At 39.9% G+C, this 71,905-nt stretch overlaps 2 protein-coding genes across 2 annotated transcripts; one reads left to right on the top strand and one right to left on the bottom strand.

The window, feature by feature from the left end:
• Positions 1-11,805: 11,805 nt before the first annotated feature.
• Positions 11,806-66,429, bottom strand: LOC122404193 (fatty acyl-CoA reductase wat-like). Its single transcript, XM_043408124.1, has 9 exons — positions 66,386-66,429; positions 60,741-60,923; positions 13,788-13,881; positions 13,468-13,713; positions 13,209-13,354; positions 12,811-13,110; positions 12,290-12,565; positions 11,908-12,169; positions 11,806-11,820 (listed from the first exon to the last, which is right to left on the bottom strand). The coding sequence occupies exons 2-9, from the start codon at positions 60,908-60,910 to the stop codon at positions 11,806-11,808; spliced, it is 1,509 nt and encodes a 502-aa protein (XP_043264059.1). The 5' UTR covers positions 60,911-60,923; positions 66,386-66,429.
• Positions 39,281-47,682, top strand: LOC122404192 (fatty acyl-CoA reductase wat-like). Its single transcript, XM_043408123.1, has 9 exons — positions 39,281-39,395; positions 39,799-39,981; positions 44,234-44,327; positions 44,402-44,647; positions 44,722-44,867; positions 44,966-45,265; positions 45,521-45,799; positions 47,188-47,445; positions 47,526-47,682. Exons 2-9 carry the CDS (start codon positions 39,812-39,814, stop codon positions 47,632-47,634), a joined length of 1,602 nt encoding a protein of 533 aa, XP_043264058.1. The 5' UTR covers positions 39,281-39,395; positions 39,799-39,811; the 3' UTR covers positions 47,635-47,682.
• Positions 66,430-71,905: the final 5,476 nt, after the last annotated feature.

Below are 71,905 nucleotides of genomic sequence, written 5' to 3'. Positions count from 1 at the left end.
AAAGAGATTTGTCACCTAAAATTGCGCGTTAGGCATTGATCCTTGAAGAATTTGAGTATAGAATAGAACATCGAAAAGGAACGCGACTTAAGCACGTAGATGCGTTGAGTAGATTTCCGGTGTCAGTGATAGAAAATAAATTGCTCACGATGATAAAAAAGAAGAAAGACTACAGGTAATTAGACGTATTTTAGAAAGCGAAACGTACGAAGATTATTTAGTAGAAAACGATATTTTGATGAGACGAAGGAACGGTAAAAATGTAATTGTGGTACTTTCTTGTTTACAAACAGAAATAATAAGAAAAACGCGACGGCGACAAGTAAAGCATATAGATACATTTTGGTAGTAATAGACGGTTTTTCCAAATTTACATGGTTATATCCTACGAAAACAGCAGCAAAGAAACAATTGGTAAGTTAGATAGTTAGCAAAGAATTTTCGGCAATCCAGATCGCATCATATCGGACAAGTGAACTGCATTTATGTCACTAGAATTTCAGAAATATTGCGAAGAAGACGGTATAGAAAAAATAGAAATTACAACAGGAGTTCCTCGCGGAAACGGACAAGCAGAGCGCACGATTCGCACAATAATACCTGTATTAGCAAAATTGTCATTAAATATCCGGACCAATGGTATAATTATGTAGGTAGAGTCCAAAAATGTATAAATAGTACTGTGGCGGCCAAGGCACCACATACGCCTTAGCCGTTCGAAGCCGCTACAATGTATGGTTGCACACGAGACGATGGTTGCACACGAGACGATGGTTGCACACGAGACGACCAGAGCCGCGTGAGCCGAAAAGCCGTTGTCGTCGTCTCTGACCGTCTTTTGTTTTTGAAGGCCTCTTGGTACGGTGGCGATGATCGTACCAGAGAGTCGAGCGTAACCCGCACCACGAGTCACGTCGTTGTACGACAGCAACAATACAATTGTGCGGAACGGAACAGAGCGGAGTCATTATCTTCCCGATCCCACAGTACATACCAGCGAACAATAGGCATGACACCGTTTGAAGTCATTTTTGGGAGAAAAATAAAAACCAGAGAAGATCACGAAATTACCACTGTTATTGAGCAGGAAGTGATACAAATGTACAATGAAAGCCACGATGATTTAAGAGTGTTGGCGAAAGAAAATTTGTTAAAGGTACAGGAGGAAAATAGGCGACAATATGATAAAAACTGTAAGCCGGTGAAACAGTACAAAGAAGGCGATTTAGTATTTACTAAAAGATTAAACAGAAATATTTATGACCATACTAAGTAACGAAAGTTAAGCGAAATGATCGATATGAGGTAGCGCTAACGAATGATGGTGAAGGACCTATGATGACTAGTACCGCCGTAGATTACATGAAACCGTTTGATTGCAATAGAAAAATTGACGACGTGCCTTCGGAGACCGAAGATAATGCAGGAAAGGCCGAGTGAGGGAATGTTACAAAGTAGGTGTGCGCGGGAGCGCGTATGCCGTGTGTGTGCGTGAGGACAGTGGACAGTCCACGTCAAGTCAGTCGCTAAGGTGAAGTCAAAGAAAATGCACGTTCTCATTAAATATTGTTTCCCATTTAAGTGATTAGATAACCGTCTTTTCGTCACCCCTCTCTACCACATCCTACATGAAGAACGATGAAATTAAGAATGGAAAGTCTCAATCCTAAAAATACTATAAAAATTTCATTAATTATTTACATATTATTCTTGAAATTAATTGATTTGTTATTTTTTAATTAATGGATCGATTTTATTTATGCTTGAACTATTTTTAAATTTACGATTTTGATATAGAACAACAGATAAAAGTTTTCTCACTTTAAAAAAAAGTATATTTTGAGTTCCTTTTCCCCTCAGAATATGTAGTTGGAGTAATTGTACATTAATTCAATTGAATTACAAGTATAATAGCATTAATCTATAATTACCGGTTGTACTTTTTGAACCGTCCATTTCATGGAAAACTGATGCACGTTGCAAATTACTGAAGGTTATAACGCATTGAATATATCAAAATCAGTAGAACTATTCATATACAATTCGATAAAAAAAAATTACTAAATAATAAAAAAATCATGTATATGTTATCGGAAGATTACCTTAATATTTTTTCGATAAGTAATTTACCCAGAAAACCTGTCCCTCCTGTTAGCAAAATGTTGGTGTTAGCAAAGAATTTGGCAATTTCACTTTGTTGTTTCTTTAAGTCTGATGATTCGGACATATCCAACGTATCATATAAATACGCATCACTTCCTTTAAATGTCATCTCGATGATATACCTATTGTATACGTAATATACGTAGTACAGTATAATAATTACTTAATATAAATCTGATGGACACATAATCATTTAAACAAACACTCTTCTTCACGCGCTTAGTGAAAAACATTCAATCAGAATATTTGTAAAAAATTTATTTTAAATCAATCAGAGCTAACGATTATAAAATTATGAATTTGTGAAACAAGGCTACTTTCTTTTTAATACCATACAAAAAAGTTTGTAAATTTTTGTAAATACAATAAATATTTCCTACCGGTTCCGAACTAACAGCAATTGCGATTGTTCCGATGTGAATTCAACAACGGTTAAGTTTCAACTGCGAATTGTTCTCAACACGTTTCACATGTAGATGTTACCACATCCATATTAAAATTAGTGGATCATTCATTATTGAACAGCAACCTTTCGGACTATGACAATGAGTAGAATAGCACAATGTATCTTGAATATTCAACTATTGAAAAACAGCATAAAAGGAAATAATAAAATTTGAAATGATAAAAAGCACTCAAGATATTATTCCAATTATGAATGTGAAAGGATTAGGCGTGGTGGTATTATACAATCACAGCGTTCACTTTTTGAAGTTCTTTATTTCTGCACGTCGTTCTCGAGCAACGGTTTCGAGAGAACTCTGGTCTTTCTTTCCATATATATTTGTACGTGGCTGCCGCCGTTTTCTTTGTCCAACCCCCAAAAGGTGGGGTTAACCAATTAGCGACTTAGAACTCCGCCAAATCGTACCGTCCCCCTTCTTGCGCTCGCAGCTCGCTTTCTTAAAACGGGGGTGCGATTTGACGGTGGTTGCGCTTGCTGGCGAAGGTGGCAACGCCGCGGAATTTCCCAAGGTCCTAGATCGGCAGCGTGACCAGCCGATGGTCGCTTGTCCTTGCATAGAAGACCCTTGGGGAAACTCAGGATTTATGACACTAGCGATTTACCATCGAGGCCCTTTAACAAATTCTTACTACGGACATGCTTTTTACAAATTCTAATTGCAGAAACGGCTTTCTCAAAGATAGCTTCGCTGTTGTCCATGTCATGAACCGTGCTAGCCGTTTGCATGTGTTATGCCTTTTTATACTTGTACTACTAGCCGCTACAAATGCATATTTTTTCATCGGATAAACGCAACTTTCATTTATTAAATGAATTCTAACATTTTAAATATTTAAAAATAATATAAACCGAATTACATCAAACATATTTTTAAGGTATTATTTTCTTGATTAAATTGAAAACATATAAGTTTGAAATTACCTAGATCTATATCTAACAAATAAAAATGTGACTGTTGTAATAATGTAACGTCGATGCTTTTTGCAATTGCAATTTCTCCACTTGTATAAAAGGTAATTAAATGAACGATGTTTGTTCTTCTAAAATATGTTTCACAGTCATTGTTGTTCCTACCTACTTACGGCATCTGACAATAATTAAGTTGCATAATACTGTTGCGCCGGTACGGGGTGTTTCTCGCACAACTCATGATATCACGGAACAAATTATCGTAAAACTAGGAATACGAACTAATAAACAAGAATAAGCTTTATTTTAACAGAGCACAATTTGGTACGTTTGTTCTCTACGAGGTCTTACGTAGTTCTCTACTTTTGAATCGTTGCCGGTTCCTCTGACAACCGGAAGGTACGGGCTCTCGCTTCCGCTCGTTCGAAGGAGCAGCTTCACATCGTTGCGGAACAGCCTTCACGTTGCCGCAACGATGCATCTTCAGTCCGTCGCAACACTGCTCCCCCTCTTCAAAACGCGGACGTCCCGACCGCGGCAGATTCAGCTCGGACAGGCAACTTCAGTATGAGCCTCCAACCTCCAAATCTGCCTCGAGTTTAAAACACCTCTGTCTGTAAAGTAAATAAACGAATAGATCGAACATTTACCTGAGTGGCCTTTACCAGACAGTTAGCGCCTTGACATTCGTTCTCCGTCTCAAGGAAAACCACTCAAAAACCTTGAGCAAGACGCCGGTGTAATTTCCAAAATTCTTCTGCGAGGATGAGGAGATCCCGACTGCTCCTCGCCCTTCCCCTTGAATACTTGCGATTTGCGCGCTTCTTTCTTGACGTCTTCTCGGATGTGAGTTCCCCCAGCTAAACAGAACAGCCCCCCTAGGGATGTTCCCCGATCATCGAGGAGAATTTCCTCGATGAAATGGTTGTCCGGAACATACCACGACTTTGCAGTCCGGCCACCAGAACCCCATCCGGATGGAGCCCCGGCTGTGGGGTAACCCTCCCGGTGAGGATTACGCTTCCACGACCGTTTGCGACACGCAAAGAAGAAAAGCTGTCCGCCGCCAGCAAGTAACCCCTACCCTAGCCTTCTGCGACGAAGCGTCCTCTTCTTGGGCGAAGATGTCGGCCATCCTCCTCGATCCTCATCTCCCAGTATTCTTACAGGAAACCTCCCGTGAATCATACCGAGCGGGGAACGGACCAAACGGAAAACCAACTCATCCAGCGGACTCCTCACATCGCCTTCTTATCGTCACCTCCAGTAAGGACCTTGGCAGGGGATCCACAACATCGAGCGCTTTCCCTTCAGAAGGTGCTCCTACGAGCGCCATCCCTTCAAAAGGTGCTCCCACGAGCTCTATCCCTTCAAAAGGTGCTCCGACAAGCGCTCTCCTTCCAAAGGGTGCTCCTTCGAGCGCCGTCCTTTCAAAAATGTGCTCTTCTTCCCTTCTTCAAAAGGTTCTTCCTTCGCGGACAGCCATAACGATGACGACATACATCTTCTAGATCTCCTCGCCGATTCCTTCGACGCTGAACAATCATCTTTCCGTACGACGGGGTGGAAGAAGACAAAGCGGAAGTTTCTCCCTCTACGCAGACTTCTTCTGACTCTTCTTGGGGCAGTTCCATCGCATATGTCCCGTTTCCCCGCAGATCTAACATTCCATGGGCCTCTCGCTTCCAGTCTCCTCGTCCGTTAGCCTTCCTTCTCCGCCCGGAAACCTTCTTTTACGGGACTCCCCCTTCGAAAAAGGAAAAGGCTTGAGATAACGTTCGGGCCTAATAAACGACGTCGACACCGCCTCGACGGCTTCGATCTCTAGAGCTCTCACAACCGCGGCTCGTAATGAGACGAAACCGCCGAGTCGCAACGTCCGCTTCATCTCCGCATTGGCTAGCGCGGCAATGAATTGAGAGGCCGCGAGCTTGTCCCTAACTTCGATTGGGCAATCCCCAAACGCGGCCTGCGCTAACCTCTCAATTTCCGCCGCCAAATCGGAGATGGACTCCCCTCTCCGTTGTTTGTAATTTTGAAACATTACATAGTTTAGATTAGCTAAATTTCTCATTCCGAAACGGAATTCCAAGGCCGAAATCAATGCGTCATAGCTAGAACGTTTCTCAACGGGGAGAGTCGTCAAAATGCTTCGAGCCGGCCCCTCCAACGATGAGACCAAGGCCAAAGCCTTCCTTGGTCCATCCCAACGATTCGCCTCAGCGACCGTCTCAAACTGAATTTTATACTCCTCCCAACAAGATTTTCCATTATACATGGAGGGCTTCAGAGTATAGCCCAAATCGGAAATACTCCGATTCACCCTCTCTACACTCTGAAGGACTGGCTGCGAAACCGAAAGGCCCGCGAGCCCGATAGAAGATACAGGCTCGCGCTCCCTTTCGCGGACCGGAACTCCCGAAAGCCGGTCGAGAATACGCGCGACATTCGAGGAGAGGACCTGATACTGGCCCTCCACGGCCCCAATCCTCTCCTCGACCGCGGCATCCCTGGCCGAAGCGGCAGCCCTCTCCATCGCTCGTACTGTTATGCCGCAAGCTGTAGACTCGTCCAAATAGTTGCGGCGTCACAATATTAGGTTGATTTTTGATTGGGAAAGGTTCAAGCACTCGGACAAAGATATCAGGATATACTCTAAGGTTTATTCGGAGACTGAACACTGATGCACTCTTTACAAGATGAAACGTCCAAATGAGCCCGGAGGGCCAGGAGCGGTACGCTTTTATAATTTTGGTTTAGGTACAGCCGGGTTAGGTCTGGGTCTATGACGCATTTGTTTTTACCCCATAAAGGAGTCAACAAGTTCGTCATCTTCTTCGAGCATCGCTTATGACTAACCTTATCACTATGAGTAATACTTATTTTCTATGGGGGCCTACGGCATGACAGTACGCCGCTCCTCAGCTCGCTCGCGTTCCTCCACGAACATTCGCTGTTGCTCCTGGAACTGCGTGGCGATATTCCGCTGCAACCCCTTCAGAAGCGACTCCAGCGACGACAAAGCCTCTGTTGCAGCGTAACAGTAAATTCATAAAGCCAGCGGATATAGAGTCACACCTTTTATAAACAATCAAAGCTTTGCTTATAACCTACTGCCCCTAAGGCGGCTATTTAATTAGTAAATTCACTTAAAATCTGCATGGCCCTCCAAATCCAGTCGCTCTATGACTTTACTACCTGCAATAACATCGACGACCGGTGCCAGATGTTTTATGACTAGACTCAAGTACCGCGCAAAACATCTGGGCACCAAGCGGTGGCCCGAGCCCGTAGCCTTCTCGCGGAAAAACCCGGGCCCGCAAAAATTATTAAAAACCACCGTTATATGCCGCCTCCCACCGACCAACTTCGCCGCCAAAATGATTGGCTGGCGTATATACAGGGTGAGGCATTTTAAACAGGTCACCTGAATAACTCGCTTGTTTTTGAAGATAGGAGAAAATGCATTAGACCAAACTTATTTGGTATCGGGGGGCTCATAATCTGGTATTACCAATTTTTTTGTAGGTGGAGGCGTCAAGGAGATATGAAGGTCAACTTTGTTTTTTTAAATGGAACAGTATATTTTATTACTTACATTCTGATAGAGTGTTTCAAGGCGAATACAATGACCTATTATTAAGGTCATTCAAGGTCACCCAAAGTCAACTGCAATAGAAAATAAATTGTGTCAGAGTACATTTCGAATACTTGTGTATCACGTGTGTGTATTGCGTGACACGGGTCACAAAAGATAAACAAACATTCAATCACATTGTACGCTTATCCGTATCCTCAAACATTATTGGTAATTTTACTACCGACTAGAGCACAGCTTCGTAACATTTATTCAGTCTAAGTGTTTAGTTTTCTAAAATGCGTTACACGATAGCAGAGAAAGTAGAAATGGTTCTTATTTATGGTGAATGTCATAGAATTATGAGGGAAGCGGTACGTGTGTATAGTGAAAGATTTCCCGATCGTAATAATAGACCTTCACTTTCTGTCTTTACAAACATTATAAAAAAGTTCCAAGAAACTGGAACTGTGGATAACAAAACACGTAATCTTGCCAAACGAGCAACTGATGATGGAAACTCGATAAATATTGTAGCAGCTGTAATACAAGATCCACATGTTAGTACAAGACAACTGGAACGCGAAAGTGGCATCAGTCAACGAAGTATTTTACGAATATTACACATTAACAAATTTCATCCGTTCCACATATCACTTCATCAACAATTAACTGAAAATGATTATACAAAACGTTTACAATTTTGTGAATGGGGCTTACAAAAACTACAAGACGATGAAATGTTCTTGAGTAAATTGTTATTTACCGATGAGGCCACATTTACAAACCATGGAGCAATTAACCGTCACAACATGCACTACTGGTCGGTAGATAATCCACGATGGTTGAGAGAAGTCGACAAACAGAGACCTTGGTCTGTAAACGTCTGGTGCGGTCTTCTTCATAATAAAATAATTGGTCCATATTTTATTGATGGCACGCTAAATAGTAGTAAGTACCTGAGAATCTTAGAAGACGTTTTGCCAGAATTGTTAGAAGACACTTCACTGGACATACGACAATCCATGTGGTTCCAGCAAGACGGATGCCCTGCTCATTCAGCACGCAATGTTACAGAATTTCTAAATAGAAAATTTGGAGATTCTTGGGTAGGTCGATCAGGAAGTAACAAATGGCCGGCACGATCCCCAGACCTGACACCTCTCGATTTTTATTTGTGGGGAAAATTAAAGGCAGAAGTGTACCGCGAAAAACCAACTACCAAACTTGACATGCAAGAACGTATAAGAAGAGCTTGCTCTGTAATAGATACAAATGAAATTTGCCAGGCAGTGTCATCAGTATTGCAACGATTTAGACTATGTATCCATGTTCAAGGTCGCCATTTTGAACACTTGTAATAGCAGTATCAAAGTATCCAAGTGTTCGAAGAGTGCTTTGACACAATTTATTTTCTATTGCAGTTGACTTTGGGTGACCTTGAATGACCTTAATAATAGGTCATTGTATTCGCCTTGAAACACTCTATCAGAATGTAAGTAATAAAATATACTGTTCCATTTAAAAAAACAAAGTTGACCTTCATATCTCCTTGACGCCTCCACCTACAAAAAAATTGGTAATACCAGATTATGAGCCCCCCGATACCAAATAAGTTTGGTCTAATGCATTTTCTCCTATCTTCAAAAACAAGCGAGTTATTCAGGTGACCTGTTTAAAATGCCTCACCCTGTATATTAGAAAACCATTCAGCGATTAATACTTCCTCCCATGGTCTTGGGTACGCCCATGACGAGGTTAGCTCTTTGGGCGACCTTGTCCCAAAGAGCAGATTGAGTCCAAAAATCAAACAAGCAACACCGAGAACAACACCGAACAGGAACCAGCAGACCGAAGACTTCATCTAGCGGATATCTTATATTGGAGCCTCCAAGCGTATCCCCCTAAACAGTCGCACAATATTAAGTTGGCGTGCGACATTGTGCTACTGTCCCACTATCCCACTTCTGACACCACTGTTGCGCCGGTACGGTGTGTTTCTCGCACAACTCATGATATCACGGAACAAATTATCGTAAAACTAGGAACACGAACTAATAAACAAGAATAAGCTTTATTTTAACAGAGCACAATTTGGTACGTTTGTTTTCTACGAGGTCTCACGTAGTTCTCTACTTTTGAATCGTTGCCGGTTCGTCTGACAACCGGAAGGTACGGGCTCTCGCTTCCGCTCGTTCGAAGGAGCAGCTTCACATCGTTGCGGGACAGCCTTCACGTTGCCGCAACGATGCATCTTCAATCCGTCGCAACAATACATAATTATTATTATTAGAAATAAAACTTGTGTAGGCTCCCACTATGTTCGCGGAGCCGTTTTATTTAGTAAATAGTAGGTTCAATACTATTTACAACACTTGAATTTATTTACAAATATGTACATTTGTTGACAGTTTAATTTTCAATGTTCTTGGTTCTAATTTGTAACTATACTTGTGGTATTCTATCTTGTGAAGTCTTATGCCCCGCAATTTTATACCTATTCCAAAATAGGTGGAGATTCGGTGTCGCCAATCAAACCCCTGCCCATCCCTCGTAGGCCAGTCCTCAGACATTCGAAATCCCACAAACTGAGGGTGGTGCAGGGGTGGGTGTCCGCGGCCCCAAGAAGTAGGTATGGTCCCAAAATACGGTGCTCAACAGCTTAATAGTACGGCAACTTGCTTTGTACCCATAAGGTACTTGCCAAATTGTTAATTAAGTAATTTAAACTAATATTAACTAAATAAGGAGTCCGCTAATAAGTGTTGCAATTCCCAACAATATTACTATCTTGAAACTTCAATATGTAATAAATCAATCTGTTCCGTCCGAAGGAACACAATACGCGAATATTTCGTTGTCAGTTTATGATAGGTCCGCGACGTAAAGCTATTTTTGAGAAAAGACATTTTATTCCATTGCCGGCAATAATCAGTTAACTTTTCGTATAATAAACTTTGAATTTCACGTTCATTTCGTTCTCAATAGCTCAGCCGGTCATAAACTCGGTCTTCTGAAGGGTACGTCGAAAACAGGACTTCGACCTTCGAACAGAAAAACCCAGAGGAAAGCCGCGACATTGTCGGATTTCGAAACATTCGCGTAAAACCAGGTATCGCCCCACTCTCTCCTAGAAGAAGGCGCGCCAAGGGCGCACAGAGGGTGGTGGCAATGCCTAAGGGGGCACGCTGATTAGATTTTTTGATTTCTAAAAATCAACAATCATAGTGTTTCCCCATACTTCCAACGCCGCGAGGAAGTTCGAACAACGCCGACTATTCACTTTCCAACAGCGATTCGAAGCACTTACATCTTCACTGCTATTCGAGACACACAGTTCACTTCGAGTACCTTTTTCGTTCGTTTAACGTTTCGACTTTTCCCCTTCGAGTCAAGCATTCGGACCGAAGGCTTAACGTACGGCTAGTCAGCATTAACGTTCATGCTGTGTAACAACTTAGAAACATTGTTTCCAGGTTAATTCCTTGAAACAACACGTCGCGACGGACCGTTTACCAAGATCGAAGGTATCTTCGAGACTTACAATCTCGAAGACGAGCACCACCGTGCGGGATATCACGACGCGATCGCGAGGTACGAAAACATCCTCGATTCGGAACAAATCAGTTATACATTATTTGCTTGACAGTTACGCCTATAAACGATTGTTGGCCCAACGCGATTATGAATCGAGGCGAAACACCCACGTACCAAATTCCATTTTCACAATTGATGATTTTTTCATTTAAGAAACTTTTTTCTATGATTATTAACTAATTTCGAATTTTATCTGGTTTCTTTCTGCAATCTGAACTTCCTCTGTATTGCATCGCTGAATTCGGACGATTTCGAAACAAATTAACCATCGTTACGGATCTACATATTTTGCATTATTCCCAGAATTAAATTTTAAACGTAATCAACTAGATCAAAGTATTATTCATGAGATTCTCGATAAAATCTCAATTTTATCACGCGTCATGTTTTGTAATGATGCCATATTCAGTATACGAACGTGTTAATATAGTCTGCAATTACGGTAAACACTCGGTTTGTTGCATTGATAATTATACGGGTCAATAATTATCTGAAATAATTACAAAATTAAACGTAAATATCACTGGGAAATATGGCTTCCCTTGTGTAAGAACGACAAATAACTTCCTTTTATTAAATAATATATACTTTGGAAATTTTTGAATAATAAAAAAAGGATACATTGAACATTGTATGTATGTAGATATACCTTTGTTTCATAATTAATTTGCTCCCTCTATATTTTCTGGACTTCCTGATTTCGAATTATAATTAATGTTTAATGGCAAAGTTTAAATGTTTTTTTAATTTACAATTTAGAAAATACGATGTAACAAAAACTATACGTAAAACAGTTATTACATACATACATACGTACATACCTACATTATATTCAAGTAACGAACGTACAGATTACTGGCGACAACTATTAGCATTGTAGCAAACAGATTCACATAATCAACAGTACACAGATATTCGAAATAACATGTGTACGCATAATTAGAAAAATAAAATTAAGTTTAAATAACTTATCATTTAGAACACAAGATAAAAATGTTGTTTACACTAATCGTTAATGTGCCACAGGACAAAACGACCAGGCTAAAGTTATGAAACGTACAGATGTCCATAGAAGTAATAGGGAGACACATTATTAATGAGTAATGCGCTATAAATAACCTAAAATACAAAAAAATTTAATTCTATAACACTGAATGTTATTAAGTTCATTATTAATAATATTTTAAAAAGAAACGTACTTTATAGACTTCTTGATTGCTTCATCTACAGTTTCAAATGGATCATTTAGCATGTACAAACGAATACCTCTTACATGATAATAGAAATAGTTGTGCCAGGTGAAACATGCTACATTGAATTTGAAGATTTGTTGGTCAATAGAATTAATTTTTTCCCAAAGCTTCACAACATTTGCATTCCTAAAATGGCATTCATGTGTTGAAAAGTAATGTATCACGTTGCTAAATTTATGTATTTTTTTATATGTATCCGACAATCTAAAAAGTATATCACATAAGAGTATATTAATCATTATTATTAATTTGTACTATAATTGATACATTTCATTGATTGTAATTTGACATATATACATTATACTTCATATATAAAATACATACTCAGGTTTTCGACCCATGAGGTATGCCAACATATCAACAATAGTTGCTGGTACTATGTGTAAAAAAAAAATATACAGTTGATACACAATGAAATATCGTGTCATTATGAACATACAATACCAAACAATTTTTACACTAGGTACTGCAAAACCATCCTTTTCATTCCATTTCATAAATTCTTTCCATGAAATTGGATTCTGACATGATGATACAGAATTATAAATAGGTATTCTTTCATCAGACATATTGGACTCATTTGATTTTATCGAAGATATTCTACAGAGTAAAAGAATTACCATTAGGATTATGCTTCAGATATATTTACTTTAACTTCTACCACTTTTTATTTGTCCTCATCTATAGTTTATACTCATAATAAAGTAGTGTCATCATCTTTTTATTCTTTTCTATTTACAGCAGAACAATATTAGTTCATGCTTTTATTATAGATAACCGAAAGTAATTAAACAAATTAGATTTTCAGTCCTAGTTTTAAAGTGATAATGAAATTAAAGATTTACCTATTGGCAATATCCCAAGCAGCACAGATGACATTAGAGACTACACAATCTGCTGGTATAATATCTGCTATATTTTCTGCTATACAATGTAGTGTATGCATCAAACCTACACTAGTTCCCATAACTACACCCGTTGCTCCATACAAATTATTTGTCCATCCTGAAAATGGCTCTTCGCTTGTTGATATCATAATAGAAGGTCGAACAATACATACTGGGAGATTATTGCTGTACTTTAATACAATACTTTCTCCAACTGCTTTAGAAAATACATATGTATTGGGCCATTTATCAAGTATACTACAATAATGGAAAATTTATAATTAATCATTGTTATCTCCACTGTAACTTTCTTATTTGCAGAATTAATTTTTAATCCATTTTGAATTAATACTTACACTGGAGTAATTTTCTCCAGTTTATCATCATCCAGAACATCCAACAATGTTAATATCTTATCACCATCGATGGGAACTTTGTAATGTATTTCATCGATAGATTTAAGCATACAATGTGAATATGCAGTTGACACGTGTACAAACGCCTGCACAATGATTTATAAATTCAGTTTATGTAATTCAAATTCTAAGTAATATTATTTCAACTGTTAATAGTTATTTATATTTTTTATTTAATATTTAAACGTGTGAAACGTACCTTTAAGTTTGGCAATTCTTTTGCAAACAATGACATATATTTTGTACTTTTCACGTTGGTATTCATCGTTATGCGAAATATTTCGTCAAATCGAACACTTGCTGCAGCATGAAAAATAATATTTGTATTCATCAGAATGTTTTTACTTTCCGGTGATAAACCAAAATCTTGTTGTGCCGCATCACCTTCTAACATTATTACTTTATTGAGAAAGTTTGGCTGTTCACGTCTCAATCTACTGAATTCCTGATTTCAATGACATATCAATTATTACTGTTCAACTATGTATATACATATATCATTACATCTATATTACATACAATTCCATGAAAATTTTCTTTAAATCGTTCTTGTGAATTTTTCCCCTTTTTCGGCCTTACTGTCATGTATACTGTCGCAACATCTGGACAGGATCTGTAAATATGCATAAAATGAAATAAAATGATAATGAAGAACGATGAAATTAAGAATGGAAAGTCTCAATCCTAAAAATACTATAAAAATTTCATTAATTATTCACACGTTATTCTTGAAAGTAATTGAGTTGTCATTTCATAATTAATGGATCAATTTCATTTGTGCTTGAACTATTCCTAAATTTACGATTTTGATATAGGACACGAGATAAAAGTTTTCTCACATTAAAAAAAGTATATTTTGAGTTCTTTTTCCCCCCAGAAGATGTGGTTAGAGTATTAATTCAATTAAATTGCAAGTATAATAGTTTTAGCCTGCATAACGGATGTACCTTTTGACCTGTTCATAGAACGGAAAATTGATGCATGTTGCAAATCAATGATGGATATGACACATTAAAAAACATTCGATAAAGCAATGATACTTTGATATCAATAATGATACTTTGTATTATGTAATGATACAAAGTACGGGAATGGACAAATTAACTAAAAAATTAGTTACAAATTTTAAGAAAATGATACGTCATTTTTCAAGCCGTCTCTACCTTATTTCATTACAATATGCTATTTTATTTAGACTCGTTATGAATAATTACTACAAAAATATAAACACGGAAAAAAATTTTCATTTTCTATAAGATATTAATTCTTATATATTCGTGTACGATATTAAATGGTTTGGAAAATCGTAATAAACATCGAATGTATTAAAATCAGTAGAACTGTTCATATACAAGTTGATAAAAAAAATTACTAAATAATAAAAAATCATGTATATGTTATCGGAAGATTACCTAATATTTTTTCGATAAGTAATTTACCCAGGAAACCTGTCCCTCCTGTTACCAAAATGTTGGTGTTAGCAAAGAATTTGGCAATTCACTTTGTTGTTTCTTAAGTCTGATGATTCGGACATATCCAACATATCATATAAATACGCATCACTTCCTTTAGATGTCATCTCGATGATATACCTGTTGTACACGTAATATACGTAGTACAGTATAATAATTACTTAATATAAATCTGATAGACACATAATCATTTAAATACGCGCTCTCCTTCACGAGCTTAGTGAAAAACATTCAATCAGAACATTTGTAAAAAATCTATCTTAAGGGGCCATTCTACCTTGTAGGCACGAAAAATACATGTTTCTTTGTGATTTTTTTTTGCGGGCTATTAAAGAGCGATTAATTCCGTGTTTTGTAGATACATTTATTATATATTTAGCTATATTTACGAATTTTTGCAATGCATAATATCTATTGATTACGCTGTTTTTGTTTGATGAACATACAACAGTTTTTACGAACGGCGTCTGACTGCGTATGTGATATCTTGCGAACAAGTTGTCCGAAATCCAAAAACCAACGATATTCTTAATGTAGATGAGTGTGGTTATGGAATGAACTAGGATCTTTTCAAAAAAACAAAAAATGTCATAATGGCAGCTATTTTACGAAAAAATACTGAATATTTTTATATATTCGGTTGCTTTTTTGTTAATAAAAGAAAAAGTATTGCATATATCGCAATTATCGTTGTTCATGCTATAGGGAGACCAGTTCTAAAGATACCGTATAAGTTTCATGTTGATATCTTGAATAGTTTTTTTGTCATCACATACGCAGTGCCGAAAAATCTAGTATCGAGAAAAACAGCTTTAAAGTTGCACGTCCAGTTGTTATACCTGCGCGCGGTACGTTTCAGCAGACTATAACTTCGTTAGTTTTTCAAATTTCAATTTAATATTTGGTAGATATATTTTCGAGACTACATACTAAAAGAAAATGCAAAAAAAAATTTGATTTTTTAAATCCCACAAGGTAGAAAGGCCCCTTAAATCAATCAGAGCTAACGATTACAAAATTATGAATTTGTGAAAGAAGGCTACTTTTTTTCAATACAAAAAATATAAAGACAACTAAAAACAAATTAAAAACAAAATATATAAAGCATAAACTATTATATTAAGGAATATTACGGTTCATGAATTTTTTCAGAAACATAATCAGCTATTATTTTAACTGCATTCTGTTTATTATATCATAAATACTTGAATTTTTGTTAATAAAATAAATATTTCTATTTGTTTTTAGTTTAAATATGAAATATGCGTACACATATGAAAACTGAACGTATTTGAAGTTTAAAAAATATTTAAAAAAGACAACATGCTATCAAATATCGATAAAGAAAATGACAATTTTGATTTAGAATTTCCTACCGGTCCCGAACTAACAGCGATTGCAATTCTTCTGATGTGAATTCAACAACGGTTAAGTTTCAACTGCGAACTGTTCTGATCCCGTTTCAATACCTTCAAGACGATATTCATTTCCTCATGCACATATAAATGTTACCACCTCCATATGAAAATTAGTGTAACAATGAGTATAATAGTACGTGAAAACTTGATAAATGTGCTCAAGAGTAGTTCCGTAAATGGTACTTTTTTATCCCCACCACTAGAGGGATCCCCCTTGAACCAGTGAGGCGAAGAGTAACCGGAGACGTAGCGGCTTTTTTTAAATATCTTTATTACCTTCGTCACCTTCCTTTAAATGCCCCGTCAGTGTGACCACACTACTGTACAGAAGAAAAGTTTTTTATTTTTTACTTTTTGTTAACAAAATTTTTAGTATTATGTGAAGGAACACGATATAAATCGGTTCATGTTTATTAGGTCATAAGATTGAATGAAAAATAAGGAATAAGAAACACTGCAATTTCATCCTTACTTTAATATGTTTAAGTTTTCCTATAAAGAAGTAAGCTGGGCTAATTCTGCTTTTAAACAATTAGCTCTCATTAGATGGTATTTTAAACACAGCAACTTATATTTTATTTGTTCTTTCGGTGATTGTATGTTGTATTCGTTTTTATTATCATTGTTCGTCAATTTCGTTGGCACTGTGATGCTCACTTTCGTTGTCATTGTCTGCGTCACTTTGTGTAACTTTTTCTTCTTCTGCACGGCACGTATTCAGAAAAATAATTGCTTATTTTTGTAAAAGGGTCTAGCCGAATAAGCATGGTAAAAGTACCCCCAAACCAAATTGAACGGGTTAATACCACTCGATATGTGGTTCGAAAAAAACCCTTTTCACAGAGTTTCAACCCGGTATCTCTACTACAGGGGTAATTACGGGGTGAAAATCATTTTTTAGTTTAACCTTAGTATCTCCCGTTCTGCTCAATTAAAAATTATGAAAAAAATCATGGTTATTTTATCGACTGATGTACATATTCGAGAATTTTTTCAGAATTTTCGGATGCAAATTCGATTTTTAAAAAATTCGAAAATATTTTTACCAACGATTTTTTGTCGAAGTTATCAAGTGACCACGTTTGTTTTTATACAGTATACAGCTCTCAAACGAATTACTAGTCTCTAATTTTTTCAGTTTTTTCGAAGGGGTGGAACATAGTCAAAAAAAATAAAAAATGATTAATAAAAGCTTTATATTGCCTTAATTACTTATGTGACCATGCTCATATTTTTACAGCTATAGCGTAGCATTATGACTATTATTGTGTAATTTTTTCAGGTTTTTTGGAAAAGTGTTTTAGGGAAAATTGTTAAAGAATTATTAATTCTTGTTTCCTAATTTTTCATACGGAAAAGGGCCGCACATGCTTTTAAAATACATATAATTAAAATATATTTGTTTATACATAGTTAACTGGTCGCTATACAGGGTGTTCGGCTACCTTTGGCAAAAATTTTAATGAGCGATAGTAGATGCCAAAATAAGACGAAAATCAAGAATACTAATTTGTTGATGGAGGCTTCGTTGCAAAGTTATTAACATTTAAAGTTCCGCCTGTAGAATGACAACCCGCTAAACAGCTGCATTCGCGCGGACAGTTGCGGCAGGCCAGTGCTAGTGGTTCTCACGCAGCATGAAAAATTCTACTTACCGACATTATCGACAGCCTTAGATTTTTGTCCACTTATGGGAATGCGAACACCTTACGTTGAATAAGATTCAACCTGTCTTATGAAAATCTAGAAGGGCATATCAAAACTCGCCCGACGAAATTTTCACAGAGAAAGGCTGAATACCAGTTCCAATACACAATGTTCTGAACAAAAATCGCCCACACGCGATTATACACGTCCCATGATTGTCCACAGTGTCCACAAGTATCCACAAATAATCTGTTGCCGCCACGTGAAGGGTTTCCGTTGCACTCGACAATGAACAGTGCCGTTTTTGAGGAAGTCACGCTTTTTCACGGACAGCATGCAATTTCTAAAGGACTAGGTCTGGCCGGATGCCGGTTTCAGATTTCTCTGGAAACGGTCCCCGGTTAGACCACCTTCAACGGCAATTGATGTATCGCAGACCCTCACGTGCTAGCCATCAGGACTTAGGACAGTCAATAGGACCAGAAGTAGGGTAATAAATTAACCCAGGGATTGTGCAACGTCCTGCAGACGTTGATTTGCAAGATGAAACAAACCAGGCTGTGGGCGTTGCACAATCCAAAAACTAAACAAATTCCGGATTGGGCAGGACAAGGCCCAATCCGAACATCGACGCCTCCAAAGAGGCACTAAGAGGGAGATATGAAGTCTTCCTCGAGGACGGCATTTTGGACGCCAATTCAGACCAATCTTAGTATCTGAAGGCACTTGGACGCCAATTCAGAACATCTTAGTCAAGGCATTTGGACGCCTGTTCAGAATTCGGACTTTGCTAGATCACCCAGGTGATCAAAGCAATAAATATTTCGTGTTATTAATTTTAAGAATTTACTGTGATTGTAAATCAAATAAATTGATTTACTACAAAATCTAACTCCTCGAACAACTACGGAGTTAACATAATCCTTTCAGGCACTAACCACTATGCAATTAAATAAACACGCACCGCGATTACGTTATTCGTGAATGTCTACGTGTACGTGTATCACGATTCTTCCGAGTTACTTACGAATAAAACTCTTATTAATTTTTCAAATACACTTAAATTTAAAAATGTAAACAGGAATTTAATATGTTAGAAACGTAGAAATCAAGGAATGCCTGAAGCAGGCCATGTGCTTCTCCTTAGCGCGCCTCCCCCTCTTAAAGGAGGATCGGCCAGAATGTTTAGACAAAGAAGGACCGTACTGTCAAGGGTGCCCTCACGACCCTGGTTTTCTGTCAGGGTACAGAACTGTATTGGCTTTTGCCATGAGCAGAGATACGCTACAGTTTTAGAAAGCAACTCGTGTCGATTTTATTTAAAACGCCCGACCGCTATCCAGATCCTGATACCGAACTTTTCTTACAAATATGTTAGCGTCAATCCCTTTTTAAGGGGTGGCACGTGTCAGGGTCAATGCATTTGGGGCTCTGACCAGATTCTCAAGAGTACTGTAGGTATCGATACCGGAACCATAAGTCTGTCATCAGACTTGGGCCGATGTAGTCGATACTTGAGGCGCGACGAATTCCAAGAGTCGCGGATGTTTTGTTTATATGTCGGCGATAGGGAGCCCCATCGCCGATCTTCAAAAGGTACCGTGCGTGTGGCCGATGACCCGAAGTCATGGTGCTGTACGACACGTGTAGTAAGATAAGGATTTTCTAGAAGGATCTGGCCACGGAGTGGGGAAGGCTTGGCCTTTTGGTAAGAGGACTGTGATGAACCCCACGGCACTTACCCCAGAACCTCGGTAAAATTCGGACGTTACAATATATACTCCAACAAATAAGTATTCGCTAATTGTTTATATCACTGTATTTCTTACATGCTACTTAATACATAACCGAATCAAATATGTCTAAAATGTGTCGCGTGAACTAGCTTGACTGATACTGTTTTACGACTGACTAGCTGGCCGAACACGTGCCGATGCTGCCCTTTGTCTCCGCTGTGTGTGAGAGAGATAACCGAGGCGAGTAACGTAAAATCGGGGCCTGTTCGGCATATGTTTCTCTGAACCTCGTCGATCGATGACACAGTCAGCTGCTAGTATTGTTACATTCTTCGACGTGAATGTAAATCGATGCGAAAATTTCATTTATCCTGCGATTCCTTTTTACATTTTTAATATTCAAGTATATTTGAAAAATTAATAAGAGTTTTATTCATAAGTAACTCGGAAGAATCGTGATACACGTACACGTAGACATTCACGAATAACGTAATCGCGGTGCGTGTTTATTTAATTGCATAGTAGTTAGTGCCTGAAAGGATTATTTGTGGATACTTATTGTCGTGATCGTCGCGACAACACTGTTGTGGTTGGCTCACAACGAAGAAGTTTTGCTGGTTGGTTTTTTAAATTCTTTATTGCGTGAAGTAATCCTTTTCGGATTTTTTAGAGTGCCTGGTCGTAGCTCGCGGGCTACCTTATATACCTAATTTTGGTGGGTGGAGACGCCGGAGTCGGAATAGAAAATTGGGAGTGGTTTATCAGGATTGGCTAATTGGGAAAAATGTAGGCTGGGACCTAGGAAAAGGAGTGGAGGTATGCATAGGGCTGTTCTGGAAAAGGAAAGTCGGTTAAGAGGACACCAGGGTAAGTGAAAACATGTGGGAAATATGGGTGGTCGAGCGGCGCCTCCAACCACCTAGCCGACGTCTGGCCTTGAGGGTACCACTTGCCCAGGCGACGAAAACTGCCTAATGAACAGGCGAGCACGTGGTTGGGCCCTAACACTTGGGCCTACCCTACGTATTATATTGCGTCGCGACGGGACGCTCGAGGGTCTGCGACGCAACACTTGTGGACACTGTGGACAATCATGGGACGTGTATAATCGCGTGTGGGCGATTTTTGTTCACAACATTGTGTATTGGAACTGGCATTCACCCTTTCTCTGTGAAAATTTCGTCGGGCGAGTTTTGATATGCCCTTCTGGATTTTCATAAGACAGGTTGAATCTTATTCAACGTAAGGTGTTCGCATTCCCATAAGTGGACAAAAATCTATGGCTGTCGATAATGTCGGTAAGTATAATTTTTCATGCTGCGTGAGAACCACTAGCACTGGCCTGCCGCAACTGTCCGCGCGAACGCAGCTGTTTAGCGGGTTGTCATTCTACAGGCGAAACTTTAAATGTTAATAACTTTGCAACGAAGCCTCCATCAACAAATTAGTATTCTTGATTTTCGTCTTATTTTGGCCTCTACTATCGCTCATTAAAATTTTTGCCATAGGTAGCCGAACACCATACTAAAACCGAAGAAAGGAAAAAGGGGCATGGTATGACAAACCTAGGTGAACTTTACCCTTGTTGACAAAATGAGCAAGGGCTTGTCATCATCTAGGCGACTAAGAGGCAATGAGCCAGAATACACATTGATAAGGAGGTTGGTCATCCAACAGTAATATACTTTTTAGATTGTTGAATGTATATAAAAAAATACATAAATTTAGCAACGTGGTACATCATTTCGGAATGCGTGAATGGCATTTTAGGGATGAAAATGTTGTGAAACTTTGGGAAAAATTGAATTCTGTTGATCAACAAACCTTCAAATTTAATGTAGCATGTTACACCTGGCGTGACTACGCATATTATCATATGAGAGGTATTCGTTTGTACATGTTAAATGATCCATTTGAAACTCTAGATGAAGCATTCAAGAAGATTATAAAGTACGTTCCTTTTTAATGTATTATTAATAATGAACTTAATATCATTCAGTGTTACAGAATGTGATTTTTCTGTATTTCAGGTTATTTATAGCACATTACTCACTAATAATATTAATCTCCTTATTACTTCTATGGACATTTGTACGTTTCATAACTATTGCCTGGTCGTTTTGTCCTTTCGCATATTAACGATTAGATAAAACAGCATTTTAGTCCAGTGTTCTAAATAATAAATTATTTAAACTTAATTTTATTTTTCCAATTATGCGTATACATGTTATTTGGAATATCTGTGTATCGCTGCTTATGTGAATCTGTTTGCTACAATTCTAATAGATGTCGCCACTAATCTGTACGTTCGTTACTTGAATCTAACGTAGGTATGCATATATGCATTAGCTATTTTATGTATAGTTTTTGTTACATCGTATTTCCTAAATTGTAAAATAAAAGAACATGTGTTATTTAAAAAATATAGAACTATTTTAATTACTATTTCGTTAATGTGTTTGTCATTAAACATTAATTATAATTCGAAATCAAGAAGTCGAGAAAATATAAGGAGAGTAAATTAATTATGAAACAAAGGTATATCTATATACAATGATCAATGTATCCTTTTTTTATTATTCAAAAATTTCCAAAGTATATATTATTTAATAAAAGGAAGTTATTTGTCATTCTTACACAAGGGATGCCATATTTCCCAGTGATATTTACGTTTAATTTTGTAATTATTTCAGATAATTATTGACCCGTATAATTATCAATGCAACAAACCGAGTGTTTACCGTAATTGCAGACTATATTAACACGTTCGTATACTGAATATATCATCATTACAAAACATGGCGCGTGATAAAATTGAGATTTTATCGAGAATCTCATGCCTGATACTTTGATCTAGTTGATTACGTTTAAAATTTAATTCTGGAAATAATGCAAAATATGTAGATCCGTAACGATGGTTAATTTGTTTCGAAATCGTCCGAATTCAGCGATGCAATACAGAGAAAGTTCAGATTGCAGAATGAAACCCGATAAAATTCGAAATTCGTTAATAATCATAGAAAAAATGTTTCTTAAATGAAAAAATTTCCAATTGTGAAAATGGGATTTGATTCGTGGGTGTTCCGCCTCGATTCATAATCGTGTTGGGCCAACAATCGTTTATAGGCGTAACTGTCAAGCAAATAATGTATAACTGATTGGTTTATTACATATTGAAGTCTCAAGATAGTAATATTGTTGGGAATTACAATACTTATTAGCGGATTCCTCACTTCGTTTATATTAGTTTAAATTACTTAATTAGTATTGGAAAATGTAGGGCTATGAGACGTGTGATTCGAATGAAACGACAATAATTATTAATCGAATGTACTTTTTATTAAATGATATGTAGAAGGTATATCTAAAAGTTCAGTTCTGTTCTCTAAGAAATCTGTTGGAAGCCTGTGACTTCACCCGCAGAAGAAAGGCGAGAGTGAAGCGCAGTTCGTCCTAGCGACGAACTCTTATCTTTGTATAATAAACATCATTGAGTTCGTAGAACCCATGGCCAAAACTCCAGACATATACAATCGTCACTGGAGATGATTTTTGTAACAACGTGAGACGGTTAGGAAATCCAACACGCCTCCTCAAAAATCAATCGTAAAATCTTTTATAAAACTATTGCCTTTAAAACTAATTATCTCAGATATACCTTCTTTACTCTTCTCTTTCTGGAGAACTACATATGGTTCAACATTTGTTGCTAAGGATCGTGGAAAACCCCAGAAAAACCACAATCAAACCATTTCAAACTTAATTATTAATTACATTAGACCCATTCCGATTCTCATCTCTACGAATCTATTCTTCGGAAGTGGTTTAGTCAATGCGTCGGCCAGTTGTTGATCTGTGGAAATGTATTTTATTGTTAGACAGACGCGTAAAAGGGAATTGGGAATTAAGAAATACGCAAGGTATTCGTAACTATGTTTTATTCCGGTTCTTTCCGCGTCGGAAAAACGAATGCCTCCGTCCTGGGCCTAGACCCTCGCCTTTGTCGTCAACCTTCCCCCATCGGTAGGGGTGGGGGTGTTGACGGACGAAGGCCAGACGCGGTCCCTTGCCAGCGCCTCGGCTTGGGCCTCGCCTTTTCCCGACGCCTTACATTATAATTATCACTTTATTTTCTACCTGTTCTCTTGAAAAGTGATATTTTATATCAATATGCTTGGACCTTTTATGGCTTGTTGGATCATTTGCAATACTGATGCAACCAGTATTGTCTTCAAAAATTATAATAGATTTTAATATATCTATTTTTATAATATTCGCTAGTGATTTCAGCCAAAGTGCTTCTTTCACTGCTTCAAACAAAGCCATATATTCAGCTTCAGTGCTTGAAACCGCTACTGATTGCTGCCTTTTCGTGTTCCAGCATATTGTACACTTTTCAAATAGTTTAAATAAATAGCCTGTGGTACTCTTTCTATCCGTTGTATCATCTCCTCCCCAATTCGAATCAACATATCCCGTCAGAATGTCATTGTATTGTGCCCTGATGTACGCTTATTTGATATTTATCGGTCCTTTTAAATACCTTAAAACTCTTTTCAGGCTTCTCCAGAGTTCTTCATTGTTTTTATTTGTATATTTACTTAATGCATTTACTGCTATGCATATATCAGGACGTGTACATACCATCAGATACATTAGGCAACCAATGACACTCCGACAAGGTGCATTATACTCTTCAAGTGAGTTCAATGCTTCGTAATTCAATTTATTTTCGAGAGGAGTTGTTACAGGTCTACAATCATGCATATTAAATTTATTTAAAGCTGATTTTATGTATGCACTTTGATCTAGAGTTATTATACCTTTTTCTCTATTAACCTTAATTCCTAGGAACAATTTCATTTCCTTTAAGTCAACCATTCTAAATTTATTCATTAAATAGCTCTTCAAACTGTTCATTGTCTCCATGTTTGCTGTTACAATCATGAGATCATCTACGTATAATACTACGTATATATTTTCTGATATGTCTCCTTTATTTAAAATATAAATACAACGATCTACCGGCGAACTTTCGAAACCTTCTTCTTTTAGAACGTTATCAAATTCTTCAAACCAGCACCTTGCTGCTTGTTTAAGTCCATATAAGGCTTTATTCAATTTGCACACCTGATTACCCCTACCATTAATTCCTTCAGGAATTTTCATATAAATTTCCTCCTTTAATTTACCATTTAAAAATGCAGTCTTAACATCCATATGATGTACTAATAAATCAAACTGATTTGCAAATGCTATGATAAATCTAAAGCTCGAAATTCTTGCAACCGGTGCAAACGTTTCATTATAGTCTTCTAAATACTTTTGACTAAACCCCTTTGCTACTAAGCGTGCTTTATATTTACATGGGTTCCCTTTTTCATCAATTTTAATTGTGAATACTGTCGGATGACACGCATGAATCATAGTATTTGTCTCCTTGAGTCACAACGCTGAGTAAGGCCGTGCAAAGTCAGTGTACCCTAGATTGTAAACACTAGGACGCGGTCTTACTCATCAACACTAGAACTCAGCCGTGTGCTACTGGAGTAGTCACCCGGCTCCCCTTCCCCTCTTGTACAAACCGATAAATAGGGACAAAACCCCGAAAAAGGGCCTTCTTGTACTCAGTCGAATCTGTAAGCTCGTCGATATTAAACAAGTCCACGCCACTAACTCGTGTTCTTCCTTGGACTCCAACAATACCCATCTACAGTCAACAATGTTTTTATTTTCCGGTTTCGCGACTATAGTCCACGTTTTATTAATTAACAGAGAATTTATTTCCTCTTTTATTGCATTTTCCCATTTATTCCTATCATCTCTACTTGCGATTTCCTCATATGACTGAGGAACTTTACACATTATTGACTGAGCACACATTAAATAATCATCCGGTATATCGTCTTCATTATATGAAATAGGCGGATGTCTTTTATTCCGATCACTCCTTCTGAGTCCTGATAATATTCTTTTATTAGCTTCATTATCTGTATTGTTTATGTCCATTTGAGAAGAAGAACTACTACCCTGCGTTTCATTTTCACTTTCATTAAAAGAAATTCTGTTTGAGCTTTCAGAACTCAATCCATCTGATTTATCATCAGATGTATTTGACCTTTCTACTGATTTTGACTGTGTGTCAGTAACATCAGTTTCATTCCCAATATTTCTCAAATTTATTACATCTGATTTCTGTTACCAGGTAACAACATTAATTACAGCGGGACCCATGTACGTCCGCCAAAAGGTCTAAAGAAACCCCCCTGACCCGTAGCAAGAATAAGTTTATGAAGCCATCGACCATCGGTTGTCTTCCACGCCGTTTTATAATCCGCAATTTGGTTCTCTATTTTAGGCTTAAACATTTTTCAGTTTTATTTCGTCATGCATGACTTAGTAAGGTCAAGGCGCTTCATAAAAATTATTACCTGCTACGGTCGAGGCACGCGGAATTTCCCGGACGTCATTCGATGGTGCCCTCGGTACCTAACGGTGACCGATGGCTTGGAGGCGGTCACCTGTAATATTTTCGACAAATACTTCTCCAATCAGGGAAAACGACCGCCTTCCCTGACAAAATTCAAAATACCACAGCAGCCAATCCGCGTGCCTCATCCCCGTCAGAACCCAAGGCCGATTTGTATTTAAGGGTAGCTTTTCTGACGGGGAGAGTTAATAACAACAAAAAATTTGAATCGGTTACCATCATATACACATTTTTTAAACCAGGAAACAAAGTTAAACAAGAAAGGTGAAGACCGCACTGTAGTAGACTGAGATAGATTATTAAATATTAAAAATAGTTAATTGTATCTGTTCCGACCGATGCGGAACACCTTTCGCGATGATTCTCGAAGGTCCGTTTATGACACGGACGGGAGTGTTAGTTTATTTCGCGTTTAATGACCAAGAATATTTTAGAGTTTATTTTTCTATTACCGGCAATCTCATTTTCGCGATAGTAAAGTTTATTTCAGTCACTTCGAGTTTTTCCATTTATTTTAGCCTTTAGAATTTCGTTTCGTTTAATAACCGACCGAATCATAAACCTGGAGCGGCCGAAGGGTCGGCCAAACCATGTGCGTAACGGTTGTTGCCGGGCACGGTCAACCTGGAGGCATCCTTGGCTGCATCGCTGGGCCTTCGAGAGCACCCCCATGCGTCCCATTGCCCTCACCCCCGCTCTATCGGGGTTGGCAAAGGGGCGTAAACATTAGTGAAAATCGTAGTCTAAGATCCTGATTAGGGAAAAAGACGACCAATCCACTCGCGTGGAAAATCTTCGAGGTTTCGTGCGCGGACCCCGAACACTCTCGAATCAGACTAAACCACACTCGCAAAGAAGACACATCACCCATAGTCTCAATAAATAGTCGTGCTCACCAGAGCTTATACAAAGCAAAAGTTACAGTCCACACACATCTTTTGATAGGACTTCAGAATTCGCTGAAGACTCCTCCGCGTCGTTTAATCGTCGCTAAAATAATTGTCGACGCTGCGACGCATAAACATTTTTGGTCCTTCGAGCCGGATAGTGGTTCCGGCTACAATATACAATATCGCGCTTGAGTTGGACAGTGGTTCCAGCTATTATACAATATTGTACTCCATTTGGGGAGACATTGGGCAAAGACCAGTGGACGCTAAGCCAGGAAGCAGATTCAGAAGGCGAATTCACGAGAAACCAACGAGCCAACGACGTTCCTGCACGAACGACAGCAGCCAAGCGAAGCAGTGAGCGGTAGTTGGAGAATCATTCGACGACGGTGATCAATCGTCATACAAGAAGCAGAAGGAGTGCATCAGCGTCCTATCAGCAGCTGAGCAGTATCGCATCTAGCGTCCAGAGACGGCAGTATCGCAATAATCTGTATCGGTGAGTGCTAACGATTCACTTTCCAATTAATCTATCCCATCCACTTGTTTCGATCTCGACAATATGACACCCTCGTTAGAATCTGCTGACCTTAAAGCATTGAGAAGGCGTCGCGCCGCGGTTAAGGCCCAACTAACGCGTTTAAAGTCATTCCTCGCAGAGCAGCGCGAAATCTCGATCGCTGTATTGGAAATTCGCCAGTCCAAATTAGAGCAAATATTCAATGCCTTTTCGGAAGTGCAAGTAGCTATTGAAATAGCAGACGAAGAATCTGACCATACGCCGGAATGGGAGTCGTTCGAAGAATATTATTATAGTGCCGCGGAAACAATCAGCGAGCGGTTGAAAGAACAACGCGGAATTAGCGGAACCGTGTCCGCAAATCGAGTAGTAGAATCGCCAAATACAGTTAGACAAACTAGTTCACTTTTACGCAAGATAGAAATTAAGCCATTCGACGGCAATCCCGTAGAGTGGCATAGTTTTCATGACACCTTTAAATCCCTAGTGCACGATAATGACGAGTTGATCGGTGTGCAGAAGTTTCACTTATTAAAAAATGCTCTTCGTGGGGAGGCTATCGCAGTAATTGAAGCATTGAACGCGACAGAAGGAAACTATTTGGTGGCTTGGGATTTGTTATGCAAGCGATGCAACAAACCCAGAAAAATTATAAACGCACACTTGCGATTGTTGATCGATCTTCCGGAGATCACTCGAGACACACCCGGGAACCTCGGACAGTTAGCAGAGAAGGCTCAAGTACACGTAAACGCATTAAAGGCCATAAATCAACCCACCGAGCATTGGGATGCATTTTTAATACATATCGTGTCTAGTAAACTAGATAAGAATACTCGCCGCGCGTGGGAGCGTACATTAGAAGATGAGGAAATTCCCAAGTTTAAACAGTTCTTAGATTTTATCAATAAATATGCGCGCGGGGATGATCTTGGAGCGGATATCTTAAATTCTTCTAAGACAAACAACACTCATGATAGGTTGCGCCCCAAGACTCAGGTTCGCAATCATTCGTACATATCAACGAACGAGCGACAGCAAAATTGTGTAATGTGCAAGGGGGAACACCCAATTTATTCATGTACCCAATTTCTGCAATTGTCCGCTCGCGATCGTTTAAACATAGTTAAGAAGGCGAGACTTTGCATAAATTGTTTACGTCCGAACCATGTCGTGATTAATTGCCGATTAGGAAATTGTCGTAAATGCGACAAGAAGCATCATACGTTGCTTCACTTTCCGACCGAAACACCAGTCGGGACGAGCCAAATCTTATCCACCCCATCAACATCCGCGGAAGGCATTAAGACCACCTTGACCGCGTCGTTCGATTCGGAAGTATTGCTCGGCACCGCTAGAATCACGATTTTAGACAAGCACCATAAGGAGCACGCGTGTCGCGTATTATTAGATAGTGGCTCGCAAACCCACTTTATTACGCATAAACTCGCGGAAAGGCTGCAATTGAAGCAGAAAAACATAGATCTGTCGTTTTCCGGTTTAGGGCAACTCAATACAAATGCGAAGTATTTAGTTCAATCCACGATAAAATTGCAAACTAGCCCATTTAATGCAGAGGTAACATTTATTGCCTTACTTTCGATTACGGGGAGGTTGCCGTTGCGCCAGGTCAACCTGAGCGATTTCCATATACCGAGGCACGTACAATTGGCGGACCCAGAGTTTCACAAACCAGGGGAGATAGATGCACTTATTGGTAGTGCGTTGTTTTACAAATTATTAGAAACGGGTCAGATTAAACTACATAGACCCTCCGTCATATTGCAAAATACGCAAGTAGGTTGGATAGTTACCGGCGAGGTAAATAATCAGATAATCAGCAAACAAGGTAGAGCAAGTCAAGTGTGTCATGTGGCTACGTCTCTTGATGCCGAAATTAGTAGATTTTGGACAATCGAAGAACTTCCGGAGAAAACTTTCTTGTCCGCGGAAGAAAAGGAGTGCGAGAATCACTTTAGAGAAAACACAACACGTAACGAACGCGGACGATATATAGTTAGGTTACCGTTCAATCAAAACCGGGATCTTCTCGGCAACTCGAAGATAATGGCTTTAAAACGATTTTATAGCTTAGAGCGCAAGCTCCAGTCAAACTTAGAGTTAAAAACACAGTATACAGAATTTTTACGCGAATATTTAGAATTAGGGCATATGACGGAGATAGAGAACGAGCAGGATAGTGTAGGGTATTATCTACCTCATCATGCAGTGATAAAGGAAGCAAGCTCGACCACAAAGGTTAGGGTAGTATTTGACGCCTCCGCGAAAGGTAGTTCCGGTCTGTCATTGAATGATACTTTGTTAATTGGCCCGACAATACAAGATACATTGTTTTCGATACTTATTCGATTTCGTCAGCACGCGTTTGTTCTCATAGCCGATATGGAAAAAATGTATAGGCAAATTATAGTTCATCCAGACGACAGAAAATACCAAAGAATTCTATGGCGCGAATCGACGGCGGAAGCAATCAAAACATTTGAATTGAATACGATCACTTACGGCACCGCTCCTGCACCCTTCTTAGCCACGCGTTCATTGAATCAATTAGCTAAAGACGAAGCAAAAAATTTCCCTGTAGCGGCAGAAATATTTACACGCGATTTTTACATGGATGATTTGCTTACGGGAGCAGACAGTTATGAAACAGCATTAGACATCAAGCAGCAATGCGTCGCGTTAGCTAGAGCCGGAGGTTTCCATTTGCGACAATGGACCTCCAATGACACAAGGTTGATTGCTGATTTGCAACTTAAAAATCAGCAACAATCATTATGTCTAGATCCGTCACAAACAAAAAAGACACTAGGCGTATATTGGAATCCAGCGAATGATCAAATTAGTTATTCGTTCAAACAAATATCGCTAGAGCAATCTCGCATTACCAAAAGAGTGCTTCTATCACAGATTGCACAATTGTTCGATCCACTCGGTTTGCTTGGGCCAGTAATTATCAAGGCAAAAATCGTAATGCAGCAATTATGGAAATCGGCTGTCGACTGGGACGAACCTGTTCCCCAAAGAATAGAACAAGCGTGGATAGAGATAAGAAACGAGTTACATTTACTCAATAGCTTTACACTTCCGCGTCGAACCGCCATACAAAATGCAGCATCGCTCGAACTGCATGGGTTCAGTGATGCTAGCGAAAGCGCATATGGTGCATGTATATATATCAGGTCCACTAACGAACGTGGACAACACGCGGTAAATTTATTATGTGCAAAATCAAGGGTTGCGCCCTTGAAAACAATATCGCTACCGCGTCTCGAACTTTGCGCGGCCAGGCTCCTTGTAAAATTGTACAAGGAAGTTAGGAAGGCATTGCATAAGATAGAATTTAAACAAGTTAGATTTTGGTCCGATTCCACCATCACGTTACATTGGATAAAAACACCACCACATCTATTAAAAACGTTCGTTGCCAATCGGGTGAATGAAATACAAACGGAAGCTCGTCCGGACAAGTGGTTCCATATCGCAACAGCAGATAATCCTGCAGACTTTGTTTCGAGAGGACAACTTCCCTCTCAGCTGTTGGAGAACACAATGTGGAAATTCGGCCCACATTGGTTAGGGTTAGATGAATCTCGCTGGCCGGTCACTCACTTAGATGCAATAGAAATTCTAGAGAAAAGACGCCCCATAACTCTAATTACGCAACCATCCGTAGAGTTGCTAAATAAATACTCATGCATTGATCGATTGAATAGAATTCTAGCATATATCCTCCGGTTTTGTAACAATGCAAAACGCAATAATAAAAAGAGTACAGGCCCGTTGTTAGTAGCAGAAATTCGAAACGCACATTTTCGAGTGATTAGATTAGTTCAATTAGAAGCATTCCCATCCGAGATAGAAAATTTAAAGAAAGGCAAGAGTATTTCGAAAAAAAGTAAACTAGTTAGCTTAAACCCATTCATCGACGAGAATGGGATTATAAGAGTCGGTAGCAGGTTAGAACACGCCCTGCTCAGGTACGAACAGAAGTACCCCATAATATTACCGCACAGACACCATATTACCGAACTCATAATTAGACAGGTACACATGAGACAATTCCATTCCGGGATGCAAGCCACCCTACAAACAATACGATTGAAGTATTGGCCTATATCTGGCAAGAGCATTGTCAAACAAGTATTACATAAATGCATTCGCTGTTGCAAATACAACCCCAAGACACCACAATACCTAATGGGGAATTTACCCAAAAATAGAGTTACGTATACACGCCCATTTGAAGCCGTAGGAATCGATTACTGCGGACCCTTTCTTATTAAAGAGAAGAAATTTAGGAATCAAACAAAATTGAAATGTTACGTGGTCGTTTTTGTTTGTTTCGTAACAAAAGCAATACACTTAGAACTAGCCACCGATTTAACGACAGAATCGTGTCTTGGAGCACTTAAACGATTCCTTGCGAGAAGAGGAAAACCGCGTCATATTTATTCCGACAACGGCACTAATTTTGTAGGCGCGAAAAATGAAATTAGACAGACGCTTGACTTCTTACGGGCTAATGAATATAAAGACAAGATGCAGCAGTTCCTAACACAAGAAAACATTGAATGGCATCTGTCTCCTCCGCGCTCTCCGCATTTCGGCGGACTTTGGGAGGCTGCAGTACGGTCGTTCAAAAGGCATTGGTACAAAACAATTGGTGACGCTATGTTCACGTACGAGGTATTCTATACGCTAATCGTTGAGATCGAAGCAATTTTAAATTCTCGTCCTTTGACACCTATATCCTCTGATCCCAACGATCTCCTAGCCCTATCGCCCAGCCATTTCCTTATAGGTGAGTCATTAGTGAGCCTACCGGAATACAATTTTGCTGATACGCCAATCAACAAGCTGTCACTCTGGCAGCATATCCAGAAAATCAAACTCCATTTTTGGAGAAGGTGGCAAACCGAATACTTGCAGGAGCTGCACACTAGGAGCAGATGACACCTTGGAGACGGAGTAAACCTTAAAGAAGGAACTCTGGTGACCATCCGAGATGACAACTGCCAACCCTTGCAATGGCAAATGGGACGGATAATTGCGTTACACCCAGGCGAAGATGGCGTGGTTCGCGTGGTCACCATCCAGACCCCGCACGGCACGTATAAACGTGCCTTGAAGAAGGTGGCACCGTTACCAATCGAAACTAACACCTAGTTCGTCATTATATGTATCATATGTATTATTTATGTACAGTTGTAGGATAATTAGGATTAAGAGCCTCACACTTCACACCCTCTCACACATTTACCCAGGTATATAACACATTTTCATTTGTATGTTTCTGACTATCTTGTAGTTATATTGTAATGTTAGGTATATCTTGTATCGTGCGCCACAGTTAGGTTTATTGTATATCCAGACATACTTCAGTCGTTTTGCATAACACAACATAGCACAAGTTAGAGAATAGGCATAGTATCCCGCCCCCGCGTAATAGTAATACAACACTACGTTAGAAGTTGATCGATTGCATCGATCAACGGGGGGGAGTATGTTCCGACCGATGCGGAACACCTTTCGCGATGATTCTCGAAGGTCCGTTTATGACACGGACGGGAGTGTTAGTTTATTTCGCGTTTAATGACCAAGAATATTTTAGAGTTTATTTTTCTATTACCGGCAATCTCATTTTCGCGATAGTAAAGTTTATTTCAGTCACTTCGAGTTTTTCCATTTATTTTAGCCTTTAGAATTTCGTTTCGTTTAATAACCGACCGAATCATAAACCTGGAGCGGCCGAAGGGTCGGCCAAACCATGTGCGTAACGGTTGTTGCCGGGCACGGTCAACCTGGAGGCATCCTTGGCTGCATCGCTGGGCCTTCGAGAGCACCCCCATGCGTCCCATTGCCCTCACCCCCGCTCTATCGGGGTTGGCAAAGGGGCGTAAACATTAGTGAAAATCGTAGTCTAAGATCCTGATTAGGGAAAAAGACGACCAATCCACTCGCGTGGAAAATCTTCGAGGTTTCGTGCGCGGACCCCGAACACTCTCGAATCAGACTAAACCACACTCGCAAAGAAGACACATCACCCATAGTCTCAATAAATAGTCGTGCTCACCAGAGCTTATACAAAGCAAAAGTTACAGTCCACACACATCTTTTGATAGGACTTCAGAATTCGCTGAAGACTCCTCCGCGTCGTTTAATCGTCGCTAAAATAATTGTCGACGCTGCGACGCATAAACAGTATCTGAATTATTACACCAACCACCAAATATTCAAGCGCTATTAAGTTACCGCTTGAAGCGCATCACAGAACCAGAAAAAGATAAGTGTCCGCGCTGAACAATTTCCTATTATCAGATTTCTCAACCTCTACTATTGATTTTGACATTGCGTCAGAAACATCAATTTCGTTTCTAGGTTCTTCAGAATGAACCCCTACGGTTCTTATTCCTGGCCTAGATTTTAGAAAATTTGTTTCATCTGCAATTATGTCTCTAACAACGACATATTTTACTTTTTCCGTATCCCAAACTTTATATCCGTTTGTTTCGTACCCTACCAGTATTCCTTTCCATGATCTGTCATCAAATTTTGATTTACTGGTTTTGTTATGTACGTATACCGTAGAACCGAAAACTTTCAAATATTTTATTTGTGGTTTCTTACCGTGCCACAATTCAAACGGTGTCTTATCTAATTTCACCGCTCTAGTTGGGATTCTGTTTATTAAATATGTAGCGGTAAGAACCGCTTCACCCCAAAAAACTTTATCTAAACAAGCACCAGCTATCATTGCCCGAGTCTTTTCTGTTATGGTTCGGTTCATCCTCTCCGCCACCCCATTTAATTGTGGAGTTCGCGGAACAGTTAAATGATAGCTGATACCGTTTTGAACGCAGTAATCCTTCATCTGATTAGACAGATACTCTTTACCATAAGCACAATACAGATTAACTAATTTTAAATTAAAGTGTGCTTCACTTTTTGCTACGTAATCTTTAAACATTGCAAAGAATTCTGACCTATTTGTTAGTAGATATACCACACAATAGTGTGTAAATTCGTCAATAAATGTAACAAAATAATTTTTGTTATTTACCGTAGAAGGAGCAATCGGACCACAGATATCAGAATGTACTATTACTAATGGCCTGGTTATGTAGTCTTTTTCTTTAGCTGTGTTAAATGGTAAACGTGTTTGTTTGCCTTTAATGCAAGCTTCACACAAATTTTCATTAATGTGAATTGCATTTACTAACTCTACATCGCTTACCATTTCTTTATTTTTCAATTCTAAAAATTTACTTTTACTTACGTGACCTAGTCGTTCATGCCATAGTTTATAGTTATTATTTGTTGCACTATATACTTGCTTAGTTATTTCTATTTTATTATTTTTAATTACTAGGTCTACAGCTATTAGATTATTCAAAGACTTACCCCTCATTATAATCTCGTTACCATTTAATATCTGTACTCCCTCTTTATTAAAAATTATCGTTGCTCCCACGTTTTGCATCTTTGCCACAGACAGCAAATTGTAGGGAACGTCTGGAGAATAGAGCACTTCCTTCAACTGCCCGCTGATTCCCGTGTCGCTGACAACATTCAGCGTGCCCCTCTTCGTTGCTAAAATGTATGTGCCGTTTTTAGCAACGGAGATCCTTATTGGCGTCTTGAGATCTTCGAAGTCCACCGCCAAATCTCTTCGGTTGATGAGATGATCCGAAGCTCCGGAGTCCAGTAAAAACCGTATCGTCTTCTTGTCTTTATTGTTTGTTTCATGATTTCCTGCCATGAATGCGAAGCCCGACATATTCCCACCTTCGATTGGTGGTTGTGCGAGTTGCACGGTCTGAAGTGTCCTTCCCTTCTCGTTGTGTTTGTATTGTAGGGATCTTTTGTAATGATAGCAGTCCTTTTTTATATGGCCTTTTCTCCCGCACTGATGGCACTTTGTCGTAAACATTTTTGTAGATTTATATTTATTGTTTTTACTAATAAAATGACGATCTTTATTTGTTGGAAATTCCCGAACACGTTTCCTCACTGCATGGAGCACTTTCGCACTAGTGTCTTTATTTTCGTTACTTAATTTAACTTCCTGGTCCAACAGTCTTGTTTTTACGAATGCCAAACTCAAACTGTCTTCCGATAATGTCTCGATGGCCGTTATGACACCATCATACGAGGCATTGTTAATAGTAAATGCGAAATTACATCTATTTGTTCTAATTTTGCTCCTGCCCCCACGAGCTCGGCTATTAACCCGTCGAAAAATGTAAAATGTTTCATAAGAGGCATGTCTCCCTGTAACTTTAAGCTTAAGGGGTAATGCCACTCTAGAATCTTAAAAAAATGCTAAAAATTTTTTTTGTCTTAAATGATGGCTTAGGGTCTTAGAAATAAGGCACAATAAATTTTATAAGGGGGAAAATGTTTTTAGTGCTTATTCCGTGACATGTGGCTAAACACGTTGCAGCGCGCTCCGAGCTCCTTCCAAGAGCGTTTGTGTGACGCGCTGCTTTTATGACTATACTGCCTGGAATAATAAAGGAATCGTATTATCTGTTCATGCTAATATATTCTATGCTTCAAATTGGAGACCTAGATGGCACAAGTGATTAAAAAACAAGTGAGTAAATAAAACCCAAATATATTTGTGTAGCATCAGTTCAAACGCTGAATTGCTATTATAAATGAAACGACATGTTTCGCGACGCACCACAAATAACGAACCGAGCAATGAAATTCATACAACGATTCAACAAAAAGCAACTGATCGAATATATCAAAGAGACGACCGTTGAATCGATTTGAAATGGAGTCGCCGCAGCTCGAAAGCGTTAGCACATCTGCCAAAAAACTGAAACTGTCCGAAGATTGTTACAACGTTGAAGTCGATGAAGCATTCGGTTACCGTCTATTGAACTTTATCGCTGTTTTTTCTGCTATTTCAGAAGTTGTAGTGTGTAAAACGTGCAAATCAAATGTGAAATTTACCGAAACAGGCAAGCGTGGCTTAGGATTTAAAATCGTCATATCTTGTGAGAATTGTGAACAAACCTTCATTTCGAGTTGCCCATTTATTGATAAAGGATATGAAATTAATCGCAGAATTATCCTTGCTATGCGGTTATTAGGAATTGGTGTAAATGGAATAGTAAAGTTTTGCGCCTTCATGGACCTCCAACGCCCGATTTTTCACTCGTTTTACGATAAAGTTGTCCGCACGATTTCTGTCGGAACAGAAGCTGTTTGTCAAGAAAGTATGAAGAAAGCGGCACAAGAGGAGAAGGCTAAGTCTATTGAAAATAACGAAAAGAATGGTCTATCTATCTCAGACGATGGAACATGGAGGAAACGTGGCTTTTCATCTCTGTATGGAGTAGTGTCGCTTATCGGATGGTTTACTGGAAAAGTGATTGATATTGGTGTGAAATCTAAATATTGTAAAGCTTGCGAGTTTTGGAATAAAAGAAGTGACACTGAAAAGTATACAGAATGGAGGTATTAGGCATCACAATCGGGCCCAACTGCTACAATTACTGCGCGGAGGCTGACGCGCGCCGCATCAAGTTTTCGGAGAGATCGCTGACTGATGCTGCAAAAGAGGCTCGACTGTCTTTAAAATCAGCCAGAAAGGAAGAAGAGGAGGAGAGCATCAATTGAGAAGGCCAATTGTATGGTGCAGGCATCGCAGACTAGAGGTAAATAAAAAATTCTATCGAAAAATGATACATAAGGCTTTAAAGGCGTTTTTCTCAAAACTGCATTTTTCAAACTGGCCGGAAACATAACTTGAACAGATCTTCACTGATTCACTTGAAATTTTAACTGTACTTTCAAAATTATATTATCTAGGGAAGTACGTACGGATTTTGCGTGTCGTTGTAAACTTTTTTTGTTATGAACAATTTTTCACGTAATGTTTACTTGAATATGAAACTTTTTCTTCCATCATGCACCATTCTTACAGAAAACGGTATTTTTTAATTTCCGTATGTACTTCCCGAGCTAATCTTATATAGAATTCACAAACCGATTGTTTTTTGTTCCAGGTCAAAAATTGAAGGAGAAATTTTTCCGGCCGCGGAACACTATCCGTGTGAAGAAGCTTCCTTTGCGGAGCTGTACCGTCGCCATTTTGTATTAAAAAAACTTAAAAAAAATTGTGATCATACTTCAAAGTATGTACAAGAAAGGCCTTCAAACAGATTTTGTATTCCATTTACTATATTCGCATAAAAAATTCTCAAAATTAGGCTGTTTTTCCGGGCGCTAGAGTGGCATTACCCCTTAATAGTCTTTTTCTTAAAGCTAACTGCGTAGCCAAACTTTTCCTTTCGTAAATACTGTCTAAATTTTTAAATATTTCTTTTACAGTTTTCTCTGGCGTTACAAAGCTCAAGAGAGAATCCGCTAAATAGTCTACTATTATCCCCTTCGCAGTACGCTCAGCTTTCTTCCACACTGCTGTAATGTTTATCGGACTATCTTCGTCCACCACCTTTATAACGTTCAGTTCGGTTAAAACGGCACGAATTCTAAACTTCCAAATTCCACACCGTTCTCCGTCGAACACTTTAATGTTTCGTTTAACACTCGCGACTTCCATTGCTCTTGAATCACACATTGTTCACAGTTTACAAAACAATTGTATATTTTCAATATCTGTTTCTATTTCACGCACAAGTTTTTTTTTTTTCACACACTTACTGTTAGGAAATCGGAGGAAGCGAGTGGCTAAGACGGGCCACATGCGTTTCGTCAACGCACGACCCCTCTCAAGGAAAAGTTCCTTGAGAGCAGGGGCGTCGTAAAAGAAACAAACGGTCACACTGACGAAGGCACCCGCCTCAGGCTAGAAGAAAGTCATTCATTCTTGTAGCGACCATCGCATTGCACGGAGCAAATAAAGAACCAAGTTTTATTTTGAAAACGCCCACAATCATTTATCCTGATTTCTTACATTACCACTTACAGTTATTTTTATATTGTCTTTTTCTTTTTTCACACGTTTAATACGCGGCGTAGTCTGGCCCCATAATCTATTGGAAAAGGTAGGGCTATGGGATGTGTGATTCGAATGAAACGACAATAATTATTAATCGAATGTACTTTTTATTAAATGATATGTAGAAGGTATATCTAAGAGTTCAGTTCTGTTCTCTAAGAGATCTGTTGGAAGACTGTGACTTCACCCGCAGAAGAAAGGCGAGAGTGAAGCGCAGTTCGCCCTAGCGACGAACTCTTATCTTTGTATAATAAACATCATTGAGTTCGTAGAACCCATGGCCAAAACTCCAGACATATACAATCGTCACTGGAGATGATTTTTGTAACAACGTGAGACGGTTAGGAAATCCAACAATTAGCAAGTTGGCAAGTACTTTATGGCGGCGCGGTCCCAGTGCGCGCGACTAACAGTTCAAATAATGTACGAGGCCCGTGCTGAGACATCTGCAAATCGACCGACCGCATAATATTAAAAACTTATGGTTCTTTCCTACAAAACTCATTCTTTCTTTTGTTTCCTTTTTCTTTCCTGTCTGCTACATATGTTTAACTTAATTCGGTTTATATTATTTTTAAATATTTAAAATATTAGAATTCATTTAATAAATGAAAGTTGCGTTTATCCCAAGAAAAAATATGCATTCATAATTTGAATAATATCTTGAGTGCTTTTTATCATTTCAAATATTATTATTTCCTTTCATGTTGTTTTTCAATAGTTCAATATTCAAGATACATTGTGCTATTCTACTCATTGTCATAGTCCAACAGGTTGCAGTTCAATAGGAAATGATCCACTAATTTTCATATTCAGATGGTAACATCTATATGTGTATGAGGAAATGAACATCCTCTTAAAGGTATTGAAACGGGGTCAGAACAATTCGCAGTTGAAACTTAACCGTTGATGAATTCACATCGGAAGCATCGCAGTCGCTGTTAGTTCGGAACCGGTAGGAAATATTTATTGTATTTACAAAAATTCAAGTATTTATGATATAATAAACAGAATGCAGTTAAAATAATAACTGATTATGTTTCTGAAAAAATTCATGAACGATATTATTCCTTAAACTAATAGTTTATTAAAATAATAACGAAAAAATGCATTATATATTTTGTTTTTATTGTGCAAATTTTTTCATATGGTATTAAAAAAAAGTAGACTTCTTTCACAAATTCATAATTTTGTAATCGTTAGCTTTGACAGATTTAAGATAGATTTTTTATAAATGTTTTGATTGAATGTTTTTCACTAAGCGCGTGAAGAAGAGCGTGTGTTTAAATGATTATGTGTCCATCAGATTTATATGCAGTAATTATTATACTGTACTACGTATATTACGTATACAACAGGTATATCATCGAGATGGCATCTAAAGGAAGTGATGCGTATTTATATGATATGTTGGATATGTCCGAATCGTCAAACTTAGAGAAACAACAAAGTGAAATTGCCAAATTCTTTGCTTACACCAACATTTTGGTAACAGGAGGGACAGGTTTCCTGGGTAAATTACTTATCGAAAAAATATTAAGGTAATCTTCCGATAACATATACATGATTTTTTTATTATTTAGTAATTTTTTTTTATCGAATTGTATATGAATAATTCTACTGATTTTGATATATTCGATGTTAATTAAGATTTTCCAAACCTTTTAATATCGTACACTAATGTATAAAAATTAATATCTTAAAGAAAATGAAAATTTTTTTCCATGTTTATATTCTTGAACTATTACTCATAATGTGTTTAAATAAAACAGCATATTGTAATGAAATAAGATAGAAACGACTTGAAAAATGGTGTAACATTTTCTTAGTAATCAATCCTTTAGTTAATTTGACCATTTTCGTACTTTGTATCATGTAATGTTCAAAGTATCATTCATTTATCAAATGTTTTTTAATGCGTCATATCCTTCAATGATTTGCAACGTGCATCAATTTTCCGTTCAATAAACGGTTCAAAAGGTACATCCGGTATTTACAGACTAATGCTATTTTACTTGCAATTCAATTGAATTAATGTATAATTATTCTAACCACATATTTTGGTCGGAAAAAGAACTCAAAATATACTTTTTTTTTAATGTGAGTGTAGCGGCTATTGCATAGCCACTACGCACTTGCCAGGGTAAGAATGGGAATGGAATGTATGGATAGTTTTAAGCTTTCTATTTTTCCATTTTCCCAGGGTGTCGTGTAACCCTGGCCGTCTTTCTGTCCTGTCTCTTTCTCTCCCTTTACTATTAGGTTAAGGGAATGTATACAGGGTGTCCCGTAAATAGTGTAAGAAACGGAAATGGGGGGTAGGTGAGACAATTCTAAGCAACAATTTCCTTTGCAAAAATGTCGGATGGGGCTTCGTTTTTGAATTATTAACGAAAAACACTGACCAATCACGGCGCTCGCCTTCCGCGCGCTCAGGGCCGTCCGACCTCGGAGAGCCACCGCGCCGGGTAGGTAGCAAGATGCGCGTTGAAAATACATCGAGGAACGAGTACAAATAATTAAAAATACTACCACTGCAACTGTTACCTAATTCGTGAATTACTACGTAATTAGTACGTAAATTACTAAATGGAATTTACTTTTTATTAATTATTTGTATTCGCTGTTTCCAAGGAAGAAGGAATAAAATCTCGGAATTTTTAGAAAATTAACCCTTCGCACCCGAGTGACGCTTCTCGCCAGAGTGTTTTAAAATTAAAATAAGAATTATTATCAGAAAATTAAAATAAATACGGTAAGAACCATTTGTAACCGTTTGTTATTAAAAACTGTACTGAAAAAGCAGACTGGATTTCTGCGTACCGAAACATTCCTCGAATGCAAAGGGTTAATAGAGAAATAATTGAAATTCGACTTACCCATTCATTTGCAAGTTGACCTACTGCGCTGACAATAGGGCCCGGCCAATGCACCGCTGTCGATCACGGCAAGGTCGAAGACCCGAACGAAAATCAGCTGATGGGCCAGCCCGGTCACTGTACCTGCTTCTCACCCCGAAAACACTTCACAGCACGGTCACTAACAATTTTCATTTTCACTTTTCACTTTCGCATACCGATGCGTTCCGTTGCACCCTTCTTCGATTGTTGCTTCTTCCTGGGTTGATAACGGTGCCTGGATGTTGCTCCCTCCTGAATTGTTACTCCTTCCTGAATTGTTGTTCCTTCCTGGATTGTTGCTTCTTCGAACCTTGCTCCCTTCAGGATTATTGTTCCTTTTCGCTGGGATAATGGGCACGATACGTGCGGGCGGCTTTCTTCGCGTTCCCCTTGGACTCCGAGAAAACGAAGAACGTATGATAATACTCTGCGTTTACGCGTTCCATCGCGTGCGTCCGCTTCTGTTCAGAAACGCGTAGGTTCTGTGAAAAATTTTGACTGACAAATTGCATTTCCCTCCCCGAAAAAGTTCCAGGTAAGGCAACCTATTGTCGCGCGATTCGGAATTACCTGCGATCGGCGAACGTGCAGACCATGCTTTTGCCGTGTATCGCACAAAGCCAAACGTCTCTTCGGCTAGTTGACCCTGGCGGAGTTATTTTTTTATTACTGCAAAACTGCCGCAAATGTTTGCTGCTAACCGTGCGTTCGACTCTTCTATTCGAATTTTTATGATTCACCGTGAATATTTTTTCATGGAAAATTTGTTGTAAAAAAGAAAGAAGAATATACCATGAAAAATTCCATGCTTTTAAATTTTAAGAGTATAAAATAAAAAGGTATTGTTTATAAAAAATAATCCACAAAGAAGGAGGCAGTTACATAATAGATAATATGCGATAATAAAAAATATTGGAGCAACAAAAAACAAAAATATTTAACAAAAATATTAAATAATATTTCTTCTAGTTTTTATTTCTGAAATAAAAATTCCAAGAAGAAATATTTTTTAATATTTTCGTTAAATATTTTTGTTGTACAATTAAATATGTTTTGTGTACAAAAATATTCACGGTGAATCATAAAAATTCGAATAGAAGAGTCGAACGCACGGTTAGCAGCAAACATTTGCGGCAGTTTTGCAGTAATAAAAAAATAACTCCGCCAGGGTCAACTAGCCGAAGAGACGTTTGGCTTTGTGCGATACACGGCAAAAGCATGGTCTGCACGTTCGCCGATCGCAGGTAATTCCGAATCGCGCGACAATAGGTTGCCTTACCTGGAACTTTTTCGGGGAGGGAAATGCAATTTGTCAGTCAAAATTTTTCACAGAACCTACGCGTTTCTGAACAGAAGCGGACGCACGCGATGGAACGCGTAAACGCAGAGTATTATCGTACGTTCTTCGTTTTCGCGGAGTCCAAGGGGAACGCGAAGAAAGCCGCCCGCACGTATCGTGCCCATTATCCCAGCGAAAAGGAACAACAATCCTGAAGGGAGCAAGGTTCGAAGAAGCAACAATCCAGGAAGGAACAACAATTCAGGGAGCAACAACAATTCAGGAAGGAGTAACAATTCAGGAGGGAGCAACATCCAGGCACCGTTATCAACCCAGGAAGAAGCAACAATCGAAGAAGGGTGCAACGGAACGCATCGGTATGCGAAAGTGAAAAGTGAAAGTGAAAATTGTTAGTGACCGTGCTGTGAAGTGTTTTCGGGGTGAGAAGCAGGTACAGTGACCGGGCTGGCCCATCAGCTGATTTTCGTTCGGGTCTTCGACCTTGCCGTGATCGACAGCGGTGCATTGGCCGGGCCCTATTGTCAGCGCAGTAGGTCAACTTGCAAATGAATGGGTAAGTCGAATTTCAATTATTTCTCTATTAACCCTTTGCATTCGAGGAATGTTTCGGTACGCAGAAATCCAGTCTGCTTTTTCAGTACAGTTTTTAATAACAAACGGTTACAAATGGTTCTTACCGTATTTATTTTAATTTTCTGATAATAATTCTTATTTTAATTTTAAAACACTCTGGCGAGAAGCGTCACTCGGGTGCGAAGGGTTAATTTTCTAAAAATTCCGAGATTTTATTCCTTCTTCCTTGGAAACAGCGAATACAAATAATTAATAAAAAGTAAATTCTATTTAGTAATTTACGTACTAATTACGTAGTAATTCACGAATTAGGTAACAGTTGCAGTGGTAGTATTTTTAATTATTTGTACTCGTTCCTCGATGTATTTTCAACGCGCATCTTGCTACCTACCCGGCGCGGTGGCTCTCCGAGGTCGGACGGCCCTGAGCGCGCGGAAGGCGAGCGCCGTGATTGGTCAGTGTTTTTCGTTAATAATTCAAAAACGAAGCCCCATCCGACATTTTTGCAAAGGAAATTGTTGCTTAGAATTGTCTCACCTACCCCCCATTTCCGTTTCTTACACTATTTACGGGACACCCTGTATATTGAAGGAAGATTTTAGGAAAGAGGCGCAAGTCAGTTTTAGACGCGTTCTACCCGAGTCCTGTTAGAGACGCGTTACGGCCAGTCTGGTAGAGACGTAGTATCATCGTAATTTTAACCTACGTATGGCTGCATCCCACACTCGCAAATAAACATTAATAATTTGGGGGGTAGATTGAGGGGTTTGTTATTTGTCTTCCCAGCCCCCTCAGTGAGAAAACTTTTATCTCGTGTCCTATATCAAAATCGTTAATTTAAGAATAATTCAAGCATAAACGAAATCAATCCATTAATTATGAAATGACAAATCAATTCATTTCAAGAATAACATGTGCATAATTAATGAAATTTTTATAGTATTTTTAGCATTGAGACTTTCCATTCTTAATTTCACCGTTCTTCATTATCATTTTATTTCATTTTATGCATATTTACAGATCCTGTCCAGATGTTGCGACAGTATACATGATAGTAAGGCCGAAAAAGGGGAAAAATTCACAAGAACGATTTAAAGAAAATTTTAATGGAATTGTATGTAATATAGATGTAATGATATATGTATATACATAGTTGAACAGTAATAATTGATATGTCATTGTAATCAGGAATTCAGTAGATTGAGACGTGAACAGCCAAACTTTGTCAATAAAGTGATAATGTTAGAAGGTGATGCGGCACAACAAGATTTTGGTTTATCACCGGAAAGTAAAAAGATTCTAATGAATACAAATATTATTTTTCATGCTGCCGCAACTGTTCGATTTGACGAAATATTTCGCACAGCGATAAATACCAACGTGAAAAATACAAAATATATGTTATTGTTTGCAAAAGAATTGCCATATTTAATGGTACATTTCACACTTTCAAATAATATTATTTAGAATTTGAATTACATGAACTGTATTTATAAATCATTTCTTAGGCGTTTGTACACGTGTCAACTGCATTCTCACATTGTATGCTTAAATCTATCGATGAAATACATTACAAAGTTCCAATCGATGGTGATAAGATATTAACATTGTTGGATGTTCTGGATGATGATAAACTGGAGAAAATTACTCCAGTGTAAGTATTAATTCAAAATGGATTAAAAATTAATTCTGCAAATAAGAAAGTTACAGTAGAGATAACAATGATTAATTATAAATTTTCCATTATTGTAGTATAATTGATAAATGGCCCAATACATATGTATTTTCTAAAGCACTTGGAGAAAGTATTGTATTAAAGTACAGCAATAATCTCCCAGTATGTATTGTTCGACCTTCTATCATGATATCAACAAGCGAAGAGCCACTTTCAGGTTGGACAAATAATCTGTATGGAGCAACGGGTGTAGTTATGGGATCTAGTGTAGGTTTGCTGCATACACTACATTGTGTAGAAGAACATGTAGCAGAAATTATACCAGCAGATTATATAATCTCTAATGTCATCTGTGCTGCTTGGGATATTGCCAATAGGTAAATCTTTAATTGCATTATCACTTTAAAACTGGGACTGAAAATCTAATTTGTTTAATTACTTTCGGTTATATATAATAAAAGCATGAACTAATATTGTTCTGCTGTAAATAGAAAAGAATAAAAAGATGACGATACGACTATTATTATGAACATAAACTATAGATGAGGACAAACTGAAATAGGTAGACAACATTACAGTTAAAGTAAATATGTCTAAAGCATAATCCTAATGGTAATTCTTATACTCTGTAGAAAATCTTCGATAAAATCAAATGATTCAAATATATCTGATGAGGAAAGAATACCTATTTATAATTCTGTATCATCATGTCAGAATCCAATTTCTTGGAAAGAATTTATGAAATGGAATGAAAAGTATGGTTTTACAGTACCTAGTGTAAATATGGTTTGGTATTATATGTTAATAGTGACACGATATTTCATTGTGTATCAACTGTGCAGTTTTTTCTTCCACATAGTACCAGCAGCTATTGCTGACATGTTGGCATACCTCGTGGGTCGAAAACCTCAGTACGTATTTAATGTATGAAGTATAATGCATATACAATGTGCACTTGCGTTAATCTGATAAAAAATATTTTAGACAAAAACTAATCTGTTTTCGATTGGCTATACATTGCAATAAAAAAAAAGTCCGAATTTTTTTTTTATTACTGTCGGGGGCCATCTTCATTTTTTTAAATGGCACTTTATATTTTTGACTTAACAGTATTGTAGGCCGTATCAAGTCGAAATCAACGACCTAGTACAACATGACCTTCGGATGACCTAGAAGGCAAAGAAATTAAAATTTCAGCAAAAAATGGCAATCTGCTTGAGGGAGTGATAATAACTTGTGTTTATTATTAAGACTCGATATTACATTCAATTCAGGAATCTTGACTAAATTAACACAAACGATTTCGTGAGAAAGTCGCATCAAATGTTCGTATTGAAGTCCATGTTCTTGTAGACACAATTCCGCTTTACGTAGTAAGTTTGAATTGGTTGCTGTTACGAACTGTTGACAATTCAAAGATTGATGCAAGGACTTCCAGAAGATATTCAGTAGCATATTTATTTCCAGCAAGATGGTTGTCCACCTCATAATGCGCAAATCGTTGGTAATTACCTAAACTTAACGTTAGGAGAACATTATTCATTAGGCACTTATGACCCTATTACTTGGCCACCACGTTCACCTAATTTGATACCAGTTGATTTGTTCTTATAGGGTCATTTTTAGTCGATAATTTATGCTGTTCCAATAGAAAATAAAGAACATTTAAAGTAGTAAAATCTGCATTAAAATCTGCACAGCATGCAAAGAACTTTGCTACGACAGTATCGTAAGAGCAACCAATGTTAACTTATTACGTGGAGCAGAATTGTGCCTACAAGAACATGGACATTCGTACATTACATGTGAGTTTCTCACAAAATTGCTTTTGTTAAATTAGTCAAGATTCCTGAATTGAATGTAATTTGAAGTCTTAATAATAGACACAAGTTCTTATCACTCCTTCAAGTAGAATGTCACTTCTTACTGAAATTCTCATTTCTTTGCCTTCAAGGTCATGCGAAGGTCATGATGTATTAGGCCATTGATTTCGTTTTGATACGGGCTACAATACTGTTAAATCAAAAATACAAAGTGCCATTTGAAAAAATGATGATAGCCCCGACAATAATAAAAGAAAAAAATTTCGAACTTTTTTTTATTGCAATGTATAGTCAATCGAAAACAGAACAGCTTTTGTCTAAAATATTTTTTTGTCAAATTATCGCAAGAACTTGAAAAATTGTAAAAACTGTTATGTGGAACACCCTATATAACAGATTACAATTAATCAAATGTATGAATAATAGCATAAATCATTAATAATGATTAATATACTCTTATGTAATATACTTTTTAGATTGTTGAATGTATATAAAAAAATACATAAATTTAGCAACGTGATACATTACTTCTCAACACGTGAATGGCATTTTAGAAATGAAAATGTTGTAAAGCTTTGGGAAAAATTGAATTCTGTTGACCAACAAACCTTCAAATTTAATGTAGCATGTGTCACCTGGCACGACTATTTATATTATCATATGAGAGGTATTCGTTTGTACATGCTAAATGATCCATTTGAAACTCTAGATGAAGCATTCAAGAAGATTATAAAGTACGTTCCTTTTTAATGTATTATTAATAATGAACTTAATATCATTCAGTGTTATAGAATGTGATTTTTCTGTATTTCAGGTTATTTATAGCACATTACACACTAATAATGTTAGTCTCCCTATTACTTCTATGGACATTTGTACGTTTCATAACTTTTGCTTGGTCGTTTTGTCCTTTGGCACATTAATGACTAGTGTAAACAGCATTTTAATCTTGTGTTCTAAATGATAAATTATTTAAACTTAATTTTATTTTTGTAATTATGCGTACCATGTTATTTGGAATAACTGTGTACTGTTGATTATGCGAATCTGTTTGCTACAATGCTAATAGATGTCGCCACTAATCTGTATGTTGTAGTGGTTTGTATTGTCCCCAGGAGGAAGAAATATGCAAACTGCTGCGGTAAATAAAACTCTTTATTCTTTCGTACTACACGTCGTTTATTAACTGACGATACCGAGAGGGAAACTTGAACTAACTCTTCCTTTTTGTGTCTTACGAGGCGCGCGTCTTATTATCTAAACTTACCAACTACTTATTCTAAAATCCCTAACATGTGACTAGAAACTAACTAACCTAACTTAACCTAGTTGACTTAAGATGGCGCGTCGACCGCCGGCGACACTGGTCGCTGGTCGCTACACTACTCTCCCTCGAGTGAGTTACAAATTCTTAACTCACGAATCTTACTTTTCTTGTATATATCTTTGGTTCGCTAGTTGTGGCGTCATCCAGTGTATTTTCACAAAACGCTGGCTTTAATCTTTCAACGGAAACGTTTATGTCCTTATCCTTATACCTAATTCTAAAAACATGGTCGGTGATTCGCTCCAAAACCTCAAACGGACCTTCGTAAGGCGGTTCCAGGGCCTTCCTTACGGTGTCCACTCTTACAAAAACATGCGAACAAGAATGTAATGTCTTGTGAATGAATATATGGGGTTTTCCGTGGTGCGAAATTTGGCGAGGTTTGACCTGTCTAATATGTTGCCTGAATCTTTCTATAAAAATCTGTGGATTCATTTCTTCATCCACACTTGCAAAAAATTCTCCAGGCAGTCTGATCGGTGCGCCATACAACATCTCGGCCGCAGATGCCTTTAAATCTTCCTTATAACTAGTTCGGAGTCCCAGCAACACTGTCGGAAGAATTTCAACCCAGTTCTTGGTCTCATGGCACATTATCGCGGCTTTTAGTGACCTGTGCCACCTCTCAATCATCCCATTCGATTGAGGGTGGTATGCTGATGTACGCGTTTTGTCACAACCTATCAATCTACTTAATGCTTGAAAAATTCGTGATTCGAACTGCGTGCCTTGGTCCGAAGTGATAGTTGCTGGGGCTCCGAATCTGACAATCCAACTTGCGTATATAGCCTTTACCACTTCATCAGCGGAGATATCCGTGAGTGGCACTGCTTCTGGCCACCTGGAGTACCTATCTATAATCGTTAAGCAATACCTATAATTATTAATTACCGGCAACGGTCCAACTAAATCTACATGAATATGCTCAAAACGATTTCTAGGCACTTCGATTTTCTCCGGTACTGGTTTACTGTGACGATGGACCTTACTTTTCTGACACGGAATACAGGTACGGGACCACTCGGCTATCTCTCTATTCATCAGAGGCCAGACAAAACTTTTTCCTATCAACCTCCTAGTTGTTCTTCCACTAGGATGCGATAGGTTGTGCACATTATTAAATATTCGTCTTCTCAAATCCGACGGCACATAAGGTCTAATATTATTTCCGACAATGTCTCCATACAAGTATTTATCTGAACTTTCTAAAAATATTTTTCTAAAGTTCCACCTGTTGGAATTTTCTGATATAATTTTTGTCAGCTCTTCGTCCTTTGCTTGCGCCTGCATTAACTCCTCTGTTGAGATAATGACAGGCATCTCTATTGAATGCAGCCTGGAAAAAGCATCGGCTACCACATTTTCCTTACCGTCTACGTGGACTATTTGGGTGGTAAATTGACCGATGTAATCCAGGTGCCTGGCTTGCCGCGGGCTGGCTTTGTCAGCTTTTTGCAGAAATGCGTATACCAATGGCTTATGATCCGTCAGTATACGCAACTTCCTGCCCTCCACAAAATGCCTGAAAAATCTAAGGCTCTTGTAGATGGCTAAAAGCTCCCTGTCGTACACGCTATAATTTAATTGAGCCTTTTCTAACTTTCTAGAAAAGAAACCGAGCGGTTCCCACTTATCATCTACAAACTGTTCTAACACGGCTCCGATTGCCACATCCGATGCGTCCGTGCGCAAGGTCAAAAACGCGTTTTCCGTGGGGTGACATAATAAGGATGCCGCGGCTATTTGTCTTTTGGTTTCTTCAAATGCTTTTTCGGATTCATCGTCCCAGTTCACCAACCGCTTATCCTTCTTTTTAGCACCCTTCAGGTGCTTGTTCAAAGGAGCTAACCAGTCTGCTGCCTTATGCAAAAATCTGCGATAAAAATTTATTACACCTAAAAAACGACGTAACTCATTAATAGTTTTTGGCTTTTGGTACTCTTGAATCGCCTTCACCCGTTCTTCCAACGGAGCAATCCCTTTAATACTAACCTTATACCCTAAATATTCTACAGACTCTTTTGCAAAAACACACTTGGCCACATTAACAACTAAACCACATTTTCTAAGCCTACTTAATAAAACACGCAAGTGTTTCTCGTGCGTTACCATATCCGGGGATGCCACTATAATATCGTCTATATAGCAACGGCAGAACTCTAGATCCCGGAGTATTGAGTCCATGCGCCTTTGAAAAGTCTGGGCAGCATTGCACAAACCGAATGGCATGACCGTAAATTCATATAATCCAAATGGCGTAATTACCGCTGTTTTTGGAACATCTTCTGGCGCGACTGGAACATGATGATACGCCTTCGTTAAATCAATTGTCGAGAATATTTTACATCCATTGAATTGATGTGCCACATCGTGTATATGTGGCAACGGATATTTGTCCGGCACGGTCACGCCATTCAACTTGCGATAATCCCCACACGGTCTCCAATCGCCTGATTTTTTGGGGACCATGTGGAGAGGACTGGCCCATTGGCTCTTTGATGGGCGGCAAATACCATCCTTGAGCATCTGCTCAAATTCCGCCCTCGCCACTCTGGTCTTTTCCGGAGTTAGACGTCTCGCCCGCTCTGCGATCGGGGCGCCTTTCGTTTCAATATAATGAAATACGTCGCATTCAATATTTTTCCTGGTGGCCGGCCTTGTAACATCTACAAATTCTTTTAATAAATTATTAAAAATATTATTTTGATCTATGGTTGATATTGTGGGCACGTTACTTTTTGCCATAGTTATTCTCCTAAACATACCTGTGTTTCCGTCCAATAACTTTTTATTTCTTAGATCTACTAACAAATTATAAAAATGGAGGAAATCTGCCCCTATAATTGGCTTGGCGACGTTAGCCAGCACGAATCGCCAGGAAAAATCACGACGCAGTCCTAAATCTAATGACAACAATTTTTCGCCGTACGTATCTATTACTGCCCCGTTCGCAGCGTACAATTTAAAAACGTCAGCCTCCGGCTTCTTACCTCCGAACGCTCTCGGCAGGACCGACACATCCGCGCCTGTGTCTACCAGAAACTGGATGCGCGATGATGGGTCCGTGATAATGAGGCGGTACTTCTTTGGGCCGTCCTCGAGTGCCTCTAGCTGGGACGCCGCCTTTAGTTTTCCGTACGTCTCTTGTCCGGTCCGGTCCATGAGCACGGCTTCCGGCATTTCCACGACTCCTCGCCGAATCTGCCATGAAAATAGCAGAGTCCATTGTCCGTGGATGCCTTTTTAAATCGAGAGCCGCTTCTCCGCCTGAAAAATCTTCTTCCGCTGCTGCTGCGGTTACGCCTCGTGAACCGTGATTCCAGACGCTCCAGTCTCTGCGTAATGGCGGCCAAGTCGCCATCTTGGGGTCTTGTCATGGCGTCTTTTCTCGACTCCCTTGTTCCAAGGTTAGCGTCGGAAATGGCGGCCACCTCCGCCACTCCCGAACGTTCTGAAATTTTATCGGCGAGCTTCGCCAACCGGTCAAGGTCCGCGTCGTCGATTATCGCCAACACCTCCTGGACCCTCGTAGGCAATCTCTGGATCCAAAGCGTCCGAAGAGCGTTTTCTCCGACGTTATTCCCTGCCAGCTGAGACATTTCCCTCAAAAGCTCGGAAGGCTTTTTATTTCCTAATTCAATATCCGTAAGAAGCCTCCGCAAATTTGCTTCATCCGACTTCGCAAGCCGCTCTATCAACGCCTGCTTAATATGCTGGTACGTCGATTTTTCTTCGGGAGCCTCTATCACGTCGAGAATGATTTTCATGGTCGCCGGGTCTAAATTTCTGACGACCGCCGAACTTTTCACAGCGTCTGCTTTTACGTTATAAGCCGCGAACTCCCTTTCCACCATCGTGAACCAGAGACGCGGCTCATCCTTCCAGAATGCAGGAAGCTTTACATTCCTGAATTCGTGCGCCTGTATCTCTTGCCTGTTGTCCATCGCGGAAGCGTCCTTTGTCGTGACGTCGTCAGGCATTCCTTTTTTTTCTTTATCTGGCACAAAAAGGATTCGGATTCCTCCAAATAGGATTTCGGCACCAATGTAGTGGTTTGTATTGTCCCCAGGAGGAAGAAATATGCAAACTGCTGCGGTAAATAAAACTCTTTATTCTTTCGTACTACACGTCGTTTATTAACTGACGATACCGAGAGGAAAGCTTGAACTAACGCTTCCTTTTTGTGTCTTACGAGGCGCGCGTCCTATTATCTAAACTTACCAACTACTTATTCTAAAATCCCTAACATGTGACTAGAAACTAACTAACCTAACTTAACCTAGTTGACTTAAGATGGCGCGTCGACCGCCGGCGACACTGGTCGCTGGTCGCTACAATCTTCGGTAGTTGAATATAACGTAGGTATGCATATATGCATTAGCTATTTTACGTATAGTTTTTGTTACATCGTATTTCCTAAATTGTAAAATAAAAGAACATGTGTTATTTTAAAAATATAGAACTATTTTAATTACTATTTCGTTAATGTGTTTGTCATTAAACATTAATTATAATTCGAAATGAGGAAGTCCAGAAAATATAGAGGGAGCAAATTAATTATGAAACAAAGGTATATCTATATACAATGTTCAATGTATCCTTTTTTTATTATTCAAAAATTTCCAAAGTATATATTATTTAATAAAAGGAAGTTATTTGTCGTTCTTACACAAGGGAAGCCATATTTCCCAGTGATATTTACGTTTAATTTTGAAATTATTTCAGATAATTATTGACCCATATAATTATCAATGCAACAAACCGAGTGTTTACCGTAATTACAGACTATATTAACACGTTCTTATACAGAATATATCATCATTACAAAACATGGCGCGTGATAAAATTGATATTTTATCGAGAATCTCATGCCTGATACTTTGATCTAGTTGATTACGTTTAAAATTTAATTCTGGGAATAATGCAAAATATGTAGATCCACAACGATGGTTAATTTGTTTCGAAATCGCCCGAATTCAGCGATGCAATACAGAGGAAGTTCAGATTGCAGAAAGAAACCAGATAAAATTCGAAATTCGTTAATGATCATAGAAAACAGTTTCTTAAATGAAAAGATTACCAATTGTGAAAATGGGATTTGGTTCGTGGGTGTTCCGCCTCGATTCATAATCGTGTTGGGCCAACAATCGTTTATAGGCGTAACTTTCAAGCAAATAATGTATAACTGATTGATTTATTACATATTGAAGTCTCAAGATAGTAATATTGTTGGGAATTCCAACACTTATTAGAGGACTCCTTGTTTAGTTAATATTAGCTTAAATTACTTAATTAGCAATTTGGAAAGTATCTTATGGTACAAAGCAAATGGCCGTACCACAGACGAGGTATATGAATAGACCTTTCACCTAATGTAATTTTTCGGCCGGAGTTTCTGAGGTCCTGGGACCCCATTACCATTTTCGTGTCACTGGCAACGTTATCAACAGATTCAGAAATTAACACAAGAGGAAATGAGACAGAAAATAAAATTACATAAATTTTATTATTTTTTAACGGAATTAAAGCTGTACGGTCTATCATTGGACATTAATCGATTAATTTCATTGGAGTAATCATTCGATTAAGAGTATTTAAAAATTTCAAGATTATTAAAATTCCTAAGGATGTATTTCATAGATACGTACATCGCAAATTCTCTATTTTTTATTTTAAATTTTAATACATCATTTATTAAAAAACTAACTCGGCAGAAACGTATTTGCGACTCGAAATCAGTTTAATCAGACTGTGCATCGGGGCCCCGGAAACTCCTCATTCCTCACTTTCGCACACTATGCCCAATTGCGTGTACGACGTCAACGCACGACGATGCCAACGCACAATCCAGCCCCATGGAGAAGGTAACTCCCTCTAACAACCAATCAGTACAATAGCTCAAGGTAAGCCACCACCTACCTTTATTCACACTCACATTAAAGACCACAGTGGGCTTTGCAACCTCATCAAATCAACCACCGGCAGCAAATTCGAGGTAAAATACCTCTCCAACCAAGCCAAAATTACCCTGGCTACAACTCCCGATTTCCTGGTCATCAAAAACCTATTAAACAATAATAAAATCCAGTACCATACATACTCCCTAACGACGGAAAAAACAATAGCAGTTATACTAAAAGGACTTCCCAAACTTCCAACAGACGAAATCCTTACGGAAATTCAGGCCAAGGGGCTAAACGCCCTAACCTGCAAAATGAAATCCTAGACATTAACAGCATGGCCGCAGCCCTAGATTTCCTTTATACTAAACTAAGTTCATGTTAAACTAAAGTTCAAAAGCTACAAGTTTTCCTTGAAGCTGCCGAACTTATAAATGGCTAACTTAACCCCCAAAATACTCCTCTGGAATGCAACCAGCATCCTTAACAAAACCTCCGAGCTCCAAATATTCCTTGAACACCATCAAATTCAAATAGCCTTAATCACCGAAACTTGGCTGAAACCCACTGACGCCATCCGCCTTCTCCGATATAACATAATCAGGAATGACCGACTCACACTACATGGAGGAGTAGCAATCATCATCCACCAAAACCTCAAATTCGACACTCTCCCCCAACTTTTCCTGGACAGCGTAGAGGGCATATTCATTAAACTCTCCGCCAACCCAAAAATCACTCTCAGAGCAGCCTATCTCCCTCCAAACAAACGTTTCTCCCAGCACGACCTCAACATCCTAACCTCACACAACCAAAAATTCATCATCGAGGGCGATTTTAATGCCAAGCATCCCAGCTGGAACAACACAATCACAAATAGCAATGGCAAAACACTCTTATACACACATGTCCAAAAATTCCTATCACATAGCCAGCAGTGACACTTACTCCCACAAACAACCTCATGCTAGATCATCCAATATAGACATATTTCTAACCAACTCGGCACGCTACTCAGAATGCCATACAATCCACGACCTCCTCTCTAACCACTTCCCAATAATACTCCACTACACCAATAACTACACTCAATTTACCAACTGCGCCCTCTCACTACTGACTGGCACTTATACCGCTCCGAGGGGAACAGGTACCCCATCAATCCTCATCTAAATACCACACACGACATTTGACAGAGAAATCACCAAGATTCAAAAAACAATCAAACAGAATTACAAAAGAGCAACCACACACGCCTACCATAGAACAATCAAACCGGACACAGAACTCCTAAATCTCATTAAGCTGCGCAACAGGTACAGGCGCAAATATCAGAATTCAGCCAACCCTTTACACAGACACCTCCGAAACTCCCTCACCAATCAAATACAATCTAAAATCCAAGAACTAAAGAACACCTCATGGCACCTCAAACTTTTCAAAATAGCAGCCAATCCCAACATGCTCTGGACTACCTACAAAACCCTCAACCAGACCAAACACACCATCCTGCCGCTTACCGAGGGCAATACCACAGCCTACACCAATACGGACAAGACAGAACTCCTTGCCGATGCATCTCCCTCCTATCCCCCACAACAATTCTCCTACAGAACGTGATGCTGAACAGCTTGTCAGCATACTATCCAACACCAACACTACACCACCAAACCCCTCGTTCATCACCCCCAACTTATCCATAACTACATCAGAAACCTAAAATAACAAAAAATCACCGGGTCCTGACAAAATTACAGCCAACGAACTCAAATACCTTCCTCACAGAATGATCCTCCAGCTCTACTATATCCACAGACAGATCTATCTTCTAGCATATTGTTGCGACGGACTGAAGATGCATGGTTGCGGCAACGTGAAGGCTGTTCCGCAACGATGTGAAGCTGCCCCTTCGAACGAGCGGAAGTGAGATCCCGTACCTTCCGGTTGCCAGAGGAACCGGCAACGATTTAGAAGATGCGAACTACGAGAGACCTCGTAGTGTGCGAATGTTCGATCAGAGCTCTGTCAAATAAAACTTCTTGTTCGTTAGTTTGTGTTCCTAGTTTTGTGTTTATTAGTTGCGTGTTATAATGAATTCTACAAGAAACACCCCGTCCCGGGGCAACAATATTTTCCCGTTACCTGGAAAACAGCACATATCATACCCTTTCCCAAACCCAAGAAATCCCGCCTAAATCCAAATAACTATAGACCCATCAGCTTACTGAGCATACTTGGAAAAATCTTGGAAAAAATAGTACTCTAAGTCGTCACACATCTCCAATGCAACGAACATCATTATACACGAGCAATTTGGCTTCCGAGCCAAACATTCCACCATCCAACAAGCACTAAGGCTCCAGGAGGGCATTGCCCTGAAGGTGAACAAGAACCGTTCGGTGGTCCTAGTACTCCTAGACCTCCAGAAGACCTTCGACACCGTCTGACACAATAGCCTCCTCCTTAAACTCGAACAAATCAACCTCAACCCACACCTAATCAAAATAGTTTACAGCTACCTCACAGACAGATACATTACAGTCTCACACAACGGCTCCCACTCCTCCCCCAGACTACTACATACTGGGGTACCGCAGGGATCAGTTCTGGGACCCATCTTACAATTCGCGATCACATCTTACAATTCACTTCCACTTGGAAGCTGACAGTAAACCCCACAAAAACAGAAACTACTATCTTCACCCCCAAAAGATTCCACAACCCTGACACTCTCGCAATAGATAACCACCCCATTAACTGGTCCACTAAAGTTAAATACCTGGGCATATGATTCGATAATAAGCTAAAATGGCAACACAACTCCAAAGATAGGGCTTGCAAAGGCATTGGAGTGAGGGGGCTGGGGGTTCAAATGACAACCCCATGATCTACTTCACAATTGTTTAAATGCTTATTCTTCGCGGGTGTGGGGGTGTAACCAGACGTAGGTTCATATTGCTAACGAACTGTCTTTACAAACGCGACGACGTCTTTACCAGACTGGCCGTGCACGCGTCTTTTACGGCCTTTCTTTAAACGTCCCTTCAATATGTCAATTCAATAACAGTTGCAGTGGTAGTATTTTTAATTATTTGTATTCGTTCCCCGATGTATCTTCAACGTGCATCTTGCTACCTACCCGGCGCAGTGGCTCTCCAAGGTCGGACGGCCCTGAGTGCGCGGAAGGCGAGCGCCGTGATTGGTCAGTGTTTTTCGTTAATCATTCAAAAACGAAGCCCCATCCGACATTTTTGCAAAGGAAATTGTTGTTCAGAATCGTCTCAACTATCCCCCATTTCCGGTTCTTACACTATTTACGGGACACCCTGTATACACATTCTTACTCTAATAGCAAAGGCAGAGAAAAAGAGATAGGACAGAAAGACGGAAAAACGAAACTGGAAAATACTCAGCGTAGGAAAAGTTTAGCGAAAGAGAGTCATAAAAGTCAAGAGGCTCGCCGGGCCCGGATCGGGGTGGTCCGAGGCCCAGGCGAAACCTTGAAGGAAAACAGACGCATCGCACGAGACCCTGGGAAAATGGAAAAATAGAAAGCTTAAAACTATCCTTAAATTCCATTCCCATTCATACGCTGGCAAGGGCGTAGTGGCTATACAATGGCCGCTACACAGATAAATGAATGGTTAAAAGAAGGAATTATTCGGCCGAGTAAGAGCGAATTTGCAAGTCCGGTAGTTGTAGTTCCGAAAAAGAATAATTCTTATAGAGTTTGCGTCGATTATAGAGAATTGAATAAGAAAATCGAGCGTGATCATTTCCCGATGCCGCTCATCGAGGATAGAATAGACGAGTTAAGAAAGGCGCGCGTATTTTCTGCAATTGATTTAAAGAATGGATTTTTGCACGTACCGGTGGCGGAAGAGAGTATAAGGTATACTGCGTTCGTAACACAATTTGAATTTCTAAGGACACCGTTTGGGTTGTCTATTAGCGCGACAGTTTTAAGATATATTGTAGATGAGATATTTCAGGTTTTAATTCGACGTAAAATAATGTTAACTTATGTAGACGATGTAATAATACCGGGAGAAAATGATGAAGATGCGTTTCGGAAGTTAGCTGAGGTTTTAACCCCTTCCCGTGCTTTAACGAGTCCGACTCGTGATGAAGATTTTGGCCCAAACATGAATATAACGAACCAGACTCGCGAACAGAAAGTCGGCCCAAATGTAAACATCGCGAGCCAGGCTCGCGGACAGCAAATCACGATCGTGATCAAGTTTTAGTTCCTATCGGTACGCCACAAGAGTCGGTCACGATTCTTATAACCTCTGTTGCAAAGCAGTTTAGTATCAGTCTGATCTGTTTACCGCGCGTTAGCACCTATAGTTTGGGCCCGGATTTCGTCGAGGTAAATGGCACGGGAAGAGGTTAAAAGTAGCAGCCAGAAATGGGCTAACGATTAACTGGGATAAATGTCAATTTTTACAGTTGAGGATAGAACACTTAGGATACGAAGTCGAAAATGGAAACGTATATCCAAGCAGCAATAAAATTCGGGCAGTCGAAAAATTTCCAAAACCAAAGAATAAAAAACATATGCAAAGTTTCTTAGAATTAACGGGATATTTTCGCAAATTCGTTAAAAATTATGCCAAAATCGCAAAACCACTGTCCGATTTAATTAAACAAGATGTACAATTTATATGGAGAAAAGAACAAGAGCAAGCATTTTTAGCGTTAAAATCTATATTAGCTACAAAGCCAGTACTACGAATTTATGATCAAAACGCAGAAACAGAGGTCCATACTGACGCCAGCTAGGAAGGGTTCGGCGCAGTTTTACTACAGAAAATAACAAACGAAAACGCATTTCATCGTGTGTATTATTACAGCAAGAAAACTTCCGAAGCAGAACGAAAATGTCATTCTTATGAGTTAGAAGTGTTAGCGGCGATAAATGCAGTACGAAAATTTCGCGTATATCTCTTGGGCGTGCCGTTTAAATTAGTCACTGATTGCGAAGCATTTAAGAAAACGTTGTCAAAAAGAGATTTGTCACCTAAAATTGCGCGTTAGGCATTGATCCTTGAAGAATTTGAGTATAGAATAGAACATCGAAAAGGAACGCGACTTAAGCACGTAGATGCGTTGAGTAGATTTCCGGTGTCAGTGATAGAAAATAAATTGCTCACGATGATAAAAAAGAAGAAAGACTACAGGTAATTAGACGTATTTTAGAAAGCGAAACGTACGAAGATTATTTAGTAGAAAACGATATTTTGATGAGACGAAGGAACGGTAAAAATGTAATTGTGGTACTTTCTTGTTTACAAACAGAAATAATAAGAAAAACGCGACGGCGACAAGTAAAGCATATAGATACATTTTGGTAGTAATAGACGGTTTTTCCAAATTTACATGGTAATATCCTACGAAAACAGCAGCAAAGAAACAATTGGTAAGTTAGATAGTCAGCAAAGAATTTTCGGCAATCCAGATCGCATCATATCAGACAAGGGAACTGCATTTATGTCACTAGAATTTCAGAAATATTGCGAAGAAGACGGTATAGAAAAAATAGAAATTACGACAGGAGTTCCTCGCGGAAACGGACAAGCAGAGCGCACGATTCGCACAATAATACCTGTATTAGCAAAATTGTCATTAAATAATCCGGACCAATGGTATAAATATGTAGGTAGAGTCCAAAAATGTATAAATAGTACATACCAGCGAACAATAGGCATGACACCGTTTGAAGTCATTTTTGGGAGAAAAATAAAAACCAGAGAAGATCACGAAATTACCACTGTTATTGAGCAGGAAGCGATACAAATGTACAATGAAAGCCACGATGATTTAAGAGTGTTGGCGAAAGAAAATTTGTTAAAGGTACAGGAGGAAAATAGGCGACAATATGATAAAAACTGTAAGCCGGTGAAACAGTACAAAGAAGGCGATTTAGTATTTATTAAAAGATTAAACAGTAATATTTATGACCATACTAAGTAAAGAAAGTTAAGCGAAATGATCGATATGAGGTAGCGCTATCGAATGATGGTGAAGGACCTATGATGACTAGTACCGCTGTAGATTACATGAAACCGTTTGATTGCAATAGAAAAATTGACGACGTGCCTTCGAAGACCGAAGATAATGCAGGAAAGGCCGAGTGAGGGAATGTTACAAAGTAGGTGTGCGCGGGAGCGCGTATGCCGCGTGTGTGCGTGAGGACAGTGGACAGTCCACGCCAAGTCAGTCGCTAAGGTGAAGTCAAAGAAAAAGCACGTTCTCATTAAATATTGTTTCCCATTTAAGTGATTAGATAACCGTCTTTTTGTCACCCCTCTCTACCACATCCTACATGAAGAACGATGAAATTAAGAATGGAAAGTCTCAATGCTAAAAATACTATAAAAATTTCATTAATTATTCACATATTATTCTTGAAATTAATTGATTTGTTATTTCTTAATTAATGGATCGATTTTATTTATGCTTGAACTATTCTTAAATTTACGATTTTGATATAGAACAACAGATAAAAGTTTTCTCACTTTAAAAAAAAGTATATTTTGAGTTCCTTTTCCCCTCAGAATATATAGTTGGAGTAATTGTACATTAATTCAATTGAATTACAAGTATAATAGCATTAATCTATAATTACCGGTTGTACTTTTTGAACCGTCCATTTCATGGAAAACTGATGTACGTTGCAAATTACTGAAGGTTATAACGCATTGAATATATCAAAATCAGTAGAACTATTCATATACAATTCGATAAAAAAAAATTACTAAATAATAAAAAAATCATGTATACGTTATCGGAAAATTACCTTAATATTTTTTCGATAAGTAATTTACCCAGAAAACCTGTCCCTCCTGTTATCAAAATGTTGGTGTTAACAAAGAATTTGGCAATTTCACTTTGTTGTTTCTTTAAGTCTGATGATTCGGACATATCCAACATATCATATAAATACGCATCACTTCCTTTAAATGTCATCTCGATGATATACCTGTTGTATACGTAATATACGTAGTACAGTATAATAATTACTGCATATAAATCTGATGGACACATAATCATTTAAACACGCGCTCTTCTTCACGCGCTTAGTGAAAAACATTCAATCAGAACATTTGTAAAAACTATCTTAAATCAATCAGAGCTAACGATTATAAAGTTAGGAATTTGTGAAAGAAGGCTACTTTTTTTTTTAATACCATAAAAAAATGTTTGCGTAATAAAAACAAAATATATAAACCATTTTTTCATTATTCTTTTAATAAACTATTATACTAAGGAATATTATCGTTCATGAATTTTTTCAGAAACATAATCAGTTATTATTTTAACTGGTTTATATGTTATAGGTTTTGTAAGTGCGCGCGAATAGTGAGAGCGAATGGAATGACGAATGAGAGAGAGCGAGAGAGAGTCAGAGAGAGTGAGAGAGAGAGAGAGAAATAGTATAAAAGTACGAGCCGCTGGAAACCAGTAGAATAAGACTGAGAATAAGACTGAGAATAAGACTAAGGATAAGAGTTAGTAGAGCAGCGCGAGAATTTTCGAGGAGCAAGGAAAGTTGTACCGCGTTAAAAATAAATCGACCGTTTTTTTTTCTTCCAACAATTTATCAGAAGTGGGATTGCGCTCACGGCGCCAAAACGTGCACGGTGAACACCAAGGTCCGGTTGAAGGTTCCAGTGTTTTTTTCCCCTGTGGAAGGGTGTAACGAGTTCAGGGCCAAAAGGATGGCGAATGCTCAAGAGTACACCCCAGGCATGGAGGAACAAGGGCCGGGCGGTTACTGTTACCGTGGCGAAGGCAATGTGTTACCAGAATTTGATCCAGTTCGCGGGCGGTTGACCATCGACGAATGGATTGAGAAAATGGAGGAATAGGGAGATTTGTACGGATGGGACCACGTCGCAATTCGACACCATGCTCTTACGAAACTCATAGGTGTGGCCAGAGTATGGAGGGACAGCCTGCCTCGTTTAAATCGCACGTGGGACCAGTGGAAGACGCTCCTTAGGGAAAATTTTCCCTCTGTTAAAAGCAACATCACGATCCGTTTAGAAGCTCAGGAGTACAAACGTAAATCAGGTCAGAATCTAACCGAATATTTTTATGAAAAACTAAGTCGCTGCAATCGCGCACGCATGTCAAACGCGGAGGCCGTCGAGTGGATTGTGGACGGTCTGAATAATCCTAGATATCGGGACTACTTAGGACCCTTAAACAGATACGAACGACCGAGTCAATTGCTTCCGGATCTCTTGGCTGGCGGTGCCTATATTTCGGAGACACCCGTTATCAGGCGACCGTTAAGATTCGAGAATGTTAGGCGTGGCGACCTGCCGTGTCCTGTATGTAAACAGATCGGTCATAACGCAAGACAATGCCCGAAACGGATAAATACAGTAACGTGTTTCAAATGCGGGATTGCCGGACATATTTCGCGAAGGTGCCCGACCGCGACATCGTCAACAAACCCCATGCCGCAATATATAAACGCTACAGCGCACTCCAAAAGTAATGCAGTGTTACAGGTCGGACCAGATACACATCAAAAGTATTATAAGGATGCCGAACTGAATGGTTGTCCAATTTGGTGCTACGTAGATTTGGGAAGCAGCGTCGTAGCATTACGGCAGGACGTGGCTGATGAACTCAAATTAACTTATTATCAGACGGAACTCCCTTCTTTCGTCGGATATGGAGCAGGGCAAGTACAACCCTTGGGCGTACTCACAGCTGATCTATCCATTGACGGAGTCCGGGCTCGTGTAGATGTTCATGTAGTACCTAGCGCGACCCAGACGATACCATTGCTGGTTGGACATCCGTATACCGAGCATGCAAATGTGCTCATCTTAAGCAGACCCGGTGAACTCCGTATTTCTTCCACAGTGGAAGGCCTAGTTGGAGAGGCAACGTCATCAAACAAGACAGTCTTGTGGGCCAGCGCGGCCCAGGTAATACCCAACCATTACTTGGGACATGTAACAGTTCGTGGGAAAATTCCAGGTAGCAGCCTGTGTATAGAAGGAGGACTACGTTCCGAAGGGCCAAGCATACCACGGTGTATAGCGGACACCGACGCAGACGGCCAAGCAGTACTCCCAATTCTAAATCTGTCAGGCAAGGAGATCAAACTGCAACCTGGAGAACGAGTCACTCGCGGTGAGGTGTGTGAAGAGGTGGAGGCGAGCAAGGACCCTGCGGTCAGGCCTCTCCCAAGTCAAGAGGCACGCACCAACCCAATAGATCCTGCGGAGATCGACACCGACCTCGAGGGTGCCGAAAGAGAACAATTGCTAAGTATTTTAAACGAATATCGCGATTTAGTCGCGCGAAGTATTTTTGAGTTAGGGAAAACCGAAAGAGCTAACATGCATATTAGCCTAATATCAGAAAAACCAATTGTATATAAACCTTACAGGTTGTCTTACTCGGAGCGTCGTCAGTTGAACGATCTTATCGATGAATTAAAGCAGGCGGACGTAATCGAAGACAGCGAGTCGCCATATGCCAGCCCTGTGATTTTGGTGAGGAAAAGCAGCGGTGAGATCCGTATGTGCGTGGATTACCGTGCCCTCAACAAGATCACGGTCAAGGACAAGTTCCCGCTCCCCAGAATCGACGATCAACTCGACAGTTTGCGAGGGTATACCTTCTTTACGTCTCTAGACACCTTCAGCGGCTACTATCAGGTCCCCGTGGACAACGAATCGAAAGAGAAAACGGCCTTCGTTACGCCGGACGGACACTATCAGTTCAAAAGAATGCCCTTCGGCCTAACGAATGCCCCAGCAGTCTTCCAACGGCTGGTAAATATTATACTGAAAACTTTAAATCATAGAATAGCCATTGCATATTTGGATGACTTTCTGGTGCCAAGCGATTCTGTGGAGGAGGGAATTAGGCGGCTAAAGTGCGTCTTTGATTTGTTACGCGAGTTTGGTTTAAAGCTTAATCTTCGAAAATGTCATTTTTTTAAACGGCAGATCGATTACTTAGGATACGAAATTTGTCAGGGAGTGATTAGGCCAGGACAAAAAAAAGCTGAGGCAATCTTGTTTTTTCCGGAACCGAAGTGTGTACGAGATGTGCGTAGTTTTATAGGGCTTGCGAGCTACTTTCGCCGATTCGTTCGAAATTTCGCGGTTAAAGTAAAACCATTGACTGATTTGTTATGTAAAGACGCGTCATTCCATTGGGGAATAGAACAGCGAGCTGCGTTTGAAGAAGTTCGTCACCTGTTAGCGGGCAGGCCGGTGTTGGCGATTCACGAACCTGAAGCTGAAACGGAGGTGCATACGGATGCATGTTCGGCTGGGTTAGGAGGAGTCTTGCTGCAAAGAGGAAAAGACGGTGGATGGCATCCAATAGGGTATTATAGTAGGAAAACGTCTCGCGAGGAAGCCAAATATCATTCATATGAGCTAGAGGCACTGGCCATTGTTTGTACGTTAGAGAAGTTTCGTGTTTATTTGATCGGAATATCTTTTAAAATCAAAACCGATTGCAACAGTTTAAAGATGCTCGCCGAAAAAGAGACCTAAATCCGCGTGTGGGACGGTGGTTCATCCGATTGTCCGAATTCAATTACACTATCGAACATGTCAGCGGACGCCAAAACCTACCGGCAGATGCCCTAAGCCGGTATCCAGTTGCGGAAGCTGAGGCGGTGGAGGTGTCAGGTCTATCGGTGTTAGGCATCAGAATGACGACCGATTGGGTTGCAGCTATGCAACGAGGAGACCCGGAAATAAAGAGAGTACGGGACCTGCTCGAAGCAGGCGATAAAAAGACGCACGAACGTTTTACGATGTATAATTCGCGCGTGTATAAGACCAGTAAAGGGAGGTGGCGGTTATATGTCCCGTCCGACTTGCGACACCAAGTAATAGCGGAAGCGCACCATGCATTGGCTCACTTAGGGGTAGAGAAAACCACGGAGCAGGTAAAACGAGAATATTATTTTCCTGGGCTTAAAGAATGCGTGATGCAATACATAAATCGCTGTATACCGTGCTTATATTACAAAACGCCACGAGGAAAGCCCCCTGGTTTTCTACACCCATTGGATAAGGGTAACCGACCCTTCCAAACGATTCATTTAGACCATCTTGGACCTTTTGTAAACACAGAAAATGGACACAAATATGTACTAGCGAGCATCTGCGGGTTTAGTAAGTACGCGGTTCTCAAGCCTGTAAGCGACACCAGTGCGGATTTAGTCGTACAATTTATGCGAGAGTATATGTCTCATTACGGGAGGCCCGATCGCATCATAACCGATCGAGGAACGGCCTTCACGGCGCGGGTTTTCGAGCAATTTTGTGAGGGTTACAACATTTATCATGTGCGCGTTGCGACTGGTACTCCGCGAGCAAACGGGCAAATTGAGCGAATAAATTCGGTCATTATCACGTGTTTAGAAGCTACCACCGAGGACCCCGCAGGTGAGGATTGGGACATAAAACTATATAATGTGCAGTGGGCAATCAATAGCAGTGTGCATAAGGTGATAAAGCGCACACCGTTTGAAGTAGTTTTTAATTTTCCCGTGACGGGCTGGCACGAAACTCTCCTCACCCGCGAGATCCGAGCTCTAAATGAAGAGCTAGGCGTTGAACATGAGCAACCAGACATACAGACTCTGCTAAAAAACAATCAAATTAGCGTAAAGGAAAAATATGATAAACGGCGTAAAGCATCGAGGAAGTATGCGGTGGGCGATATTGTACTTATTCGAAGCGAAGCTCCTAGCACTGGGGAAAGTAGAAAATTAGCGCCGAAATATAAAGGGCCATACGAGATCGAAGCCGTACTATCCAATGACCGTTATAGTGTACGCGATATTGAGGGCGAGCGGCAAAGTCAACGAGCCTACCACGGTATTGTAAGCGTAGATCGTATGAAATACGTTTCCACAGCGCGCGATTATCAAAACAAGCGTATTACCCGTTCGACAGAAGGAAGCTCACGATCACAAGTGGATCAACACTTGGTGGAGGCGGATATGCGTGGAGAGTAATTGGGAAATTTACAAAACGACAGTTTTCGACGAGAACGTCGAAGTCACAGGATGGCCGAACTGTTATAGGTTTTGTAAGTGCGCGCGAATAGTGAGAGCGAATGGAATGACGAATGAGAGAGTGCGAGAGGACCTGAGAGAGAGCGAGAGAGAGCGAGAGAAGAAGAGAGCGAGAGCGAGAGAGAGTCACAGAGAGTGAGAGAGAGAAAGAAAAATAGTATAAAAGTACGAGCCGCTGGAAACCAGTAGAATAAGACTGAGAATAAGACTAAGGATAAGAGTTAGTAGAGCAGCGCGAGAATTTTCGAGGAGCAAGGAAAGTTGTACCGCGTTAAAAATAAATCGACCGTTTTTTTTTCTTCCAACATATATATCATTATTATATCATGAATACTTGAATTTTTGTAAATACAATAAATATTTCCTACCGGTTCTGAACTAACAGCAATTGCGATTGTTCCGATGTGAATTCAACAACGGTTAAGTTTCAACTGCGAATTGTTCTGACTCCGTTTCAATACTTGTAAGACAATATTTATGACGTCATACACATGTAGATGTCATCACATCCATATGAAAATTAGTGGATCATTTATTATTGAACAGCAACCTTTTGGACTATGACAATGAATAGAATAGCACAATGTATCTTGAATATTCAACTATTGAAAAACAGCATAAAAGGAAATAATAATATTTGAAATGATAAAAAGCACTCAAAATATTATTCAAATTATGAATGTGTTGTATGTCAGGCAGGATATCAGTGGAAGGGGTCTGTGTGTGTCTGTGTGTGTGTGAGTGAGTGTCGCGAAGAGCGGCGCGATTTCGACGCGCGCAGCCAAGAGTCGAGTTGATGTACGAGGCCCTTGCGAAAAGGATCTGTGAATCGAGCCACTGTGTAATATTATAAAGAAAAAAACAAATTTATTGGTCTATCCTATGCTACAAATGTGAGGGGATTAGGCGTGGTGGTATTATACAATCACAGCGTTCACATTGTTCCTCCCGGTCAACTCGGGTTTTTCCGCTCTCCATGGTGCCAGATGCGGAACCGTGATTCAGTCGAATAGTCTTCGAATATTCCGCATCTGGCAAATGTCATCGTAAAGTAATCGAAGTGCCTCGTCGAACGAAAATACTAGACCTGAGTTGACCAGCGAAGGGCTATATTGTTCCGCGGGTGGTCCGGTCTTCGAGGCCAACGTCGGCCGACAGGCAACGACCATTGCCAACCCGTGGAATGTCAGTCCCGTTTCTATTTTCTTCGACAAAATTAACGCGGCCCTCGACTCGGGGAGGACACCGCGGTCACCCTCTTCCAGGGTGACCTGGGACTCCTCCTTCACCACGGTTGGGTGTGAGGGAGGAGTTTTCCTCCCAACCGGGGCAGGAAAGTGGATCCTCCTTCCCCAAGTCGATGACCGATCAATCGAATCACAAGGCCAACGCACAAATCAGTTAACACCCTCAAAATAGTGTGTCGGAGGGTGTTTGAGCTGAGGAGGCAACGGGCTCCGGAAAGATCGGGACACTCTTGAATCAATCGTGCAGTCAAACGCATCTCGTAGATTTTCTACTTACCATCTCTATCCCGTAACACGGTTAGAGAAGTACGGATTCGCGAATTCTAAAAACCTAGAGTCGAAGATTTACAACCTTCGACGACTCTGAGACATCGGTTGTTCGGGAAGCGTGCGAAAACACACTTTTTGAAGTTCTTTATTTCTGAACGTCGTTCTCGAGCAACGGTTGCGAGAGAACTCAGGTCCAGTGTGGCCAGATCGGGCATAATTGAGTGCATCGAAATCGACAACAGTGACGACGAACTTCCTTAGCGTCTAACGGAATGGTGGGGATAGCAGGCATACACTACCGCACGAGCCACGTGTACGTGAGCTCGGCACTTCGCACAACTTCGGGAAATCGATAAAGAACGATAGTGTGAGCCTTTCCTTCTTGCTCTTGTAAAAGACAAAACAACTGAAATACGACCTCGCGATAAGTGGCATACGATTCCAAGTCTCGACTGCCCCAGCATTTTTACTTTCCGACCTACATGTAAGGTATAAGGAAATTTATAAAGTATCATAATGAAAAAAAATTTTGAAGTTTTTTTTTAGCGGAAATACACGTTTTAGGACCCCCTCATCATATTGTGACTACTACAAAAAAACATATTTTTTTTTTGTTCCTATGCTATTGACATGATTGCGTCTAAACGGCTGAATGAATTTCAATGAAACTTAACATTTAAGTTTTATGTTCTCGTTTTAAGGTGTAGCGGCTAGCTCGCACAACAAAAGAAACATTTGGCGTGCAAATGCTAGCATGGTTTACGACAAGCAAAGTCGAAAAGGCCACTTTTGAGAAAGCCGTTTCTTACGAATTTTATTAGCCAGCATGTTTTTCGTCGAAGATTGCTAACGGCCTCAGTGGCATATTGCACATGTCGTAAACCAGGGATTTCCGAAGGGCTGCAACGCCAGGTCAAGCGACCCTCGGCGGGTGACATCGCCAGGCCTGGACTTGGAGGAAATTCCGCTGCATTGCCAAACTTCCGTCGACAGAGGTACCCCCCACCGAGTCGCGTCGCCTTCCTCAAAAAGCGCGTCAAGGGCGCAAGGAGTAGGCGGCGACTTCCGAATTGCAAAATGCCTAATTGGTTAACTTCGACATATCGGTTCAACCAATTAGGTGGCTGCAAACAGTTCGAAGGAGAAAAAGGAAAATGTAGAACTCAGTCTTCGCCACGACTTGGAGTCGACAACACTGACAATAAAGAACACAAGGCGAACTACGGCGATTTATTTAAAACCTAATTTTATCCTAACACGCAACCCCTCATTGGTGACTACCCGACGTGATCGCGAGTTCGTGTTTTTTTTTGTGTTCAGTTTTGTGCAGTTAAGTAAAAAAGAGACAATGTCGACCAGAAAAGCCGCGGCAACTATCGCGAACAACAATCCCTCTGGGTCCGAAGACTCCGCCGCGATGCCGGAAGTGTGCCGCGCTACCATCCGCGTTCCGCCGTTTTGGCCAGAACAGCCGAGCGTATGGTTTAACCAAATTGAGGCGCAATTTGTGTTAAACGGGGTGACGTCGGACCACGTAAAATTTTATTACATCATGTCACAGCTCGAGCCAAAGTACGCATTAGAGGTGCAGGACATTTTCATCAATCCTCCGGAAGTAGACCGATACGAAACGCTGAAGAGGGAATTAATCCATCGGTTGTCAGCATCCCAAACGCAGCGGATACGGCAGCTACTCGAGCAGGAGGAAATGGGAGACAGAACTCCTTCGCAATTCCTGCGCCACATGCGGAACCTGGCAGGGACGACCGTCTCAGACGATTTTCTACGCGCGCTGTGGTCGGGACGTCTACCTGCGATGACGCGGGCCATTGTAACCGCGCAAACTGATCTCCCGCTAAATAAATTGGCCGAGATCGCAGACCAAATTCGCGAAGGTACGACGCAAACGCAAGTCGCGAGTGTCACACAGGATCCAGTGATGGAAGCCCTGTTGAAAAGACTACAAAGTCTAGAAACGACTATAGCCGAGCTTTCGAGATCGCGTCCACAAGGGCGTTACGGTAATGTTTCGCGTAGAAGATCGCGTACGCGCAGTGCGAATCGTGGAAGATCGCCGGCCGCAGACGGATTCTGTTGGTACCATTACCGGTTCGGAAAAAACGCAAACAAGTGTCAGGCACCGTGCAAGTTCGGGACGGGAAACGAGTAGATACCCCACTGAACGCGGCTATCAGTGACGGTCCGAAAACCAGCCGCCTTTTTGTCTTGGATCGAAAGACGAAGGATGAATTTTTAATCGACACGGGTTCAGACCTCTGCGTGTACCCTCGTACGCGTGTGAAAGGCCGAACCGTGCAGACGCCGTATGAAATGTTCGCAGCCAACGGGTCGACTATCAAGACCTATGGCGTGAGGACTCTCCACCTCGACCTGGGACTACGTCGCGCTTTCCGATGGCAATTCGTCATCGCCGACGTCGCCAAACCCATCATCGGTGCAGACTTCTTAAGCAAATACGGACTGCTGGTCGATTTGCAGAATCGCAGGCTGCTGGACCAGGAGACGTCGCTATCCACCGTCGGACGGGTAATCGCTGACGCCACGCAGTCGGTGAAGACGATCGTCGGAAACTCCCCGTACGAGCAGCTTTTGGCAGAGTTCCCGAGCATCACGCGACCGACGGGAACCACGCAGGAGGTGAAGCACGATGTAAGACATTATATTAACACTACGCCCGGGCCTCCGTCTTATTGTAAACCGCGTCGGTTATCGCCCGAAATGTTCAAAGCCGCGAAAACCGAATTCGAAAGTTTGCTACAATTAGGTCACATTCGTCCTTCTAAAAGCCAATGGGCTTCGGCCCTACACATGGTTACGAAAAAAGATAACGGATGGAGACCTTGCGGCGATTACCGCGCTCTAAACACGCGTACGGTACCCGATCGCTATCCAATTCCGCATATAGAGGATTTTTCGCGATGGCTAGGTGGAAAAACGTGTTTTACGACGATCGATTTAATTAGAGCGTATCACCAAATTCCCGTGCACCCAGACGACGTATCAAAAACAGCAGTTACAACTCCATTCGGTTTATTTGAATATACTGCTATGCCATTCGGTTTGAGAAACGCTGCCCAGACATTTCAACGTTTTATGGATACAGTACTTAGAGGCCTTGATTTTTGCTATGCTTATTTAGACGATATTTTGGTAGCATCAAAGAATGAAATGGAACATAATGAACACGTCCGGCAACTTTTCTCACGCCTAGAACAGTATGGCATAGTAATCAATCCTACAAAATGTGTATTCGCCGCGAACGAAGTAAAATTTTTAGGATACATTGTAAATAGTCAAGGTACGAAACCACTCTCGGATAAAGTACAAGCAATAGTTGATTTTCCGAAACCAAAAACTGTCAAGCAACTGCGTCGATTCCTGGGCATGATCAACTTTTATAGAAGGTTTATACCTCACGCTGCAAAGTTACAGACTCCGCTTAACGAGTTATTGAAGGGTCGGAAGCTGAAAAGCGACGCGCCCCTCCAATGGTCAACAGATAAGGAAACCGCGTTTCAAAAATTAAAGGACGCCTTAGCGAACGCGACATTGCTAGCTCATCCGAACAGAAATTCGCGTCTTGCAGTTATGGTCGACGCGTCAGACTCCGCAATAGGCGCTACGTTGCAACAAAAGCAGGGAGATTCGTGGCAACCCCTTGGTTTTCACACGAAATCTTTGTCCCCCGCGCAGCGTAAATATAGCGCGTACGACCGGGAACTATTAGCGGTATATTCAGCGGTAAAACGATTTCGGCACGCGATAGAAGGACGAACATTTACCATTTTCACGGACCATAAACCGATTGTATACGCGTTCAGGCAGAAGTCGGAAAAATGCACACCACGACAGTTCCGTTATCTAGACCTCATCGGGCAATTTTCGACCGATATCCGACACATTAGCGGAAAAGACAACGAGGCAGCGGATGCATTGTCGAGAGTCGAGGCAATTTCTTCGACAATAAACTACGACGAGCTAGCGAAGTCGCAAGAAACAGACGCGGAATTAAAACAACTCCTTGTTTTGCCCGATACCGCGTTAAAATTGAAACGGTTACAATGGACGGATACCGACGCGCAGGTATACTGTGACATAGGGACAGGTAGAGTCAGACCTTTCGTAACGGCACCTTTCCGACGACAAGCGTTCGATTCAATACACGGACTTTCTCATCCCGGTATGAAAGCCACAGTAAAATTATTGAAGCAACGTTTCGTATGGCCGGCTATGGAAAAAAATTGCCGCGAATGGGCTAGATGTTGCCTAGATTGTCAACGCGCTAAGATAAGCAGGCACGTGTCGAGCCCCGTCGGTAATTTCGATGTACCCTCTACTAGGTTCGAACAC

Source organism: Colletes gigas, unplaced genomic scaffold (assembly GCF_013123115.1).
Source record: "Colletes gigas isolate AHSC1104 unplaced genomic scaffold, ASM1312311v1 Colletes_gigas_Sc00121, whole genome shotgun sequence".
In the NCBI taxonomy this organism is placed as follows: domain Eukaryota; kingdom Metazoa; phylum Arthropoda; class Insecta; order Hymenoptera; family Colletidae; genus Colletes; species Colletes gigas.
This window is presented reverse-complemented; position numbering and strand designations above follow the sequence as displayed.

Bases quoted from the DNA above. Each gene is read 5' to 3' on its own strand.
- LOC122404192 (XM_043408123.1), top strand. From the start codon at position 39,812: ATGGCATCTAAAGGAAGTGATGCGTATTTATATGATATGTTGGATATG. The intron at 44,328-44,401 runs GTATGTAATATA...CATTGTAATCAG, and splicing joins AAGAAAATTTTAATGGAATT to GAATTCAGTAGATTGAGACG. The intron at 44,868-44,965 runs GTAAGTATTAAT...CCATTATTGTAG, and splicing joins CTGGAGAAAATTACTCCAGT to TATAATTGATAAATGGCCCA.
- LOC122404193 (XM_043408124.1), bottom strand. From the start codon at position 60,910: ATGACATTTAAAGGAAGTGATGCGTATTTATATGATATGTTGGATATG. The intron at 13,882-60,740 runs GTAATTTTCCGA...GCATATTTACAG, and splicing joins CTTATCGAAAAAATATTAAG to ATCCTGTCCAGATGTTGCGA. The intron at 12,170-12,289 runs GTATGTATTTTA...TATACTTTTTAG, and splicing joins CTCATGGGTCGAAAACCTGA to ATTGTCGGATACATATAAAA.